We start from the raw sequence: 72,089 nt of genomic DNA, 5'->3' as shown, positions 1-72,089 counted from the left end.
CTGTAGTCTAGTGGTAAGAGCACTGATTCTCCCATATGGGCGACCCAGGTTCAAATCCCACAAGGTTTAAGGGGTATTCTCCATTGACCAGTAGTCACTTCTTTAGCTCTGATAGAGTTTATAGGCATCTTACAGCCTGCAATTCGTTTTTCCCTTCCCAAAGCCAGTAGGTTGTTCATTTTATTACTGTTCCTAAGTCTCCTAAAGCAGTCTTCATAGTTGATGTGGGCTTAATGTTTCTGTTGGACATTTGAGATCAAATTTAACATAGAGTACTGGACATAACATTTAGTGCTTTCAAGCAAAATGTATCCATGTAATTTTCAATTTAAGATAGAGTCCTGGACATACAATTAGCAAAAAATACACCAGATGCCAACAGTGTCTTTGGGTTTTGATAGAAGCAAACAAATCTTCTTTAGATCTGATAGTTTTCATGTATTTATGGGTTTGACTCTGACTGTACCAGCCAGCCAACAGTCTTAGCATAGGCAGCAATACACAGGACCAGGTTTTGCTGGCCCAGCTTCAACTCATCCTCTGTAGTCTAGTGGTTAGAGCATTGATTCTCCCATTGGGAGACCCAGGTTCAAATCCCACAAGGTTTAAGGGGTATTATCCATTGACCAGTAGTCACCGCTTTAGCTCTGATAGAGTTTATTGGCATCTTACAGCCTGCAATTCGTTTTTCCCTTCCCAAAGCAAGTAGGTTGTTCATTTTATTACTGTTCTTAAGTCTCCTAAATCAGTCTTCATAGTTGATGTGGGCTTAAGGTTTCTGCTGGACATTTGAGATCAAATTTAACATAGAGTACTGGACATAGCATTTCGTGCTTTCAAGCAAAATATATCCATGTAAGTTTCAATTTAAGAAAGAGTCCTGGACATACAATTAACAAAAAATACATCAGATGCCAACAGTGTCTTTGGGTTTTGAATGAAGCAAACAAATCTTCTGATAGTTTTCATGTATTTGTGGGTTTGACTCTGACTGTACCAGCCAGCCAACAGTCTTAGCATAGGCAGCAATACACAGGACCAGGTTTTGCTGGCCCAGCTTCAACTCATCCTCTGTAGTCTAGTGGTTAGAGCATTGAGTCTCCCATATGGGAGACCCAGGTTCAAATCCCACAAGGTTTAAGGGGTATTATCCATTGACCAGTAGTCACTGTTTTAGCTCTGATAGAGTTTATAGGCATCTTACAGCCTGCAATTCGTTTTTCCCTTCCCAAAGCCAGTAGGTTGTTCATTTTATTACTGTTCCTAAGTCTCCTAAAGCAGTCTTCATAGTTGATGTGGGCTTAAGGTTTCTGCTGGACATTTGAGATCAAATTTAACATAGAGTACTGGACATAACATTTAGTGCTTTCAAGCAAAATATATCCATGTAAGTTTTAATTTTTAGAAAGAGACCAAGACATACAATTAGCAAAAAATACATCAGATGCCAACAGTGTCTTTGGGTTTTGATAGAAGCAAACAAATCTTCTTTAGATCTGATAGTTTTCATGTATTTATGGGTTTGACTCTGACTGTACCAGCCAGCCAACAGTCTTAGCATAGGCAGCAATACACAGGACCAGGTTTGTGGGCATCTTATAGCCTGCAATTCTATTTTCCCTTCCCAAAGCCAGTAGGTTGTTCATTTTATTACTGTACCTAAGTCTCCTAAAGCAGTCTTCATAGTTGATGTGGGCTTAAGGTTTCTGCTGGACATTTGAGATCAAATTTAACATAGAGTACTGGACATAGCATTTAGTGCTTTCAGGCAAAATATATCCATGTAAGTTTCAATTTAAGAAAGAGACCAAGACACACAATTAGCAAAAATACATCAGATGCCAACAGTGTCTTTGGGGTTTGAAAGAAGCAAACAAATCTTCTTTAGATCTGATAGTTTTCATGTATTTGTGGGTTTGACTCTGACTGTACCAGCCAGCCAACAGTCTTAGCATAGGCAGCAATACACAGGACCAGGTTTTGCTGGCCCAGCTTCAACTCATCCTCTGTAGTCTAGTGGTTGGAGCACTGATTCTCCCATATGGGAGACCCAGGTTCAAATTCCACAAGGTTTAAGGGGTATTATCCATTGACCAGTAGTCACTGCTGTAGCTCTGATAGAGTTTGTGGGCATCTTATAGCCTGCAATTCTATTTTCCCTTCCCAAAGCCAGTAGGTTGTTCATTTTATTACTGTACCTAAGTCTCCTAAAGCAGTCTTCATAGTTGATGTGGGCTTAAGGTTTCTGCTGGACATTTGAGATCAAATTTAACATAGAGTACTGGACATAGCATTTAGTGCTTTCAGGCAAAATATATCCATGTAAGTTTCAATTTAAGAAAGAGACCAAGACATACAATTAGCAAAAATTCATCAGATGCCAACAGTGTCTTTGGGGTTTGAAAGAAGCAAACAAATCTTCTTTAGATCTGATAGTTTTCATGTATTTGTGGGTTTGACTCTGACTGTACCAGCCAGCCAACAGTCTTAGCATAGGCAGCAATACACAGGACCAGGTTTTGCTGGCCCAGCTTCAACTCATCCTCTGTAGTCTAGTGGTTAGAGCATTGATTCTCCCATTGGGAGACCCAGGTTCAAATCCCACAAGGTTTAAGGGGTATTATTCATTGACCAGTAGTAACTGCTTTAGCTCTGATAGAGTTTATGGGCATCTTACAGCCTGCAATTGGTTTTTCCCTTCCCAAAGCCAATAGGTTGTTCATTTTATTACTGTTCATAAGTCTCCTAAAGCAGTCTTCATAGTTGATGTGGGCTTAATGTTTCTGTTGGACATTTGAGATCAAATTTAACATAGAGTACTGGACATAACATTTAGTGCTTTCAAGCAAAATATATCCATGTAAGTTTCAATTTAAGAAAGAGACCAAGACATACAATTAGCAAAAAATACATCAGATGCCAACAGTGTCTTTGGGTTTTGATAGAAGCAAACAAATCTTCTTTAGATCTGATAGTTTTCATGTATTTATGGGTTTGACTCTGACTGTACCAGCCAGCCAACAGTCTTAGCATAGGCAGCAATACACAGGACCAGGTTTTGCTGGCCCAGCTTCAACTCATCCTCTGTAGTCTAGTGGTTGGAGCACTGATTCTCCCATATGGGAGACCCAGGTTCAAATTCCACAAGATTTAAGTGGAAATCTCTGTTGACCAGTAGTCACTTCTTTAGCTCTGATAGAGTTTGTGGGCATCTTATAGCCTGCAATTCTATTTTCCCTTCCCAAAGCCAGTAGGTTGTTCATTTTATTACTGTACCTAAGTCTCCTAAAGCAGTCTTCATAGTTGATGTGGGCTTAAGGTTTCTGCTGGACATTTGAGATCAAATTTAACATAGAGCACTGGACATAGCATTTAGTGCTTTCAGGCAAAATATATCCATGTAAGTTTCAATTTAAGAAAGAGACCAAGACACACAATTAGCAAAAATACATCAGATGCCAACAGTGTCTTTGGGGTTTGAAAGAAGCAAACAAATCTTCTTTAGATCTGATAGTTTTCATGTATTTGTGGGTTTGACTCTGACTGTACCAGCCAGCCAACAGTCTTAGCATAGGCAGCAATACACAGGACCAGGTTTTGCTGGCCCAGCTTCAACTCATCCTCTGTAGTCTAGTGGTTAGAGCATTGATTCTCCCATTGGGAGACCCAGGTTCAAATCCCACAAGGTTTAAGGGGTATTATCCATTGACCAGTAGTCACTGCTTTAGGTCTGATAGAGTTTATGGGCATCTTACAGCCTGCAATTGGTTTTTCCCTTCCCAAAGCCAATAGGTTGTTCATTTTATTACTGTTCCTAAGTCTCCTAAAGCAGTCTTCATAGTTGATGTGGGCTTAATGTTTCTGTTGGACATTTGAGATCAAATTTAACATAGAGTACTGGACATAACATTTAGTGCTTTCAAGCAAAATATATCCATGTAAGTTTCAATTTAAGAAAGAGTCCTGGACATACAATTAACAAAAAATACATCAGATGCCAACAGTGTCTTTGGGTTTTGAAAGAAGCAAACAAATCTTCTGATAGTTTTCATGTATTTGTGGGTTTGACTCTGACTGTACCAGCCAGCCAACAGTCTTAGCATAGGCAGCAATACACAGGACCAGGTTTTGCTGGCCCAGCTTCAACTCATCCTCTGTAGTCTAGTGGTTAGAGCATTGATTCTCCCATATGGGAGACCCAGGTTCAAATCCCACAAGGTTTAAGGGGTATTATCCATTGACCAGTAGTCACTGCTTTAGCTCTGATAGAGTTGCTGGGCATCTTATAGCCTGCAATTCTGTTTTCCCTTCCCAAAGCCAGTAGGTTGTTCATTTTATTACTGTACCTAAGTCTCCTAAAGCAGTCTTCATAGTTGATGTGGGCTTAAGGTTTCTGCTGGACATTTGAGATCAAATTTAACATAGAGTACTGGACATAGCATTTCGTGCTTTCAAGCAAAATATATCCATGTAAGTTTCAATTTAAGAAAGAGACCAAGACATACAATTAACAAAAAATACATCAGATGCCAACAGTGTCTTTGGGTTTTGAATGAAGCAAACAAATCTTCTGATAGTTTTCATGTATTTGTGGGTTTCACTCTGACTATACCAGCCAGCCAACAGTCTTAGCATAGGCAGCAATACACAGGACCAGGTTTTGCTGGCCCAGCTTCAACTCATCCTCTGTAGTCTAGTGATTAGAGCATTGAGTCTCCCATATGGGAGACCCAGGTTCAAATCCCACAAGGTTTAAGGGGTATTATCCATTGACCAGTAGACAGTGTTTTAGCTCTGATAGAGTTTATAGGCATCTTACAGCCTGCAATTCTTTTTTCCGTTCCCAAAGCCAGTAGGTTGTTCATTTTATTACTGTTCCTAAGTCTCCTAAAGCAGTCTTCATAGTTGATGTGGGCTTAATGTTTCTGTTGGACATTTGAGATCAAATTTAACATAGAGTACTGGACATAACATTTAGTGCTTTCAAGCAAAATGTATCCATGTAATTTTCAATTTAAGAAAGAGTCCTGGACATACAATTAACAAAAAATACATCAGATGCCAACAGTGTCTTTGGGTTTTGAAAGAAGCAAACAAATCTTCTTTAGATCTGATAGTTTTCATGTATTTGTGGGTTTGACTCTGACTGTACCAGCCAGCCAACAGTCTTAGCATAGGCAGCAATACACAGGACCAGGTTTTGCTGGCCCAGCTTCAACTCATCCTCTGTAGTCTAGTGGTTAGAGCATTGATTCTCCCATATGGGAGACCCAGGTTCAAATCCCACAAGGTTTAAGGGGTATTATCCATTGACCAGTAGTCACTGCTTTAGCTCTGATAGAGTTTATAGGCATCTTACAGCCTGCAATTCGTTTTTCCCTTCCCAAAGCCAGTAGGTTGTTCATTTTATTACTGTTCCTAAGTCTCCTAAAGCAGTCTTCATAGTTGATGTGGGCTTAAGGTTTCTGCTGGACATTTGAGATCAAATTTAACATAGAGTACTGGACATAACATTTAGTGCTTTCAAGCAAAATATATCCATGTAAGTTTCAATTTAAGAAAGAGACCAAGACATACAATTAGCAAAAAATACATCAGATGCCAACAGTGTCTTTGGGTTTTGATAGAAGCAAACAAATCTTCTTTAGATCTGATAGTTTTCATGTATTTATGGGTTTGACTCTGACTGTACCAGCCAGCCAACAGTCTTAGCATAGGCAGCAATACACAGGACCAGGTTTGTGGGCATCTTATAGCCTGCAATTCTATTTTCCCTTCCCAAAGCCAGTAGGTTGTTCATTTTATTACTGTACCTAAGTCTCCTAAAGCAGTCTTCATAGTTGATGTGGGCTTAAGGTTTCTGCTGGACATTTGAGATCAAATTTAACATAGAGTACTGGACATAGCATTTAGTGCTTTCAGGCAAAATATATCCATGTAAGTTTCAATTTAAGAAAGAGACCAAGACACACAATTAGCAAAAATACATCAGATGCCAACAGTGTCTTTGGGGTTTGAAAGAAGCAAACAAATCTTCTTTAGATCTGATAGTTTTCATGTATTTGTGGGTTTGACTCTGACTGTACCAGCCAGCCAACAGTCTTAGCATAGGCAGCAATACACAGGACCAGGTTTTGCTGGCCCAGCTTCAACTCATCCTCTGTAGTCTACTGGTTGGAGCACTGATTCTCCCATATGTGAGACCCAGGTTCAAATTCCACAAGGTTTAAGGGGTATTATCCATTGACCAGTAGTCACTGCTTTAGCTCTGATAGAGTTTGTGGGCATCTTATAGCCTGCAATTCTATTTTCCCTTCCCAAAGCCAGTAGGTTGTTCATTTTATTACTGTACCTAAGTCTCCTAAAGCAGTCTTCATAGTTGATGTGGGCTTAAGGTTTCTGCTGGACATTTGAGATCAAATTTAACATAGAGTACTGGACATAGCATTTCGTGCTTTCAAGCAAAATATATCCATGTAAGTTTCAATTTAAGAAAGAGACCAAGACATACAATTAGCAAAAATACATCAGATGCCAACAGTGTCTTTGGGTTTTGAATGAAGCAAACAAATCTTCTGATAGTTTTCATGTATTTGTGGGTTTGACTCTGACTGCACCAGCCAGCCAACAGTCTTAGCATAGGCAGCAATACACAGGACCAGGTTTTGCTGGCCCAGCTTCAACTCATCCTCTGTAGTCTAGTGGTTAGAGCATTGAGTCTCCCATATGGGAGACCCAGGTTCAAATCCCACAAGGTTTAAGGGGTATTATCCATTGACCAGTAGTCACTGTTTTAGCTCTGATAGAGTTTATAGGCATCTTACAGCCTGCAAATCTTCTTTAGATCTGATAGTTTTCATGTATTTATGGGTTTGACTCTGACTGTACCAGCCAGCCAACAGTCTTAGCATAGGCAGCAATACACAGGACCAGGTTTGTGGGCATCTTATAGCCTGCAATTCTATTTTCCCTTCCCAAAGCCAGTATGTTGTTCATTTTATTACTGTACCTAAGTCTCCTAAAGCAGTCTTCATAGTTGATGTGGGCTTAAGGTTTCTGCTGGACATTTGAGATCAAATTTAACATAGAGTACTGGACATAGCATTTAGTGCTTTCAGGCAAAATATATCCATGTAAGTTTCAATTTAAGAAAGAGACCAAGACACACAATTAGCAAAAATACATCAGATGCCAACAGTGTCTTTGGGGTTTGAAAGAAGCAAACAAATCTTCTTTAGATCTGATAGTTTTCATGTATTTGTGGGTTTGACTCTGACTGTACCAGCCAGCCAACAGTCTTAGCATAGGCAGCAATACACAGGACCAGGTTTTGCTGGCCCAGCTTCAACTCATCCTCTGTAGTCTAGTGGTTGGAGCACTGATTCTCCCATATGGGAGACCCAGGTTCAAATTCCACAAGGTTTAAGGGGTATTATCCATTGACCAGTAGTCACTGCTTTAGCTCTGATAGAGTTTGTGGGCATCTTATAGCCTGCAATTCTATTTTCCCTTCCCAAAGCCAGTAGGTTGTTCATTTTATTACTGTACCTAAGTCTCCTAAAGCAGTCTTCATAGTTGATGTGGGCTTAAGGTTTCTGCTGGACATTTGAGATCAAATTTAACATAGAGTACTGGACATAGCATTTCGTGCTTTCAAGCAAAATATATCCATGTAAGTTTCAATTTAAGAAAGAGACCAAGACATACAATTAACAAAAAATACATCAGATGCCAACAGTGTCTTTGGGTTTTGAATGAAGCAAACAAATCTTCTGATAGTTTTCATGTATTTGTGGGTTTGACTCTGACTGTACCAGCCAGCCAACAGTCTTAGCATAGGCAGCAATACACAGGACCAGGTTTTGCTGGCCCAGCTTCAACTCATCCTCTGTAGCCTAGTGGTTAGAGCATTGAGTCTCCCATATGGGAGACCCAGGTTCAAATCCCACAAGGTTTAAGGGGTATTATCCATTGACCAGTAGTCACTGTTTTAGCTCTGATAGAGTTTATAGGCATCTTACAGCCTGCAATTCGTTTTTCCCTTCCCAAAGCCAGTAGGTTGTTCATTTTATTACTGTTCCTAAGTCTCCTAAAGCAGTCTTCATAGTTGATGTGGGCTTAATGTTTCTGTTGGACATTTGAGATCAAATTTAACATAGAGTACTGGACATAACATTTAGTGCTTTCAAGCAAAATGTATCCATGTAATTTTCAATTTAAGAAAGAGTCCTGGACATACAATTAACAAAAAATACATCAGATGCCAACAGTGTCTTTGGGTTTTGAAAGAAGCAAACAAATCTTCTTTAGATCTGATAGTTTTCATGTATTTGTGGGTTTGACTCTGACTGTACCAGCCAGCCAACAGTCTTAGCATAGGCAGCAATACACAGGACCAGGTTTTGCTGGCCCAGCTTCAACTCATCCTCTGTAGTCTAGTGGTTAGAGCATTGATTCTCCCATATGGGAGACCCAGGTTCAAATCCCACAAGGTTTAAGGGGTATTATCCATTGACCAGTAGTCACTGCTTTAGCTCTGATAGAGTTTATAGGCATCTTACAGCCTGCATTTCGTTTTTCCCTTCCCAAAGCCAGTAGGTTGTTCATTTTATTACTGTTCCTAAGTCTCCTAAAGCAGTCTTCATAGTTGATGTGGGCTTAAGGTTTCTGCTGGACATTTGAGATCAAATTTAACATAGAGTACTGGACATAACATTTAGTGCTTTCAAGCAAAATATATCCATGTAAGTTTCAATTTAAGAAAGAGACCAAGACATACAATTAGCAAAAAATACATCAGATGCCAACAGTGTCTTTGGGTTTTGATAGAAGCAAACAAATCTTCTTTAGATCTGATAGTTTTCATGTATTTATGGGTTTGACTCTGACTGTACCAGCCAGCCAACAGTCTTAGCATAGGCAGCAATACACAGGACCAGGTTTGTGGGCATCTTATAGCCTGCAATTCTATTTTCCCTTCCCAAAGCCAGTAGGTTGTTCATTTTATTACTGTACCTAAGTCTCCTAAAGCAGTCTTCATAGTTGATGTGGGCTTAAGGTTTCTGCTGGACATTTGAGATCAAATTTAACATAGAGTACTGGACATAGCATTTAGTGCTTTCAGGAAAAATATATCCATGTAAGTTTCAATTTAAGAAAGAGACCAAGACACACAATTAGCAAAAATACATCAGATGCCAACAGTGTCTTTGGGGTTTGAAAGAAGCAAACAAATCTTCTTTAGATCTGATAGTTTTCATGTATTTGTGGGTTTGACTCTGACTGTACCAGCCAGCCAACAGTCTTAGCATAGGCAGCAATACACAGGACCAGGTTTTGCTGGCCCAGCTTCAACTCATCCTCTGTAGTCTAGTGGTTGGAGCACTGATTCTCCTATATGGGAGATCCAGGTTCAAATTCCACAAGGTTTAAGTGGAAATCTCTGTTGACCAGTAGTCACTTCTTTAGCTCTAATAGAGTTTGTGGGCATCTTATAGCCTGCAATTCTATTTTCCCTTCCCAAAGCCAGTAGGTTGTTCATTTTATTACTGTTCTTAAGTCTCCTAAATCACTCTTCATAGTTGATGTGGGCTTAAGGTTTCTGCTGGACATTTGAGATCAAATTTAACATAGAGTACTGGACATAGCATTTCGTGCTTTCAAGCAAAATATATCCATGTAAGTTTCAATTTAAGAAAGAGACCAAGACATACAATTAACAAAAAATACATCAGATGCCAACAGTGTCTTTGGGTTTTGAAAGAAGCAAACAAATCTTCTTTAGATCTGATAGTTTTCATGTATTTGTGGGTTTGACTCTGACTGTACCAGCCAGCCAACAGTCTTAGCATAGGCAGCAATACACAGGACCAGGTTTTGCTGGCCCAGCTTCAACTCATTATTTGTAGTCTAGTGGTTAGAGCATTGATTCTCCCATATGGGAGACCCAGGTTCGAATCCCACAAGGTTTAAGGGGTATAATCCATTGACCAGTAGTCACTTCTTTAGCTCTGATAGAGTTTATAGGCATCTTACAGCCTGCAATTCGTTTTTCCCTTCCCAAAGCCAGTAGGTTGTTCATTTTATTACTGTTCCTAAGTCTCCTAAATCAGTCTTCATAGTTGATGTGGGCTTAAGGTTTCTGCTGGGCATTTGAGATCAAATTTAACATAGAGTACTGGACATAACATTTAGTGCTTTCAAGCAAAATATATCCATGTAAGTTTCAATTTAAGAAAGAGACCAAGACATACAATTAGCAAAAAATACATCAGATGCCAACAGTGTCTTTGGGTTTTGATAGAAGCAAACAAATCTTCTTTAGATCTGATAGTTTTCATGTATTTATGGGTTTGACTCTGACTGTACCAGCCAGCCAACAGTCTTAGCATAGGCAGCAATACACAGGACCAGGTTTTGCTGGCCCAGCTTCAACTCATCCTCTGTAGTCTAGTGGTTGGAGCACTGATTCTCCCATATGGGAGACCCAGGTTCAAATTCCACAAGATTTAAGTGGAAATCTCTGTTGACCAGTAGTCACTTCTTTAGCTCTAATAGAGTTTGTGGGCATCTTATAGCCTGCAATTCTATTTTCCCTTCCCAAAGCCAGTAGGTTGTTCATTTTATTACTGTTCCTAAGTCTCCTAAAGCAGTCTTCATAGTTGATGTGGGCTTAAGGTTTCTGCTGGACATTTGAGATCAAATTTAACATAGAGTACTGGACATAGCATTTAGTGCTTTCAGGCAAAATATATCCATGTAAGTTTCAATTTAAGAAAGAGACCAAGACATACAATTAGCAAAAAATACATCAGATGCCAACAGTGTCTTTGGGTTTTGATAGAAGCAAACAAATCTTCTTTAGATCTGATAGTTTTCATGTATTTATGGGTTTGACTCTGACTGTACCAGCCAGCCAAAAGTCTTAGCATAGGCACCAATACACAGCACCAGGTTTTGCTGGCCCAGCTTCAACTCATCCTCTGTAGTCTAGTGGTTAGAGCACTGATTCTCCCATATGGGAGACCCAGGTTCGAATCCCACAAGGTTTAAAGGGTTTTCTCCATTGACCAGTAGTCACTTCTTTAGCTCTGATAGAGTTTATAGGCATCTTACAGCCTGCAATTCGTTTTTCCCTTCCCAAAGCCAGTAGGTTGTTCATTTTATTACTGTTCCTAAGTCTCCTAAATCAGTCTTCATAGTTGATGTGGGCTTAAGGTTTCTGCTGGACATTTGAGATCAAATTTAACATAGAGTACTGGACATAACATTTAGTACTTTCAAGCCAAATGTTCATGTGAGTTACACTTGAAGAAAGGGTCCTAGACATACAATTAGCAAAAAATACAGCAAATGCAAACAGTGTCTTTGGGTTTTGATAGAAGCAAACAAATCTTCTTTAGATCTGATAGTTTCCATGTATTTGTGGGTTTGACTCTGACTGTACCAGCCAGCCAACAGTCTTAGCATAGGCAGCAATACACAGGACCAGGTTTTGCTGGCCCAGCTTCAACTCATCTTCTGTAGTCTAGTGGTTGGAGCACTGATTCTCCCATATGGGAGACCCAGGTTCAAATTCCACAAGGTTTAAGTGGAAATCTCTGTTGACCAGTAGTCACTTCTTTAGCTCTGATAGAGTTTGTGGGCATCTTATAGCCTGCAATTCTATTTTCCCTTCCCAAAGCCAGTAGGTTGTTCATTTTATTACTGTACCCAAGTCTCCTAAAGCAGTCTTCATAGTTGATGTGGGCTTAAGGTTTCTGCTGGACATTTGAGATCAAATTTAACATAGAGTACTGGACATAGCATTTAGTGCTTTCAGGCAAAATATATCCATGTAAGTTTCAATTTAAGAAAGAGACCAAGACATACAATTAGCAAAAATACATCAGACGCCAACAGTGTCTTTGGGGTTTGAAAGAAGCAAACAAATCTTCTTTAGATCTGATAGTTTTCATGTATTTGTGGGTTTGACTCTGACTGTACCAGCCAGCCAACAGTCTTAGCATAGGCAGCAATACACAGGACCAGGTTTTGCTGGCCCAGCTTCAACTCGTCCTCTGTAGTCTAGTGGTTAGAGCATTGATTCTCCCATTGCGAGACCCAGGTTCAAATCCCACAAGGTTTAAGGGGAATTATCCATTGACCAGTAGTCACTGCTTTAGCTCTGATAGAGTTTATAGGCATCTTACAGCCTGCAATTCGTTTTTCCCTTCCCAAAGCCAGTAGGTTGTTCATTTTATTACTGTTCCTAAGTCTCCTAAAGCAGTCTTCATAGTTGATGTGGGCTTAAGGTTTCTGCTGGACATTTGAGATCAAATTTAACATAGAGTACTGGACATAACATTTAGTGCTTTCAAGCAAAATATATCCATGTAAGTTTCAATTTAAGAAAGAGACCAAGACATACAATTAGCCAAAAATACATCAGATGCCAACAGTGTCTTTGGGTTTTGATAGAAGCAAACAAATCTTCTTTAGATCTGATAGTTTTCATGTATTTATGGGTTTGACTCTGACTGTACCAGCCAGCCAACAGTCTTAGCATAGGCAGCAATACACAGGACCAGGTTTTGCTGGCCCAGCTTCAACTCATCAACTCATCCTCTGTAGTCTAGTGGTTGGAGCACTGATTCTCCCATATGGGAGACCCAGGTTCAAATTCCACAAGGTTTAAGTGGAAATCTCTGTTGACCAGTAGTCACTTCTTTAGCTCTGATAGAGTTTGTGGGCATCTTATAGCCTGCAATTCTATTTTCCCTTCCCAAAGCCAGTAGGTTGTTCATTTTATTACTGTTCTTAAGTCTCCTAAATCACTCTTCATAGTTGATGTGGGCTTAAGGTTTCTGCTGGACATTTGAGATCAAATTTAACATAGAGTACTGGACATAACATTTAGTGCTTTCAGGCAAAATATATCCATGTAAGTTTCAATTTAAGAAAGAGACCAAGACATACAATTAGCAAAAATACATCAGATGCCAACAGTGTCTTTGGGGTTTGAAAGAAGCAAACAAATCTTCTTTAGATCTGATAGTTTTCATGTATTTGTGGGTTTGACTCTGACTGTACCAGCCAGCCAACAGTCTTAGCATAGGCACCAATACACAGGACCAGGTTTTGCTGGCCCAGCTTCAACTCATCCTCTGTAGTCTAGTGGTTAGAGCATTGATTCTTCCATTGGGAGACCCAGGTTCAAATCCCACAAGGTTTAAGGGGTATTATCCATTGACCAGTAGTGACTGCTTTAGCTCTGATAGAGTTTATAGGCATCTTACAGCCTGCAATTCATTTTTCCCTTCCCAAAGCCAGTAGGTTGTTCATTTTATTACTGTTCCTAAGTCTCCTAAAGCAGTCTTCATAGTTGATGTGGGCTTAAGGTTTCTGCTGGACATTTGAGATCAAATTTAACATAGAGTACTGGACATAACATTTAGTGCTTTCAAGCAAAATATATCCATGTAAGTTTCAATTTAAGAAAGAGACCAAGACATACAATTAGCAAAAAATACATCAGATGCCAACAGTGTCTTTGGGTTTTGATAGAAGCAAACAAATCTTCTTTAGATCTGATAGTTTTCATGTATTTATGGGTTTGACTCTGACTGTACCAGCCAGCCAACAGTCTTAGCATAGGCAGCAATACACAGGACCAGGTTTGTGGGCATCTTATAGCCTGCAATTCTATTTTCCCTTCCCAAAGCCAGTAGGTTGTTCATTTTATTACTGTACCTAAGTCTCCTAAAGCAGTCTTCATAGTTGATGTGGGCTTAAGGTTTCTGCTGGACATTTGAGATCAAATTTAACATAGTGTACTGGACATAGCATTTAGTGCTTTCAGGCAAAATATATCCATGTAAGTTTCAATTTAAGAAAGAGACCAAGACACACAATTAGCAAAAATACATCAGATGCCAACAGTGTCTTTGGGGTTTGAAAGAAGCAAACAAATCTTCTTTAGATCTGATAGTTTTCATGTATTTGTGGGTTTGACTCTGACTGTACCAGCCAGCCAACAGTCTTAGCATAGGCAGCAATACACAGGACCAGGTTTTGCTGGCCCAGCTTCAACTCATCCTCTGTAGTCTAGTGGTTGGAGCACTGATTCTCCCATATGGGAGACCCAGGTTCAAATTCCACAAGGTTTAAGTGGAAATCTCTGTTGACCAGTAGTCACTTCTTTAGCTCGGATAGAGTTTGTGGGCATCTTATAGCCTGCAATTCTATTTTCCCTTCCCAAAGCCAGTAGGTTGTTCATTTTATTACTGTACCCAAGTCTCCTAAAGCAGTCTTCATAGTTGATAGCTTAAGGTTTCTGCTGGACATTTGAGATCAAATTTAACATAGAGTACTGGACATAGCATTTAGTGCTTTCAGGCAAAATATATCCATGTAAGTTTCAATTTAAGAAAGAGACCAAGACATACAATTAGCAAAAATACATCAGATGCCAACAGTGTCTTTGGGGTTTGAAAGAAGCAAACAAATCTTCTTTAGATCTGATAGTTTTCATGTATTTGTGGGTTTGACTCTGACTGTACCAGCCAGCCAACAGTCTTAGCATAGGCAGCAATACACAGGACCAGGTTTGGCTGGCCCAGCTTCAACTCATCCTCTGTAGTCTAGTGGTAAGAGCACTGATTCTCCCATATGGGCGACCCAGGTTCAAATCCCACAAGGTTTAAGGGGTATTCTCCATTGACCAGTAGTCACTTCTTTAGCTCTGATAGAGTTTATAGGCATCTTACAGCCTGCAATTCGTTTTTCCCTTCCCAAAGCCAGTAGGTTGTTCATTTTATTACTGTTCCTAAGTCTCCTAAAGCAGTCTTCATAGTTGATGTGGGCTTAATGTTTCTGTTGGACATTTGAGATCAAATTTAACATAGAGTACTGGACATAACATTTAGTGCTTTCAAGCAAAATGTATCCATGTAATTTTCAATTTAAGATAGAGTCCTGGACATACAATTAGCAAAAAATACACCAGATGCCAACAGTGTCTTTGGGTTTTGATAGAAGCAAACAAATCTTCTTTAGATCTGATAGTTTTCATGTATTTATGGGTTTGACTCTGACTGTACCAGCCAGCCAACAGTCTTAGCATAGGCAGCAATACACAGGACCAGGTTTTGCTGGCCCAGCTTCAACTCATCCTCTGTAGTCTAGTGGTTAGAGCATTGATTCTCCCATTGGGAGACCCAGGTTCAAATCCCACAAGGTTTAAGGGGTATTATCCATTGACCAGTAGTCACCGCTTTAGCTCTGATAGAGTTTATTGGCATCTTACAGCCTGCAATTCGTTTTTCCCTTCCCAAAGCAAGTAGGTTGTTCATTTTATTACTGTTCTTAAGTCTCCTAAATCAGTCTTCATAGTTGATGTGGGCTTAAGGTTTCTGCTGGACATTTGAGATCAAATTTAACATAGAGTACTGGACATAGCATTTCGTGCTTTCAAGCAAAATATATCCATGTAAGTTTCAATTTAAGAAAGAGTCCTGGACATACAATTAACAAAAAATACATCAGATGCCAACAGTGTCTTTGGGTTTTGAATGAAGCAAACAAATCTTCTGATAGTTTTCATGTATTTGTGGGTTTGACTCTGACTGTACCAGCCAGCCAACAGTCTTAGCATAGGCAGCAATACACAGGACCAGGTTTTGCTGGCCCAGCTTCAACTCATCCTCTGTAGTCTAGTGGTTAGAGCATTGAGTCTCCCATATGGGAGACCCAGGTTCAAATCCCACAAGGTTTAAGGGGTATTATCCATTGACCAGTAGTCACTGTTTTAGCTCTGATAGAGTTTATAGGCATCTTACAGCCTGCAATTCTATTTTCCCTTCCCAAAGCCAGTAGGTTGTTCATTTTATTACTGTTCCTAAGTCTCCTAAAGCAGTCTTCATAGTTGATGTGGGCTTAAGATTTCTGCTGGACATTTGAGATCAAATTTAACATAGAGTACTGGACATAACATTTAGTGCTTTCAAGCAAAATATATCCATGTAAGTTTTAATTTTTAGAAAGAGACCAAGACATACAATTAGCAAAAAATACATCAGATGCCAACAGTGTCTTTGGGTTTTGATAGAAGCAAACAAATCTTCTTTAGATCTGATAGTTTTCATGTATTTATGGGTTTGACTCTGACTGTACCAGCCAGCCAACAGTCTTAGCATAGGCAGCAATACACAGGACCAGGTTTGTGGGCATCTTATAGCCTGCAATTCTATTTTCCCTTCCCAAAGCCAGTAGGTTGTTCATTTTATTACTGTACCTAAGTCTCCTAAAGCAGTCTTCATAGTTGATGTGGGCTTAAGGTTTCTGCTGGACATTTGAGATCAAATTTAACATAGAGTACTGGACATAGCATTTAGTGCTTTCAGGCAAAATATATCCATGTAAGTTTCAATTTAAGAAAGAGACCAAGACACACAATTAGCAAAAATACATCAGATGCCAACAGTGTCTTTGGGGTTTGAAAGAAGCAAACAAATCTTCTTTAGATCTGATAGTTTTCATGTATTTGTGGGTTTGACTCTGACTGTACCAGCCAGCCAACAGTCTTAGCATAGGCAGCAATACACAGGACCAGGTTTTGCTGGCCCAGCTTCAACTCATCCTCTGTAGTCTAGTGGTTGGAGCACTGATTCTCCCATATGGGAGACCCAGGTTCAAATTCCACAAGGTTTAAGGGGTATTATCCATTGACCAGTAGTCACTGCTGTAGCTCTGATAGAGTTTGTGGGCATCTTATAGCCTGCAATTCTATTTTCCCTTCCCAAAGCCAGTAGGTTGTTCATTTTATTACTGTACCTAAGTCTCCTAAAGCAGTCTTCATAGTTGATGTGGGCTTAAGGTTTCTGCTGGACATTTGAGATCAAATTTAACATAGAGTACTGGACATAGCATTTAGTGCTTTCAGGCAAAATATATCCATGTAAGTTTCAATTTAAGAAAGAGACCAAGACATACAATTAGCAAAAATTCATCAGATGCCAACAGTGTCTTTGGGGTTTGAAAGAAGCAAACAAATCTTCTTTAGATCTGATAGTTTTCATGTATTTGTGGGTTTGACTCTGACTGTACCAGCCAGCCAACAGTCTTAGCATAGGCAGCAATACACAGGACCAGGTTTTGCTGGCCCAGCTTCAACTCATCCTCTGTAGTCTAGTGGTTAGAGCATTGATTCTCCCATTGGGAGACCCAGGTTCAAATCCCACAAGGTTTAAGGGGTATTATTCATTGACCAGTAGTAACTGCTTTAGCTCTGATAGAGTTTATGGGCATCTTACAGCCTGCAATTGGTTTTTCCCTTCCCAAAGCCAATAGGTTGTTCATTTTATTACTGTTCATAAGTCTCCTAAAGCAGTCTTCATAGTTGATGTGGGCTTAATGTTTCTGTTGGACATTTGAGATCAAATTTAACATAGAGTACTGGACATAACATTTAGTGCTTTCAAGCAAAATATATCCATGTAAGTTTCAATTTAAGAAAGAGACCAAGACATACAATTAGCAAAAAATACATCAGATGCCAACAGTGTCTTTGGGTTTTGATAGAAGCAAACAAATCTTCTTTAGATCTGATAGTTTTCATGTATTTATGGGTTTGACTCTGACTGTACCAGCCAGCCAACAGTCTTAGCATAGGCAGCAATACACAGGACCAGGTTTTGCTGGCCCAGCTTCAACTCATCCTCTGTAGTCTAGTGGTTGGAGCACTGATTCTCCCATATGGGAGACCCAGGTTCAAATTCCACAAGATTTAAGTGGAAATCTCTGTTGACCAGTAGTCACTTCTTTAGCTCTGATAGAGTTTGTGGGCATCTTATAGCCTGCAATTCTATTTTCCCTTCCCAAAGCCAGTAGGTTGTTCATTTTATTACTGTACCTAAGTCTCCTAAAGCAGTCTTCATAGTTGATGTGGGCTTAAGGTTTCTGCTGGACATTTGAGATCAAATTTAACATAGAGCACTGGACATAGCATTTAGTGCTTTCAGGCAAAATATATCCATGTAAGTTTCAATTTAAGAAAGAGACCAAGACACACAATTAGCAAAAATACATCAGATGCCAACAGTGTCTTTGGGGTTTGAAAGAAGCAAACAAATCTTCTTTAGATCTGATAGTTTTCATGTATTTGTGGGTTTGACTCTGACTGTACCAGCCAGCCAACAGTCTTAGCATAGGCAGCAATACACAGGACCAGGTTTTGCTGGCCCAGCTTCAACTCATCCTCTGTAGTCTAGTGGTTAGAGCATTGATTCTCCCATTGGGAGACCCAGGTTCAAATCCCACAAGGTTTAAGGGGTATTATCCATTGACCAGTAGTCACTGCTTTAGGTCTGATAGAGTTTATGGGCATCTTACAGCCTGCAATTGGTTTTTCCCTTCCCAAAGCCAATAGGTTGTTCATTTTATTACTGTTCCTAAGTCTCCTAAAGCAGTCTTCATAGTTGATGTGGGCTTAATGTTTCTGTTGGACATTTGATATCAAATTTAACATAGAGTACTGGACATAACATTTAGTGCTTTCAAGCAAAATATATCCATGTAAGTTTCAATTTAAGAAAGAGTCCTGGACATACAATTAACAAAAAATACATCAGATGCCAACAGTGTCTTTGGGTTTTGAAAGAAGCAAACAAATCTTCTGATAGTTTTCATGTATTTGTGGGTTTGACTCTGACTGTACCAGCCAGCCAACAGTCTTAGCATAGGCAGCAATACACAGGACCAGGTTTTGCTGGCCCAGCTTCAACTCATCCTCTGTAGTCTAGTGGTTAGAGCATTGATTCTCCCATATGGGAGACCCAGGTTCAAATCCCACAAGGTTTAAGGGGTATTATCCATTGACCAGTAGTCACTGCTTTAGCTCTGATAGAGTTGCTGGGCATCTTATAGCCTGCAATTCTGTTTTCCCTTCCCAAAGCCAGTAGGTTGTTCATTTTATTACTGTACCTAAGTCTCCTAAAGCAGTCTTCATAGTTGATGTGGGCTTAAGGTTTCTGCTGGACATTTGAGATCAAATTTAACATAGAGTACTGGACATAGCATTTCGTGCTTTCAAGCAAAATATATCCATGTAAGTTTCAATTTAAGAAAGAGACCAAGACATACAATTAACAAAAAATACATCAGATGCCAACAGTGTCTTTGGGTTTTGAATGAAGCAAACAAATCTTCTGATAGTTTTCATGTATTTGTGGGTTTCACTCTGACTATACCAGCCAGCCAACAGTCTTAGCATAGGCAGCAATACACAGGACCAGGTTTTGCTGGCCCAGCTTCAACTCATCCTCTGTAGTCTAGTGATTAGAGCATTGAGTCTCCCATATGGGAGACCCAGGTTCAAATCCCACAAGGTTTAAGGGGTATTATCCATTGACCAGTAGACAGTGTTTTAGCTCTGATAGAGTTTATAGGCATCTTACAGCCTGCAATTCTTTTTTCCGTTCCCAAAGCCAGTAGGTTGTTCATTTTATTACTGTTCCTAAGTCTCCTAAAGCAGTCTTCATAGTTGATGTGGGCTTAATGTTTCTGTTGGACATTTGAGATCAAATTTAACATAGAGTACTGGACATAACATTTAGTGCTTTCAAGCAAAATGTATCCATGTAATTTTCAATTTAAGAAAGAGTCCTGGACATACAATTAACAAAAAATACATCAGATGCCAACAGTGTCTTTGGGTTTTGAAAGAAGCAAACAAATCTTCTTTAGATCTGATAGTTTTCATGTATTTGTGGGTTTGACTCTGACTGTACCAGCCAGCCAACAGTCTTAGCATAGGCAGCAATACACAGGACCAGGTTTTGCTGGCCCAGCTTCAACTCATCCTCTGTAGTCTAGTGGTTAGAGCATTGATTCTCCCATATGGGAGACCCAGGTTCAAATCCCACAAGGTTTAAGGGGTATTATCCATTGACCAGTAGTCACTGCTTTAGCTCTGATAGAGTTTATAGGCATCTTACAACCTGCAATTCGTTTTTCCCTTCCCAAAGCCAGTAGGTTGTTCATTTTATTACTGTTCCTAAGTCTCCTAAAGCAGTCTTCATAGTTGATGTGGGCTTAAGGTTTCTGCTGGACATTTGAGATCAAATTTAACATAGAGTACTGGACATAACATTTAGTGCTTTCAAGCAAAATATATCCATGTAAGTTTCAATTTAAGAAAGAGACCAAGACATACAATTAGCAAAAAATACATCAGATGCCAACAGTGTCTTTGGGTTTTGATAGAAGCAAACAAATCTTCTTTAGATCTGATAGTTTTCATGTATTTATGGGTTTGACTCTGACTGTACCAGCCAGCCAACAGTCTTAGCATAGGCAGCAATACACAGGACCAGGTTTGTGGGCATCTTATAGCCTGCAATTCTATTTTCCCTTCCCAAAGCCAGTAGGTTGTTCATTTTATTACTGTACCTAAGTCTCCTAAAGCAGTCTTCATAGTTGATGTGGGCTTAAGGTTTCTGCTGGACATTTGAGATCAAATTTAACATAGAGTACTGGACATAGCATTTAGTGCTTTCAGGCAAAATATATCCATGTAAGTTTCAATTTAAGAAAGAGACCAAGACACACAATTAGCAAAAATACATCAGATGCCAACAGTGTCTTTGGGGTTTGAAAGAAGCAAACAAATCTTCTTTAGATCTGATAGTTTTCATGTATTTGTGGGTTTGACTCTGACTGTACCAGCCAGCCAACAGTCTTAGCATAGGCAGCAATACACAGGACCAGGTTTTGCTGGCCCAGCTTCAACTCATCCTCTGTAGTCTACTGGTTGGAGCACTGATTCTCCCATATGTGAGACCCAGGTTCAAATTCCACAAGGTTTAAGGGGTATTATCCATTGACCAGTAGTCACTGCTTTAGCTCTGATAGAGTTTGTGGGCATCTTATAGCCTGCAATTCTATTTTCCCTTCCCAAAGCCAGTAGGTTGTTCATTTTATTACTGTACCTAAGTCTCCTAAAGCAGTCTTCATAGTTTATGTGGGCTTAAGGTTTCTGCTGGACATTTGAGATCAAATTTAACATAGAGTACTGGACATAGCATTTCGTGCTTTCAAGCAAAATATATCCATGTAAGTTTCAATTTAAGAAAGAGACCAAGACATACAATTAGCAAAAATACATCAGATGCCAACAGTGTCTTTGGGTTTTGAATGAAGCAAACAAATCTTCTGATAGTTTTCATGTATTTGTGGGTTTGACTCTGACTGCACCAGCCAGCCAACAGTCTTAGCATAGGCAGCAATACACAGGACCAGGTTTTGCTGGCCCAGCTTCAACTCATCCTCTGTAGTCTAGTGGTTAGAGCATTGAGTCTCCCATATGGGAGACCCAGGTTCAAATCCCACAAGGTTTAAGGGGTATTATCCATTGACCAGTAGTCACTGTTTTAGCTCTGATAGAGTTTATAGGCATCTTACAGCCTGCAAATCTTCTTTAGATCTGATAGTTTTCATGTATTTATGGGTTTGACTCTGACTGTACCAGCCAGCCAACAGTCTTAGCATAGGCAGCAATACACAGGACCAGGTTTGTGGGCATCTTATAGCCTGCAATTCTATTTTCCCTTCCCAAAGCCAGTATGTTGTTCATTTTATTACTGTACCTAAGTCTCCTAAAGCAGTCTTCATAGTTGATGTGGGCTTAAGGTTTCTGCTGGACATTTGAGATCAAATTTAACATAGAGTACTGGACATAGCATTTAGTGCTTTCAGGCAAAATATATCCATGTAAGTTTCAATTTAAGAAAGAGACCAAGACACACAATTAGCAAAAATACATCAGATGCCAACAGTGTCTTTGGGGTTTGAAAGAAGCAAACAAATCTTCTTTAGATCTGATAGTTTTCATGTATTTGTGGGTTTGACTCTGACTGTACCAGCCAGCCAACAGTCTTAGCATAGGCAGCAATACACAGGACCAGGTTTTGCTGGCCCAGCTTCAACTCATCCTCTGTAGTCTAGTGGTTGGAGCACTGATTCTCCCATATGGGAGACCCAGGTTCAAATTCCACAAGGTTTAAGGGGTATTATCCATTGACCAGTAGTCACTGCTTTAGCTCTGATAGAGTTTGTGGGCATCTTATAGCCTGCAATTCTATTTTCCCTTCCCAAAGCCAGTAGGTTGTTCATTTTATTACTGTACCTAAGTCTCCTAAAGCAGTCTTCATAGTTGATGTGGGCTTAAGGTTTCTGCTGGACATTTGAGATCAAATTTAACATAGAGTACTGGACATAGCATTTCGTGCTTTCAAGCAAAATATATCCATGTAAGTTTCAATTTAAGAAAGAGACCAAGACATACAATTAACAAAAAATACATCAGATGCCAACAGTGTCTTTGGGTTTTGAATGAAGCAAACAAATCTTCTGATAGTTTTCATGTATTTGTGGGTTTGACTCTGACTGTACCAGCCAGCCAACAGTCTTAGCATAGGCAGCAATACACAGGACCAGGTTTTGCTGGCCCAGCTTCAACTCATCCTCTGTAGCCTAGTGGTTAGAGCATTGAGTCTCCCATATGGGAGACCCAGGTTCAAATCCCACAAGGTTTAAGGGGTATTATCCATTGACCAGTAGTCACTGTTTTAGCTCTGATAGAGTTTATAGGCATCTTACAGCCTGCAATTCGTTTTTCCCTTCCCAAAGCCAGTAGGTTGTTCATTTTATTACTGTTCCTAAGTCTCCTAAAGCAGTCTTCATAGTTGATGTGGGCTTAATGTTTCTGTTGGACATTTGAGATCAAATTTAACATAGAGTACTGGACATAACATTTAGTGCTTTCAAGCAAAATGTATCCATGTAATTTTCAATTTAAGAAAGAGTCCTGGACATACAATTAACAAAAAATACATCAGATGCCAACAGTGTCTTTGGGTTTTGAAAGAAGCAAACAAATCTTCTTTAGATCTGATAGTTTTCATGTATTTGTGGGTTTGACTCTGACTGTACCAGCCAGCCAACAGTCTTAGCATAGGCAGCAATACACAGGACCAGGTTTTGCTGGCCCAGCTTCAACTCATCCTCTGTAGTCTAGTGGTTAGAGCATTGATTCTCCCATATGGGAGACCCAGGTTCAAATCCCACAAGGTTTAAGGGGTATTATCCATTGACCAGTAGTCACTGCTTTAGCTCTGATAGAGTTTATAGGCATCTTACAGCCTGCATTTCGTTTTTCCCTTCCCAAAGCCAGTAGGTTGTTCATTTTATTACTGTTCCTAAGTCTCCTAAAGCAGTCTTCATAGTTGATGTGGGCTTAAGGTTTCTGCTGGACATTTGAGATCAAATTTAACATAGAGTACTGGACATAACATTTAGTGCTTTCAAGCAAAATATATCCATGTAAGTTTCAATTTAAGAAAGAGACCAAGACATACAATTAGCAAAAAATACATCAGATGCCAACAGTGTCTTTGGGTTTTGATAGAAGCAAACAAATCTTCTTTAGATCTGATAGTTTTCATGTATTTATGGGTTTGACTCTGACTGTACCAGCCAGCCAACAGTCTTAGCATAGGCAGCAATACACAGGACCAGGTTTGTGGGCATCTTATAGCCTGCAATTCTATTTTCCCTTCCCAAAGCCAGTAGGTTGTTCATTTTATTACTGTACCTAAGTCTCCTAAAGCAGTCTTCATAGTTGATGTGGGCTTAAGGTTTCTGCTGGACATTTGAGATCAAATTTAACATAGAGTACTGGACATAGCATTTAGTGCTTTCAGGAAAAATATATCCATGTAAGTTTCAATTTAAGAAAGAGACCAAGACACACAATTAGCAAAAATACATCAGATGCCAACAGTGTCTTTGGGGTTTGAAAGAAGCAAACAAATCTTCTTTAGATCTGATAGTTTTCATGTATTTGTGGGTTTGACTCTGACTGTACCAGCCAGCCAACAGTCTTAGCATAGGCAGCAATACACAGGACCAGGTTTTGCTGGCCCAGCTTCAACTCATCCTCTGTAGTCTAGTGGTTGGAGCACTGATTCTCCTATATGGGAGATCCAGGTTCAAATTCCACAAGGTTTAAGTGGAAATCTCTGTTGACCAGTAGTCACTTCTTTAGCTCTAATAGAGTTTGTGGGCATCTTATAGCCTGCAATTCTATTTTCCCTTCCCAAAGCCAGTAGGTTGTTCATTTTATTACTGTTCTTAAGTCTCCTAAATCACTCTTCATAGTTGATGTGGGCTTAAGGTTTCTGCTGGACATTTGAGATCAAATTTAACATAGAGTACCGAACATAGCATTTCGTGCTTTCAAGCAAAATATATCCATGTAAGTTTCAATTTAAGAAAGAGACCAAGACATACAATTAACAAAAAATACATCAGATGCCAACAGTGTCTTTGGGTTTTGAAAGAAGCAAACAAATCTTCTTTAGATCTGATAGTTTTCATGTATTTGTGGGTTTGACTCTGACTGTACCAGCCAGCCAACAGTCTTAGCATAGGCAGCAATACACAGGACCAGGTTTTGCTGGCCCAGCTTCAACTCATTATTTGTAGTCTAGTGGTTAGAGCATTGATTCTCCCATATGGGAGACCCAGGTTCGAATCCCACAAGGTTTAAGGGGTATAATCCATTGACCAGTAGTCACTTCTTTAGCTCTGATAGAGTTTATAGGCATCTTACAGCCTGCAATTCGTTTTTCCCTTCCCAAAGCCAGTAGGTTGTTCATTTTATTACTGTTCCTAAGTCTCCTAAATCAGTCTTCATAGTTGATGTGGGCTTAAGGTTTCTGCTGGACATTTGAGATCAAATTTAACATAGAGTACTGGACATAACATTTAGTGCTTTCAAGCAAAATATATCCATGTAAGTTTCAATTTAAGAAAGAGACCAAGACATACAATTAGCAAAAAATACATCAGATGCCAACAGTGTCTTTGGGTTTTGATAGAAGCAAACAAATCTTCTTTAGATCTGATAGTTTTCATGTATTTATGGGTTTGACTCTGACTGTACCAGCCAGCCAACAGTCTTAGCATAGGCAGCAATACACAGGACCAGGTTTTGCTGGCCCAGCTTCAACTCATCCTCTGTAGTCTAGTGGTTGGAGCACTGATTCTCCCATATGGGAGACCCAGGTTCAAATTCCACAAGATTTAAGTGGAAATCTCTGTTGACCAGTAGTCACTTCTTTAGCTCTAATAGAGTTTGTGGGCATCTTATAGCCTGCAATTCTATTTTCCCTTCCCAAAGCCAGTAGGTTGTTCATTTTATTACTGTTCCTAAGTCTCCTAAAGCAGTCTTCATAGTTGATGTGGGCTTAAGGTTTCTGCTGGACATTTGAGATCAAATTTAACATAGAGTACTGGACATAGCATTTAGTGCTTTCAGGCAAAATATATCCATGTAAGTTTCAATTTAAGAAAGAGACCAAGACATACAATTAGCAAAAAATACATCAGATGCCAACAGTGTCTTTGGGTTTTGATAGAAGCAAACAAATCTTCTTTAGATCTGATAGTTTTCATGTATTTATGGGTTTGACTCTGACTGTACCAGCCAGCCAAAAGTCTTAGCATAGGCAGCAATACACAGCACCAGGTTTTGCTGGCCCAGCTTCAATTCATCCTCTGTAGTCTAGTGGTTAGAGCACTGATTCTCCCATATGGGAGACCCAGGTTCGAATCCCACAAGGTTTAAAGGGTTTTCTCCATTGACCAGTAGTCACTTCTTTAGCTCTGATAGAGTTTATAGGCATCTTACAGCCTGCAATTCGTTTTTCCCTTCCCAAAGCCAGTAGGTTGTTCATTTTATTACTGTACCCAAGTCTCCTAAAGCAGTCTTCATAGTTGATGTGGGCTTAAGGTTTCTGCTGGACATTTGAGATCAAATTTAACATAGAGTACTGGACATAGCATTTAGTGCTTTCAGGCAAAATATATCCATGTAAGTTTCAATTTAAGAAAGAGACCAAGACATACAATTAGCAAAAATACATCAGACGCCAACAGTGTCTTTGGGGTTTGAAAGAAGCAAACAAATCTTCTTTAGATCTGATAGTTTTCATGTATTTGTGGGTTTGACTCTGACTGTACCAGCCAGCCAACAGTCTTAGCATAGGCAGCAATACACAGGACCAGGTTTTGCTGGCCCAGCTTCAACTCGTCCTCTGTAGTCTAGTGGTTAGAGCATTGATTCTCCCATTGCGAGACCCAGGTTCAAATCCCACAAGGTTTAAGGGGAATTATCCATTGACCAGTAGTCACTGCTTTAGCTCTGATAGAGTTTATAGGCATCTTACAGCCTGCAATTCGTTTTTCCCTTCCCAAAGCCAGTAGGTTGTTCATTTTATTACTGTTCCTAAGTCTCCTAAAGCAGTCTTCATAGTTGATGTGGGCTTAAGGTTTCTGCTGGACATTTGAGATCAAATTTAACATAGAGTACTGGACATAACATTTAGTGCTTTCAAGCAAAATATATCCATGTAAGTTTCAATTTAAGAAAGAGACCAAGACATACAATTAGCCAAAAATACATCAGATGCCAACAGTGTCTTTGGGTTTTGATAGAAGCAAACAAATCTTCTTTAGATCTGATAGTTTTCATGTATTTATGGGTTTGACTCTGACTGTACCAGCCAGCCAACAGTCTTAGCATAGGCAGCAATACACAGGACCAGGTTTTGCTGGCCCAGCTTCAACTCATCAACTCATCCTCTGTAGTCTAGTGGTTGGAGCACTGATTCTCCCATATGGGAGACCCAGGTTCAAATTCCACAAGGTTTAAGTGGAAATCTCTGTTGACCAGTAGTCACTTCTTTAGCTCTGATAGAGTTTGTGGGCATCTTATAGCCTGCAATTCTATTTTCCCTTCCCAAAGCCAGTAGGTTGTTCATTTTATTACTGTTCTTAAGTCTCCTAAATCACTCTTCATAGTTGATGTGGGCTTAAGGTTTCTGCTGGACATTTGAGATCAAATTTAACATAGAGTACTGGACATAACATTTAGTGCTTTCAGGCAAAATATATCCATGTAAGTTTCAATTTAAGAAAGAGACCAAGACATACAATTAGCAAAAATACATCAGATGCCAACAGTGTCTTTGGGGTTTGAAAGAAGCAAACAAATCTTCTTTAGATCTGATAGTTTTCATGTATTTGTGGGTTTGACTCTGACTGTACCAGCCAGCCAACAGTCTTAGCATAGGCACCAATACACAGGACCAGGTTTTGCTGGCCCAGCTTCAACTCATCCTCTGTAGTCTAGTGGTTAGAGCATTGATTCTTCCATTGGGAGACCCAGGTTCAAATCCCACAAGGTTTAAGGGGTATTATCCATTGACCAGTAGTGACTGCTTTAGCTCTGATAGAGTTTATAGGCATCTTACAGCCTGCAATTCATTTTTCCCTTCCCAAAGCCAGTAGGTTGTTCATTTTATTACTGTTCCTAAGTCTCCTAAAGCAGTCTTCATAGTTGATGTGGGCTTAAGGTTTCTGCTGGACATTTGAGATCAAATTTAACATAGAGTACTGGACATAACATTTAGTGCTTTCAAGCAAAATATATCCATGTAAGTTTCAATTTAAGAAAGAGACCAAGACATACAATTAGCAAAAAATACATCAGATGCCAACAGTGTCTTTGGGTTTTGATAGAAGCAAACAAATCTTCTTTAGATCTGATAGTTTTCATGTATTTATGGGTTTGACTCTGACTGTACCAGCCAGCCAACAGTCTTAGCATAGGCAGCAATACACAGGACCAGGTTTGTGGGCATCTTATAGCCTGCAATTCTATTTTCCCTTCCCAAAGCCAGTAGGTTGTTCATTTTATTACTGTACCTAAGTCTCCTAAAGCAGTCTTCATAGTTGATGTGGGCTTAAGGTTTCTGCTGGACATTTGAGATCAAATTTAACATAGTGTACTGGACATAGCATTTAGTGCTTTCAGGCAAAATATATCCATGTAAGTTTCAATTTAAGAAAGAGACCAAGACACACAATTAGCAAAAATACATCAGATGCCAACAGTGTCTTTGGGGTTTGAAAGAAGCAAACAAATCTTCTTTAGATCTGATAGTTTTCATGTATTTGTGGGTTTGACTCTGACTGTACCAGCCAGCCAACAGTCTTAGCATAGGCAGCAATACACAGGACCAGGTTTTGCTGGCCCAGCTTCAACTCATCCTCTGTAGTCTAGTGGTAAGAGCACTGATTCTCCCATATGGGCGACCCAGGTTCAAATCCCACAAGGTTTAAGGGGTATTCTCCATTGACCAGTAGTCACTTCTTTAGCTCTGATAGAGTTTATAGGCATCTTACAGCCTGCAATTCGTTTTTCCCTTCCCAAAGCCAGTAGGTTGTTCATTTTATTACTGTTCCTAAGTCTCCTAAAGCAGTCTTCATAGTTGATGTGGGCTTAATGTTTCTGTTGGACATTTGAGATCAAATTTAACATAGAGTACTGGACATAACATTTAGTGCTTTCAAGCAAAATGTATCCATGTAATTTTCAATTTAAGATAGAGTCCTGGACATACAATTAGCAAAAAATACACCAGATGCCAACAGTGTCTTTGGGTTTTGATAGAAGCAAACAAATCTTCTTTAGATCTGATAGTTTTCATGTATTTGTGGGTTTGACTCTGACTGTACCAGCCAGCCAACAGTCTTAGCATAGGCAGCAATACACAGGACCAGGTTTTGCTGGCCCAGCTTCAACTCATCCTCTGTAGTCTAGTGGTTAGAGCATTGATTCTCCCATTGGGAGACCCAGGTTCAAATCCCACAAGGTTTAAGGGGTATTATCCATTGACCAGTAGTCACCGCTTTAGCTCTGATAGAGTTTATTGGCATCTTACAGCCTGCAATTCGTTTTTCCCTTCCCAAAGCAAGTAGGTTGTTCATTTTATTACTGTTCTTAAGTCTCCTAAATCAGTCTTCATAGTTGATGTGGGCTTAAGGTTTCTGCTGGACATTTGAGATCAAATTTAACATAGAGTACTGGACATAGCATTTCGTGCTTTCAAGCAAAATATATCCATGTAAGTTTCAATTTAAGAAAGAGTCCTGGACATACAATTAACAAAAAATACATCAGATGCCAACAGTGTCTTTGGGTTTTGAATGAAGCAAACAAATCTTCTGATAGTTTTCATGTATTTGTGGGTTTGACTCTGACTGTACCAGCCAGCCAACAGTCTTAGCATAGGCAGCAATACACAGGACCAGGTTTTGCTGGCCCAGCTTCAACTCATCCTCTGTAGTCTAGTGGTTAGAGCATTGATTCTCCCATATGGGAGACCCAGGTTCAAATCCCACAAGGTTTAAGGGGTATTATCCATTGACCAGTAGTCACTGCTTTAGCTCTGATAGAGTTGCTGGGCATCTTATAGCCTGCAATTCTATTTTCCCTTCCCAAAGCCAGTAGGTTGTTCATTTTATTACTGTACCTAAGTCTCCTAAAGCAGTCTTCATAGTTGATGTGGGCTTAAGGTTTCTGCTGGACATTTGAGATCAAATTTAACATAGAGTACTGGACATAGCATTTCGTGCTTTCAAGCAAAATATATCCATGTAAGTTTCAATTTAAGAAAGAGACCAAGACATACAATTAACAAAAAATACATCAGATGCCAACAGTGTCTTTGGGTTTTGAATGAAGCAAACAAATCTTCTGATAGTTTTCATGTATTTGTGGGTTTCACTCTGACTATACCAGCCAGCCAACAGTCTTAGCATAGGCAGCAATACACAGGACCAGGTTTTGCTGGCCCAGCTTCAACTCATCCTCTGTAGTCTAGTGATTAGAGCATTGAGTCTCCCATATGGGAGACCCAGGTTCAAATCCCACAAGGTTTAAGGGGTATTATCCATTGACCAGTAGACAGTGTTTTAGCTCTGATAGAGTTTATAGGCATCTTACAGCCTGCAATTCTTTTTTCCGTTCCCAAAGCCAGTAGGTTGTTCATTTTATTACTGTTCCTAAGTCTCCTAAAGCAGTCTTCATAGTTGATGTGGGCTTAATGTTTCTGTTGGACATTTGAGATCAAATTTAACATAGAGTACTGGACATAACATTTAGTGCTTTCAAGCAAAATGTATCCATGTAATTTTCAATTTAAGAAAGAGTCCTGGACATACAATTAACAAAAAATACATCAGATGCCAACAGTGTCTTTGGGTTTTGAAAGAAGCAAACAAATCTTCTTTAGATCTGATAGTTTTCATGTATTTGTGGGTTTGACTCTGACTGTACCAGCCAGCCAACAGTCTTAGCATAGGCAGCAATACACAGGACCAGGTTTTGCTGGCCCAGCTTCAACTCATCCTCTGTAGTCTAGTGGTTAGAGCATCGATTCTCCCATATGGGAGACCCAGGTTCAAATCCCACAAGGTTTAAGGGGTATTATCCATTGACCAGTAGTCACTGCTTTAGCTCTGATAGAGTTTATAGGCATCTTACAGCCTGCAATTCGTTTTTCCCTTCCCAAAGCCAGTAGGTTGTTCATTTTATTACTGTTCCTAAGTCTCCTAAAGCAGTCTTCATAGTTGATGTGGGCTTAAGGTTTCTGCTGGACATTTGAGATCAAATTTAACATAGAGTACTGGACATAACATTTAGTGCTTTCAAGCAAAATATATCCATGTAAGTTTCAATTTAAGAAAGAGACCAAGACATACAATTAGCAAAAAATACATCAGATGCCAACAGTGTCTTTGGGTTTTGATAGAAGCAAACAAATCTTCTTTAGATCTGATAGTTTTCATGTATTTATGGGTTTGACTCTGACTGTACCAGCCAGCCAACAGTCTTAGCATAGGCAGCAATACACAGGACCAGGTTTGTGGGCATCTTATAGCCTGCAATTCTATTTTCCCTTCCCAAAGCCAGTAGGTTGTTCATTTTATTACTGTACCTAAGTCTCCTAAAGCAGTCTTCATAGTTGATGTGGGCTTAAGGTTTCTGCTGGACATTTGAGATCAAATTTAACATAGAGTACTGGACATAGCATTTAGTGCTTTCAGGCAAAATATATCCATGTAAGTTTCAATTTAGGAAAGAGACCAAGACACACAATTAGCAAAAATACATCAGATGCCAACAGTGTCTTTGGGGTTTGAAAGAAGCAAACAAATCTTCTTTAGATCTGATAGTTTTCATGTATTTGTGGGTTTGACTCTGACTGTACCAGCCAGCCAACAGTCTTAGCATAGGCAGCAATACACAGGACCAGGTTTTGCTGGCCCAGCTTCAACTCATCCTCTGTAGTCTACTGGTTGGAGCACTGATTCTCCCATATGTGAGACCCAGGTTCAAATTCCACAAGGTTTAAGGGGTATTATCCATTGACCAGTAGTCACTGCTTTAGCTCTGATAGAGTTTGTGGGCATCTTATAGCCTGCAATTCTATTTTCCCTTCCCAAAGCCAGTAGGTTGTTCATTTTATTACTGTACCTAAGTCTCCTAAAGCAGTCTTCATAGTTGATGTGGGCTTAAGGTTTCTGCTGGACATTTGAGATCAAATTTAACATAGAGTACTGGACATAGCATTTCGTGCTTTCAAGCAAAATATATCCATGTAAGTTTCAATTTAAGAAAGAGACCGAGACATACAATTAGCAAAAATACATCAGATGCCAACAGTGTCTTTGGGTTTTGAATGAAGCAAACAAATCTTCTGATAGTTTTCATGTATTTGTGGGTTTGACTCTGACTGCACCAGCCAGCCAACAGTCTTAGCATAGGCAGCAATACACAGGACCAGGTTTTGCTGGCCCAGCTTCAACTCATCCTCTGTAGTCTAGTGGTTAGAGCATTGAGTCTCCCATATGGGAGACCCAGGTTCAAATCCCACAAGGTTTAAGGGGTATTATCCATTGACCAGTAGTCACTGTTTTAGCTCTGATAGAGTTTATAGGCATCTTACAGCCTGCAAATCTTCTTTAGATCTGATAGTTTTCATGTATTTATGGGTTTGACTCTGACTGTACCAGCCAGCCAACAGTCTTAGCATAGGCAGCAATACACAGGACCAGGTTTGTGGGCATCTTATAGCCTGCAATTCTATTTTCCCTTCCCAAAGCCAGTATGTTGTTCATATTATTACTGTACCTAAGTCTCCTAAAGCAGTCTTCATAGTTGATGTGGGCTTAAGGTTTCTGCTGGACATTTGAGATCAAATTTAACATAGAGTACTGGACATAGCATTTAGTGCTTTCAGGCAAAATATATCCATGTAAGTTTCAATTTAAGAAAGAGACCAAGACACACAATTAGCAAAAATACATCAGATGCCAACAGTGTCTTTGGGGTTTGAAAGAAGCAAACAAATCTTCTTTAGATCTGATAGTTTTCATGTATTTGTGGGTTTGACTCTGACTGTACCAGCCAGCCAACAGTCTTAGCATAGGCAGCAATACACAGGACCAGGTTTTGCTGGCCCAGCTTCAACTCATCCTCTGTAGTCTAGTGGTTGGAGCACTGATTCTCCCATATGGGAGACCCAGGTTCAAATTCCACAAGGTTTAAGGGGTATTATCCATTGACCAGTAGTCACTGCTTTAGCTCTGATAGAGTTTGTGGGCATCTTATAGCCTGCAATTCTATTTTCCCTTCCCAAAGCCAGTAGGTTGTTCATTTTATTACTGTACCTAAGTCTCCTAAAGCAGTCTTCATAGTTGATGTGGGCTTAAGGTTTCTGCTGGACATTTGAGATCAAATTTAACATAGAGTACTGGACATAGCATTTCGTGCTTTCAAGCAAAATATATCCATGTAAGTTTCAATTTAAGAAAGAGACCAAGACATACAATTAACAAAAAATACATCAGATGCCAACAGTGTCTTTGGGTTTTGAATGAAGCAAACAAATCTTCTGATAGTTTTCATGTATTTGTGGGTTTGACTCTGACTGTACCAGCCAGCCAACAGTCTTAGCATAGGCAGCAATACACAGGACCAGGTTTTGCTGGCCCAGCTTCAACTCATCCTCTGTAGCCTAGTGGTTAGAGCATTGAGTCTCCCATATGGGAGACCCAGGTTCAAATCCCACAAGGTTTAAGGGGTATTATCCATTGACCAGTAGTCACTGTTTTAGCTCTGATAGAGTTTATAGGCATCTTACAGCCTGCAATTCGTTTTTCCCTTCCCAAAGCCAGTAGGTTGTTCATTTTATTACTGTTCCTAAGTCTCCTAAAGCAGTCTTCATAGTTGATGTGGGCTTAAGGTTTCTGCTGGACATTTGAGATCAAATTTAACATAGAGTACTGGACATAACATTTAGTGCTTTCAAGCAAAATATATCCATGTAAGTTTCAATTTAAGAAAGAGACCAAGACATACAATTAGCAAAAAATACATCAGATGCCAACAGTGTCTTTGGGTTTTGATAGAAGCAAACAAATCTTCTTTAGATCTGATAGTTTTCATGTATTTATGGGTTTGACTCTGACTGTACCAGCCAGCCAACAGTCTTAGCATAGGCAGCAATACACAGGACCAGGTTTGTGGGCATCTTATAGCCTGCAATTCTATTTTCCCTTCCCAAAGCCAGTAGGTTGTTCATTTTATTACTGTACCTAAGTCTCCTAAAGCAGTCTTCATAGTTGATGTGGGCTTAAGGTTTCTGCTGGACATTTGAGATCAAATTTAACATAGAGTACTGGACATAGCATTTAGTGCTTTCAGGAAAAATATATCCATGTAAGTTTCAATTTAAGAAAGAGACCAAGACACACAATTAGCAAAAATACATCAGATGCCAACAGTGTCTTTGGGGTTTGAAAGAAGCAAACAAATCTTCTTTAGATCTGATAGTTTTCATGTATTTGTGGGTTTGACTCTGACTGTACCAGCCAGCCAACAGTCTTAGCATAGGCAGCAATACACAGGACCAGGTTTTGCTGGCCCAGCTTCAACTCATCCTCTGTAGTCTAGTGGTTGGAGCACTGATTCTCCTATATGGGAGATCCAGGTTCAAATTCCACAAGGTTTAAGTGGAAATCTCTGTTGACCAGTAGTCACTTCTTTAGCTCTAATAGAGTTTGTGGGCATCTTATAGCCTGCAATTCTATTTTCCCTTCCCAAAGCCAGTAGGTTGTTCATTTTATTACTGTTCTTAAGTCTCCTAAATCACTCTTCATAGTTGATGTGGGCTTAAGGTTTCTGCTGGACATTTGAGATCAAATTTAACATAGAGTACTGGACATAGCATTTCGTGCTTTCAAGCTAAATATATCCATGTAAGTTTCAATTTAAGAAAGAGACCAAGACATACAATTAACAAAAAATACATCAGATGCCAACAGTGTCTTTGGGTTTTGAAAGAAGCAAACAAATCTTCTTTAGATCTGATAGTTTTCATGTATTTGTGGGTTTGACTCTGACTGTACCAGCCAGCCAACAGTCTTAGCATAGGCAGCAATACACAGGACCAGGTTTTGCTGGCCCAGCTTCAACTCATTATTTGTAGTCTAGTGGTTAGAGCATTGATTCTCCCATATGGGAGACCCAGGTTCGAATCCCACAAGGTTTAAGGGGTATAATCCATTGACCAGTAGTCACTTCTTTAGCTCTGATAGAGTTTATAGGCATCTTACAGCCTGCAATTCGTTTTTCCCTTCCCAAAGCCAGTAGGTTGTTCATTTTATTACTGTTCCTAAGTCTCCTAAATCAGTCTTCATAGTTGATGTGGGCTTAAGGTTTCTGCTGGACATTTGAGATCAAATTTAACATAGAGTACTGGACATAACATTTAGTGCTTTCAAGCAAAATATATCCATGTAAGTTTCAATTTAAGAAAGAGACCAAGACATACAATTAGCAAAAAATACATCAGATGCCAACAGTGTCTTTGGGTTTTGATAGAAGCAAACAAATCTTCTTTAGATCTGATAGTTTTCATGTATTTATGGGTTTGACTCTGACTGTACCAGCCAGCCAACAGTCTTAGCATAGGCAGCAATACACAGGACCAGGTTTTGCTGGCCCAGCTTCAACTCATCCTCTGTAGTCTAGTGGTTGGAGCACTGATTCTCCTATATGGGAGATCCAGGTTCAAATTCCACAAGGTTTAAGTGGAAATCTCTGTTGACCAGTAGTCACTTCTTTAGCTCTAATAGAGTTTGTGGGCATCTTATAGCCTGCAATTCTATTTTCCCTTCCCAAAGCCAGTAGGTTGTTCATTTTATTACTGTTCTTAAGTCTCCTAAATCACTCTTCATAGTTGATGTGGGCTTAAGGTTTCTGCTGGACATTTGAGATCAAATTTAACATAGAGTACTGGACATAGCATTTCGTGCTTTCAAGCAAAATATATCCATGTAAGTTTCAATTTAAGAAAGAGACCAAGACATACAATTAACAAAAAATACATCAGATGCCAACAGTGTCTTTGGGTTTTGAAAGAAGCAAACAAATCTTCTTTAGATCTGATAGTTTTCATGTATTTGTGGGTTTGACTCTGACTGTACCAGCCAGCCAACAGTCTTAGCATAGGCAGCAATACACAGGACCAGGTTTTGCTGGCCCAGCTTCAACTCATTATTTGTAGTCTAGTGGTTAGAGCATTGATTCTCCCATATGGGAGACCCAGGTTCGAATCCCACAAGGTTTAAGGGGTATAATCCATTGACCAGTAGTCACTTCTTTAGCTCTGATAGAGTTTATAGGCATCTTACAGCCTGCAATTCGTTTTTCCCTTCCCAAAGCCAGTAGGTTGTTCATTTTATTACTGTTCCTAAGTCTCCTAAATCAGTCTTCATAGTTGATGTGGGCTTAAGGTTTCTGCTGGACATTTGAGATCAAATTTAACATAGAGTACTGGACATAACATTTAGTGCTTTCAAGCAAAATATATCCATGTAAGTTTCAATTTAAGAAAGAGACCAAGACATACAATTAGCAAAAAATACATCAGATGCCAACAGTGTCTTTGGGTTTTGATAGAAGCAAACAAATCTTCTTTAGATCTGATAGTTTTCATGTATTTATGGGTTTGACTCTGACTGTACCAGCCAGCCAGCAGTCTTAGCATAGGCAGCAATACACAGGACCAGGTTTTGCTGGCCCAGCTTCAACTCATCCTCTGTAGTCTAGTGGTTGGAGCACTGATTCTCCCATATGGGAGACCCAGGTTCAAATTCCACAAGATTTAAGTGGAAATCTCTGTTGACCAGTAGTCACTTCTTTAGCTCTAATAGAGTTTGTGGGCATCTTATAGCCTGCAATTCTATTTTCCCTTCCCAAAGCCAGTAGGTTGTTCATTTTATTACTGTTCCTAAGTCTCCTAAAGCAGTCTTCATAGTTGATGTGGGCTTAAGGTTTCTGCTGGACATTTGAGATCAAATTTAACATAGAGTACTGGACATAGCATTTAGTGCTTTCAGGCAAAATATATCCATGTAAGTTTCAATTTAAGAAAGAGACCAAGACATACAATTAGCAAAAAATACATCAGATGCCAACAGTGTCTTTGGGTTTTGATAGAAGCAAACAAATCTTCTTTAGATCTGATAGTTTTCATGTATTTATGGGTTTGACTCTGACTGTACCAGCCAGCCAAAAGTCTTAGCATAGGCAGCAATACACAGCACCAGGTTTTGCTGGCCCAGCTTCAACTCATCCTCTGTAGTCTAGTGGTTAGAGCACTGATTCTCCCATATGGGAGACCCAGGTTCGAATCCCACAAGGTTTAAAGGGTTTTCTCCATTGACCAGTAGTCACTTCTTTAGCTCTGATAGAGTTTATAGGCATCTTACAGCCTGCAATTCGTTTTTCCCTTCCCAAAGCCAGTAGGTTGTTCATTTTATTACTGTTCCTAAGTCTCCTAAAGCAGTCTTCATAGTTGATGTGGGCTTAAGGTTTCTGCTGGACATTTGAGATCAAATTTAACATAGAGTACTGGACATAACATTTAGTGCTTTCAAGCAAAATATATCCATGTAAGTTTCAATTTAAGAAAGAGACCAAGACATACAATTAGCCAAAAATACATCAGATGCCAACAGTGTCTTTGGGTTTTGATAGAAGCAAACAAATCTTCTTTAGATCTGATAGTTTTCATGTATTTATGGGTTTGACTCTGACTGTACCAGCCAGCCAACAGTCTTAGCATAGGCAGCAATACACAGGACCAGGTTTTGCTGGCCCAGCTTCAACTCATCAACTCATCCTCTGTAGTCTAGTGGTTGGAGCACTGATTCTCCCATATGGGAGACCCAGGTTCAAATTCCACAAGGTTTAAGTGGAAATCTCTGTTGACCAGTAGTCACTTCTTTAGCTCTGATAGAGTTTGTGGGCATCTTATAGCCTGCAATTCTATTTTCCCTTCCCAAAGCCAGTAGGTTGTTCATTTTATTACTGTTCTTAAGTCTCCTAAATCACTCTTCATAGTTGATGTGGGCTTAAGGTTTCTGCTGGACATTTGAGATCAAATTTAACATAGAGTACTGGACATAACATTTAGTGCTTTCAGGCAAAATATATCCATGTAAGTTTCAATTTAAGAAAGAGACCAAGACATACAATTAGCAAAAATACATCAGATGCCAACAGTGTCTTTGGGGTTTGAAAGAAGCAAACAAATCTTCTTTAGATCTGATAGTTTTCATGTATTTGTGGGTTTGACTCTGACTGTACCAGCCAGCCAACAGTCTTAGCATAGGCACCAATACACAGGACCAGGTTTTGCTGGCCCAGCTTCAACTCATCCTCTGTAGTCTAGTGGTTAGAGCATTGATTCTTCCATTGGGAGACCCAGGTTCAAATCCCACAAGGTTTAAGGGGTATTATCCATTGACCAGTAGTGACTGCTTTAGCTCTGATAGAGTTTATAGGCATCTTACAGCCTGCAATTCATTTTTCCCTTCCCAAAGCCAGTAGGTTGTTCATTTTATTACTGTTCCTAAGTCTCCTAAAGCAGTCTTCATAGTTGATGTGGGCTTAAGGTTTCTGCTGGACATTTGAGATCAAATTTAACATAGAGTACTGGACATAACATTTAGTGCTTTCAAGCAAAATATATCCATGTAAGTTTCAATTTAAGAAAGAGACCAAGACATACAATTAGCAAAAAATACATCAGATGCCAACAGTGTCTTTGGGTTTTGATAGAAGCAAACAAATCTTCTTTAGATCTGATAGTTTTCATGTATTTATGGGTTTGACTCTGACTGTACCAGCCAGCCAACAGTCTTAGCATAGGCAGCAATACACAGGACCAGGTTTGTGGGCATCTTATAGCCTGCAATTCTATTTTCCCTTCCCAAAGCCAGTAGGTTGTTCATTTTATTACTGTACCTAAGTCTCCTAAAGCAGTCTTCATAGTTGATGTGGGCTTAAGGTTTCTGCTGGACATTTGAGATCAAATTTAACATAGTGTACTGGACATAGCATTTAGTGCTTTCAGGCAAAATATATCCATGTAAGTTTCAATTTAAGAAAGAGACCAAGACACACAATTAGCAAAAATACATCAGATGCCAACAGTGTCTTTGGGGTTTGAAAGAAGCAAACAAATCTTCTTTAGATCTGATAGTTTTCATGTATTTGTGGGTTTGACTCTGACTGTACCAGCCAGCCAACAGTCTTAGCATAGGCAGCAATACACAGGACCAGGTTTTGCTGGCCCAGCTTCAACTCATCCTCTGTAGTCTAGTGGTTGGAGCACTGATCCTCCCATATGGGAGACCCAGGTTCAAATTCCACAAGGTTTAAGTGGAAATCTCTGTTGACCAGTAGTCACTTCTTTAGCTCGGATAGAGTTTGTGGGCATCTTATAGCCTGCAATTCTATTTTCCCTTCCCAAAGCCAGTAGGTTGTTCATTTTATTACTGTACCCAAGTCTCCTAAAGCAGTCTTCATAGTTGATGTGGGCTTAAGGTTTCTGCTGGACATTTGAGATCAAATTTAACATAGAGTACTGGACATAGCATTTAGTGCTTTCAGGCAAAATATATCCATGTAAGTTTCAATTTAAGAAAGAGACCAAGACATACAATTAGCAAAAATACATCAGATGCCAACAGTGTCTTTGGGGTTTGAAAGAAGCAAACAAATCTTCTTTAGATCTGATAGTTTTCATGTATTTGTGGGTTTGACTCTGACTGTACCAGCCAGCCAACAGTCTTAGCATAGGCAGCAATACACAGGACCAGGTTTTGCTGGCCCAGCTTCAACTCATCCTCTGTAGTCTAGTGGTAAGAGCACTGATTCTCCCATATGGGCGACCCAGGTTCAAATCCCACAAGGTTTAAGGGGTATTCTCCATTGACCAGTAGTCACTTCTTTAGCTCTGATAGAGTTTATAGGCATCTTACAGCCTGCAATTCGTTTTTCCCTTCCCAAAGCCAGTAGGTTGTTCATTTTATTACTGTTCCTAAGTCTCCTAAAGCAGTCTTCATAGTTGATGTGGGCTTAATGTTTCTGTTGGACATTTGAGATCAAATTTAACATAGAGTACTGGACATAACATTTAGTGCTTTCAAGCAAAATGTATCCATGTAATTTTCAATTTAAGATAGAGTCCTGGACATACAATTAGCAAAAAATACACCAGATGCCAACAGTGTCTTTGGGTTTTGATAGAAGCAAACAAATCTTCTTTAGATCTGATAGTTTTCATGTATTTATGGGTTTGACTCTGACTGTACCAGCCAGCCAACAGTCTTAGCATAGGCAGCAATACACAGGACCAGGTTTTGCTGGCCCAGCTTCAACTCATCCTCTGTAGTCTAGTGGTTAGAGCATTGATTCTCCCATTGGGAGACCCAGGTTCAAATCCCACAAGGTTTAAGGGGTATTATCCATTGACCAGTAGTCACCGCTTTAGCTCTGATAGAGTTTATTGGCATCTTACAGCCTGCAATTCGTTTTTCCCTTCCCAAAGCAAGTAGGTTGTTCATTTTATTACTGTTCTTAAGTCTCCTAAATCAGTCTTCATAGTTGATGTGGGCTTAAGGTTTCTGCTGGACATTTGAGATCAAATTTAACATAGAGTACTGGACATAGCATTTCGTGCTTTCAAGCAAAATATATCCATGTAAGTTTCAATTTAAGAAAGAGTCCTGGACATACAATTAACAAAAAATACATCAGATGCCAACAGTGTCTTTGGGTTTTGAATGAAGCAAACAAATCTTCTGATAGTTTTCATGTATTTGTGGGTTTGACTCTGACTGTACCAGCCAGCCAACAGTCTTAGCATAGGCAGCAATACACAGGACCAGGTTTTGCTGGCCCAGCTTCAACTCATCCTCTGTAGTCTAGTGGTTAGAGCATTGATTCTCCCATATGGGAGACCCAGGTTCAAATCCCACAAGGTTTAAGGGGTATTATCCATTGACCAGTAGTCACTGCTTTAGCTCTGATAGAGTTGCTGGGCATCTTATAGCCTGCAATTCTATTTTCCCTTCCCAAAGCCAGTAGGTTGTTCATTTTATTACTGTACCTAAGTCTCCTAAAGCAGTCTTCATAGTTGATGTGGGCTTAAGGTTTCTGCTGGACATTTGAGATCAAATTTAACATAGAGTACTGGACATAGCATTTCGTGCTTTCAAGCAAAATATATCCATGTAAGTTTCAATTTAAGAAAGAGACCAAGACATACAATTAACAAAAAATACATCAGATGCCAACAGTGTCTTTGGGTTTTGAATGAAGCAAACAAATCTTCTGATAGTTTTCATGTATTTGTGGGTTTCACTCTGACTATACCAGCCAGCCAACAGTCTTAGCATAGGCAGCAATACACAGGACCAGGTTTTGCTGGCCCAGCTTCAACTCATCCTCTGTAGTCTAGTGATTAGAGCATTGAGTCTCCCATATGGGAGACCCAGGTTCAAATCCCACAAGGTTTAAGGGGTATTATCCATTGACCAGTAGACAGTGTTTTAGCTCTGATAGAGTTTATAGGCATCTTACAGCCTGCAATTCTTTTTTCCGTTCCCAAAGCCAGTAGGTTGTTCATTTTATTACTGTTCCTAAGTCTCCTAAAGCAGTCTTCATAGTTGATGTGGGCTTAATGTTTCTGTTGGACATTTGAGATCAAATTTAACATAGAGTACTGGACATAACATTTAGTGCTTTCAAGCAAAATGTATCCATGTAATTTTCAATTTAAGAAAGAGTCCTGGACATACAATTAACAAAAAATACATCAGATGCCAACAGTGTCTTTGGGTTTTGAAAGAAGCAAACAAATCTTCTTTAGATCTGATAGTTTTCATGTATTTGTGGGTTTGACTCTGACTGTACCAGCCAGCCAACAGTCTTAGCATAGGCAGCAATACACAGGACCAGGTTTTGCTGGCCCAGCTTCAACTCATCCTCTGTAGTCTAGTGGTTAGAGCATTGATTCTCCCATATGGGAGACCCAGGTTCAAATCCCACAAGGTTTAAGGGGTATTATCCATTGACCAGTAGTCACTGCTTTAGCTCTGATAGAGTTTATAGGCATCTTACAGCCTGCAATTCGTTTTTCCCTTCCCAAAGCCAGTAGGTTGTTCATTTTATTACTGTTCCTAAGTCTCCTAAAGCAGTCTTCATAGTTGATGTGGGCTTAAGGTTTCTGCTGGACATTTGAGATCAAATTTAACATAGAGTACTGGACATAACATTTAGTGCTTTCAAGCAAAATATATCCATGTAAGTTTCAATTTAAGAAAGAGACCAAGACATACAATTAGCAAAAAATACATCAGATGCCAACAGTGTCTTTGGGTTTTGATAGAAGCAAACAAATCTTCTTTAGATCTGATAGTTTTCATGTATTTATGGGTTTGACTCTGACTGTACCAGCCAGCCAACAGTCTTAGCATAGGCAGCAATACACAGGACCAGGTTTGTGGGCATCTTATAGCCTGCAATTCTATTTTCCCTTCCCAAAGCCAGTAGGTTGTTCATTTTATTACTGTACCTAAGTCTCCTAAAGCAGTCTTCATAGTTGATGTGGGCTTAAGGTTTCTGCTGGACATTTGAGATCAAATTTAACATAGAGTACTGGACATAGCATTTAGTGCTTTCAGGCAAAATATATCCATGTAAGTTTCAATTTAGGAAAGAGACCAAGACACACAATTAGCAAAAATACATCAGATGCCAACAGTGTCTTTGGGGTTTGAAAGAAGCAAACAAATCTTCTTTAGATCTGATAGTTTTCATGTATTTGTGGGTTTGACTCTGACTGTACCAGCCAGCCAACAGTCTTAGCATAGGCAGCAATACACAGGACCAGGTTTTGCTGGCCCAGCTTCAACTCATCCTCTGTAGTCTACTGGTTGGAGCACTGATTCTCCCATATGTGAGACCCAGGTTCAAATTCCACAAGGTTTAAGGGGTATTATCCATTGACCAGTAGTCACTGCTTTAGCTCTGATAGAGTTTGTGGGCATCTTATAGCCTGCAATTCTATTTTCCCTTCCCAAAGCCAGTAGGTTGTTCATTTTATTACTGTACCTAAGTCTCCTAAAGCAGTCTTCATAGTTGATGTGGGCTTAAGGTTTCTGCTGGACATTTGAGATCAAATTTAACATAGAGTACTGGACATAGCATTTCGTGCTTTCAAGCAAAATATATCCATGTAAGTTTCAATTTAAGAAAGAGACCAAGACATACAATTAGCAAAAATACATCAGATGCCAACAGTGTCTTTGGGTTTTGAATGAAGCAAACAAATCTTCTGATAGTTTTCATGTATTTGTGGGTTTGACTCTGACTGCACCAGCCAGCCAACAGTCTTAGCATAGGCAGCAATACACAGGACCAGGTTTTGCTGGCCCAGCTTCAACTCATCCTCTGTAGTCTAGTGGTTAGAGCATTGAGTCTCCCATATGGGAGACCCAGGTTCAAATCCCACAAGGTTTAAGGGGTATTATCCATTGACCAGTAGTCACTGTTTTAGCTCTGATAGAGTTTATAGGCATCTTACAGCCTGCAAATCTTCTTTAGATCTGATAGTTTTCATGTATTTATGGGTTTGACTCTGACTGTACCAGCCAGCCAACAGTCTTAGCATAGGCAGCAATACACAGGACCAGGTTTGTGGGCATCTTATAGCCTGCAATTCTATTTTCCCTTCCCAAAGCCAGTATGTTGTTCATATTATTACTGTACCTAAGTCTCCTAAAGCAGTCTTCATAGTTGATGTGGGCTTAAGGTTTCTGCTGGACATTTGAGATCAAATTTAACATAGAGTACTGGACATAGCATTTAGTGCTTTCAGGCAAAATATATCCATGTAAGTTTCAATTTAAGAAAGAGACCAAGACACACAATTAGCAAAAATACATCAGATGCCAACAGTGTCTTTGGGGTTTGAAAGAAGCAAACAAATCTTCTTTAGATCTGATAGTTTTCATGTATTTGTGGGTTTGACTCTGACTGTACCAGCCAGCCAACAGTCTTAGCATAGGCAGCAATACACAGGACCAGGTTTTGCTGGCCCAGCTTCAACTCATCCTCTGTAGTCTAGTGGTTGGAGCACTGATTCTCCCATATGGGAGACCCAGGTTCAAATTCCACAAGGTTTAAGGGGTATTATCCATTGACCAGTAGTCACTGCTTTAGCTCTGATAGAGTTTGTGGGCATCTTATAGCCTGCAATTCTATTTTCCCTTCCCAAAGCCAGTAGGTTGTTCATTTTATTACTGTACCTAAGTCTCCTAAAGCAGTCTTCATAGTTGATGTGGGCTTAAGGTTTCTGCTGGACATTTGAGATCAAATTTAACATAGAGTACTGGACATAGCATTTCGTGCTTTCAAGCAAAATATATCCATGTAAGTTTCAATTTAAGAAAGAGACCAAGACATACAATTAACAAAAAATACATCAGATGCCAACAGTGTCTTTGGGTTTTGAATGAAGCAAACAAATCTTCTGATAGTTTTCATGTATTTGTGGGTTTGACTCTGACTGTACCAGCCAGCCAACAGTCTTAGCATAGGCAGCAATACACAGGACCAGGTTTTGCTGGCCCAGCTTCAACTCATCCTCTGTAGCCTAGTGGTTAGAGCATTGAGTCTCCCATATGGGAGACCCAGGTTCAAATCCCACAAGGTTTAAGGGGTATTATCCATTGACCAGTAGTCACTGTTTTAGCTCTGATAGAGTTTATAGGCATCTTACAGCCTGCAATTCGTTTTTCCCTTCCCAAAGCCAGTAGGTTGTTCATTTTATTACTGTTCCTAAGTCTCCTAAAGCAGTCTTCATAGTTGATGTGGGCTTAAGGTTTCTGCTGGACATTTGAGATCAAATTTAACATAGAGTACTGGACATAACATTTAGTGCTTTCAAGCAAAATATATCCATGTAAGTTTCAATTTAAGAAAGAGACCAAGACATACAATTAGCAAAAAATACATCAGATGCCAACAGTGTCTTTGGGTTTTGATAGAAGCAAACAAATCTTCTTTAGATCTGATAGTTTTCATGTATTTATGGGTTTGACTCTGACTGTACCAGCCAGCCAACAGTCTTAGCATAGGCAGCAATACACAGGACCAGGTTTGTGGGCATCTTATAGCCTGCAATTCTATTTTCCCTTCCCAAAGCCAGTAGGTTGTTCATTTTATTACTGTACCTAAGTCTCCTAAAGCAGTCTTCATAGTTGATGTGGGCTTAAGGTTTCTGCTGGACATTTGAGATCAAATTTAACATAGAGTACTGGACATAGCATTTAGTGCTTTCAGGAAAAATATATCCATGTAAGTTTCAATTTAAGAAAGAGACCAAGACACACAATTAGCAAAAATACATCAGATGCCAACAGTGTCTTTGGGGTTTGAAAGAAGCAAACAAATCTTCTTTAGATCTGATAGTTTTCATGTATTTGTGGGTTTGACTCTGACTGTACCAGCCAGCCAACAGTCTTAGCATAGGCAGCAATACACAGGACCAGGTTTTGCTGGCCCAGCTTCAACTCATCCTCTGTAGTCTAGTGGTTGGAGCACTGATTCTCCTATATGGGAGATCCAGGTTCAAATTCCACAAGGTTTAAGTGGAAATCTCTGTTGACCAGTAGTCACTTCTTTAGCTCTAATAGAGTTTGTGGGCATCTTATAGCCTGCAATTCTATTTTCCCTTCCCAAAGCCAGTAGGTTGTTCATTTTATTACTGTTCTTAAGTCTCCTAAATCACTCTTCATAGTTGATGTGGGCTTAAGGTTTCTGCTGGACATTTGAGATCAAATTTAACATAGAGTACTGGACATAGCATTTCGTGCTTTCAAGCTAAATATATCCATGTAAGTTTCAATTTAAGAAAGAGACCAAGACATACAATTAACAAAAAATACATCAGATGCCAACAGTGTCTTTGGGTTTTGAAAGAAGCAAACAAATCTTCTTTAGATCTGATAGTTTTCATGTATTTGTGGGTTTGACTCTGACTGTACCAGCCAGCCAACAGTCTTAGCATAGGCAGCAATACACAGGACCAGGTTTTGCTGGCCCAGCTTCAACTCATTATTTGTAGTCTAGTGGTTAGAGCATTGATTCTCCCATATGGGAGACCCAGGTTCGAATCCCACAAGGTTTAAGGGGTATAATCCATTGACCAGTAGTCACTTCTTTAGCTCTGATAGAGTTTATAGGCATCTTACAGCCTGCAATTCGTTTTTCCCTTCCCAAAGCCAGTAGGTTGTTCATTTTATTACTGTTCCTAAGTCTCCTAAATCAGTCTTCATAGTTGATGTGGGCTTAAGGTTTCTGCTGGACATTTGAGATCAAATTTAACATAGAGTACTGGACATAACATTTAGTGCTTTCAAGCAAAATATATCCATGTAAGTTTCAATTTAAGAAAGAGACCAAGACATACAATTAGCAAAAAATACATCAGATGCCAACAGTGTCTTTGGGTTTTGATAGAAGCAAACAAATCTTCTTTAGATCTGATAGTTTTCATGTATTTATGGGTTTGACTCTGACTGTACCAGCCAGCCAACAGTCTTAGCATAGGCAGCAATACACAGGACCAGGTTTTGCTGGCCCAGCTTCAACTCATCCTCTGTAGTCTAGTGGTTGGAGCACTGATTCTCCCATATGGGAGACCCAGGTTCAAATTCCACAAGATTTAAGTGGAAATCTCTGTTGACCAGTAGTCACTTCTTTAGCTCTAATAGAGTTTGTGGGCATCTTATAGCCTGCAATTCTATTTTCCCTTCCCAAAGCCAGTAGGTTGTTCATTTTATTACTGTTCCTAAGTCTCCTAAAGCAGTCTTCATAGTTGATGTGGGCTTAAGGTTTCTGCTGGACATTTGAGATCAAATTTAACATAGAGTACTGGACATAGCATTTAGTGCTTTCAGGCAAAATATATCCATGTAAGTTTCAATTTAAGAAAGAGACCAAGACATACAATTAGCAAAAAATACATCAGATGCCAACAGTGTCTTTGGGTTTTGATAGAAGCAAACAAATCTTCTTTAGATCTGATAGTTTTCATGTATTTATGGGTTTGACTCTGACTGTACCAGCCAGCCAAAAGTCTTAGCATAGGCAGCAATACACAGCACCAGGTTTTGCTGGCCCAGCTTCAACTCATCCTCTGTAGTCTAGTGGTTAGAGCACTGATTCTCCCATATGGGAGACCCAGGTTCGAATCCCACAAGGTTTAAAGGGTTTTCTCCATTGACCAGTAGTCACTTCTTTAGCTCTGATAGAGTTTATAGGCATCTTACAGCCTGCAATTCGTTTTTCCCTTCCCAAAGCCAGTAGGTTGTTCATTTTATTACTGTTCCTAAGTCTCCTAAATCAGTCTTCATAGTTGATGTGGGCTTAAGGTTTCTGCTGGACATTTGAGATCAAATTTAACATAGAGTACTGGACATAACATTTAGTACTTTCAAGCCAAATGTTCATGTGAGTTACACTTGAAGAAAGGGTCCTAGACATACAATTAGCAAAAAATACAGCAAATGCAAACAGTGTCTTTGGGTTTTGATAGAAGCAAACAAATCTTCTTTAGATCTGATAGTTTCCATGTATTTGTGGGTTTGACTCTGACTGTACCAGCCAGCCAACAGTCTTAGCATAGGCAGCAATACACAGGACCAGGTTTTGCTGGCCCAGCTTCAACTCATCTTCTGTAGTCTAGTGGTTGGAGCACTGATTCTCCCATATGGGAGACCCAGGTTCAAATTCCACAAGGTTTAAGTGGAAATCTCTGTTGACCAGTAGTCACTTCTTTAGCTCTGATAGAGTTTGTGGGCATCTTATAGCCTGCAATTCTATTTTCCCTTCCCAAAGCCAGTAGGTTGTTCATTTTATTACTGTACCCAAGTCTCCTAAAGCAGTCTTCATAGTTGATGTGGGCTTAAGGTTTCTGCTGGACATTTGAGATCAAATTTAACATAGAGTACTGGACATAGCATTTAGTGCTTTCAGGCAAAATATATCCATGTAAGTTTCAATTTAAGAAAGAGACCAAGACATACAATTAGCAAAAATACATCAGACGCCAACAGTGTCTTTGGGGTTTGAAAGAAGCAAACAAATCTTCTTTAGATCTGATAGTTTTCATGTATTTGTGGGTTTGACTCTGACTGTACCAGCCAGCCAACAGTCTTAGCATAGGCAGCAATACACAGGACCAGGTTTTGCTGGCCCAGCTTCAACTCGTCCTCTGTAGTCTAGTGGTTAGAGCATTGATTCTCCCATTGCGAGACCCAGGTTCAAATCCCACAAGGTTTAAGGGGAATTATCCATTGACCAGTAGTCACTGCTTTAGCTCTGATAGAGTTTATAGGCATCTTACAGCCTGCAATTCGTTTTTCCCTTCCCAAAGCCAGTAGGTTGTTCATTTTATTACTGTTCCTAAGTCTCCTAAAGCAGTCTTCATAGTTGATGTGGGCTTAAGGTTTCTGCTGGACATTTGAGATCAAATTTAACATAGAGTACTGGACATAACATTTAGTGCTTTCAAGCAAAATATATCCATGTAAGTTTCAATTTAAGAAAGAGACCAAGACATACAATTAGCCAAAAATACATCAGATGCCAACAGTGTCTTTGGGTTTTGATAGAAGCAAACAAATCTTCTTTAGATCTGATAGTTTTCATGTATTTATGGGTTTGACTCTGACTGTACCAGCCAGCCAACAGTCTTAGCATAGGCAGCAATACACAGGACCAGGTTTTGCTGGCCCAGCTTCAACTCATCAACTCATCCTCTGTAGTCTAGTGGTTGGAGCACTGATTCTCCCATATGGGAGACCCAGGTTCAAATTCCACAAGGTTTAAGTGGAAATCTCTGTTGACCAGTAGTCACTTCTTTAGCTCTGATAGAGTTTGTGGGCATCTTATAGCCTGCAATTCTATTTTCCCTTCCCAAAGCCAGTAGGTTGTTCATTTTATTACTGTTCTTAAGTCTCCTAAATCACTCTTCATAGTTGATGTGGGCTTAAGGTTTCTGCTGGACATTTGAGATCAAATTTAACATAGAGTACTGGACATAACATTTAGTGCTTTCAGGCAAAATATATCCATGTAAGTTTCAATTTAAGAAAGAGACCAAGACATACAATTAGCAAAAATACATCAGATGCCAACAGTGTCTTTGGGGTTTGAAAGAAGCAAACAAATCTTCTTTAGATCTGATAGTTTTCATGTATTTGTGGGTTTGACTCTGACTGTACCAGCCAGCCAACAGTCTTAGCATAGGCACCAATACACAGGACCAGGTTTTGCTGGCCCAGCTTCAACTCATCCTCTGTAGTCTAGTGGTTAGAGCATTGATTCTTCCATTGGGAGACCCAGGTTCAAATCCCACAAGGTTTAAGGGGTATTATCCATTGACCAGTAGTCACTGCTTTAGCTCTGATAGAGTTTATAGGCATCTTACAGCCTGCAATTCATTTTTCCCTTCCCAAAGCCAGTAGGTTGTTCATTTTATTACTGTTCCTAAGTCTCCTAAAGCAGTCTTCATAGTTGATGTGGGCTTAAGGTTTCTGCTGGACATTTGAGATCAAATTTAACATAGAGTACTGGACATAACATTTAGTGCTTTCAAGCAAAATATATCCATGTAAGTTTCAATTTAAGAAAGAGACCAAGACATACAATTAGCAAAAAATACATCAGATGCCAACAGTGTCTTTGGGTTTTGATAGAAGCAAACAAATCTTCTTTAGATCTGATAGTTTTCATGTATTTATGGGTTTGACTCTGACTGTACCAGCCAGCCAACAGTCTTAGCATAGGCAGCAATACACAGGACCAGGTTTGTGGGCATCTTATAGCCTGCAATTCTATTTTCCCTTCCCAAAGCCAGTAGGTTGTTCATTTTATTACTGTACCTAAGTCTCCTAAAGCAGTCTTCATAGTTGATGTGGGCTTAAGGTTTCTGCTGGACATTTGAGATCAAATTTAACATAGTGTACTGGACATAGCATTTAGTGCTTTCAGGCAAAATATATCCATGTAAGTTTCAATTTAAGAAAGAGACCAAGACACACAATTAGCAAAAATACATCAGATGCCAACAGTGTCTTTGGGGTTTGAAAGAAGCAAACAAATCTTCTTTAGATCTGATAGTTTTCATGTATTTGTGGGTTTGACTCTGACTGTACCAGCCAGCCAACAGTCTTAGCATAGGCAGCAATACACAGGACCAGGTTTTGCTGGCCCAGCTTCAACTCATCCTCTGTAGTCTAGTGGTTGGAGCACTGATTCTCCCATATGGGAGACCCAGGTTCAAATTCCACAAGGTTTAAGTGGAAATCTCTGTTGACCAGTAGTCACTTCTTTAGCTCGGATAGAGTTTGTGGGCATCTTATAGCCTGCAATTCTATTTTCCCTTCCCAAAGCCAGTAGGTTGTTCATTTTATTACTGTACCCAAGTCTCCTAAAGCAGTCTTCATAGTTGATGTGGGCTTAAGGTTTCTGCTGGACATTTGAGATCAAATTTAACATAGAGTACTGGACATAGCATTTAGTGCTTTCAGGCAAAATATATCCATGTAAGTTTCAATTTAAGAAAGAGACCAAGACATACAATTAGCAAAAATACATCAGATGCCAACAGTGTCTTTGGGGTTTGAAAGAAGCAAACAAATCTTCTTTAGATCTGATAGTTTTCATGTATTTGTGGGTTTGACTCTGACTGTACCAGCCAGCCAACAGTCTTAGCATAGGCAGCAATACACAGGACCAGGTTTTGCTGGCCCAGCTTCAACTCATCCTCTGTAGTCTAGTGGTAAGAGCACTGATTCTCCCATATGGGCGACCCAGGTTCAAATCCCACAAGGTTTAAGGGGTATTCTCCATTGACCAGTAGTCACTTCTTTAGCTCTGATAGAGTTTATAGGCATCTTACAGCCTGCAATTCGTTTTTCCCTTCCCAAAGCCAGTAGGTTGTTCATTTTATTACTGTTCCTAAGTCTCCTAAAGCAGTCTTCATAGTTGATGTGGGCTTAATGTTTCTGTTGGACATTTGAGATCAAATTTAACATAGAGTACTGGACATAACATTTAGTGCTTTCAAGCAAAATGTATCCATGTAATTTTCAATTTAAGATAGAGTCCTGGACATACAATTAGCAAAAAATACACCAGATGCCAACAGTGTCTTTGGGTTTTGATAGAAGCAAACAAATCTTCTTTAGATCTGATAGTTTTCATGTATTTATGGGTTTGACTCTGACTGTACCAGCCAGCCAACAGTCTTAGCATAGGCAGCAATACACAGGACCAGGTTTTGCTGGCCCAGCTTCAACTCATCCTCTGTAGTCTAGTGGTTAGAGCATTGATTCTCCCATTGGGAGACCCAGGTTCAAATCCCACAAGGTTTAAGGGGTATTATCCATTGACCAGTAGTCACCGCTTTAGCTCTGATAGAGTTTATTGGCATCTTACAGCCTGCAATTCGTTTTTCCCTTCCCAAAGCAAGTAGGTTGTTCATTTTATTACTGTTCTTAAGTCTCCTAAATCAGTCTTCATAGTTGATGTGGGCTTAAGGTTTCTGCTGGACATTTGAGATCAAATTTAACATAGAGTACTGGACATAGCATTTCGTGCTTTCAAGCAAAATATATCCATGTAAGTTTCAATTTAAGAAAGAGTCCTGGACATACAATTAACAAAAAATACATCAGATGCCAACAGTGTCTTTGGGTTTTGAATGAAGCAAACAAATCTTCTGATAGTTTTCATGTATTTGTGGGTTTGACTCTGACTGTACCAGCCAGCCAACAGTCTTAGCATAGGCAGCAATACACAGGACCAGGTTTTGCTGGCCCAGCTTCAACTCATCCTCTGTAGTCTAGTGGTTAGAGCATTAAGTCTCCCATATGGGAGACCCAGGTTCAAATCCCACAAGGTTTAAGGGGTATTATCCATTGACCAGTAGTCACTGTTTTAGCTCTGATAGAGTTTATAGGCATCTTACAGCCTGCAATTCGTTTTTCCCTTCCCAAAGCCAGTAGGTTGTTCATTTTATTACTGTTCCTAAGTCTCCTAAAGCAGTCTTCATAGTTGATGTGGGCTTAAGGTTTCTGCTGGACATTTGAGATCAAATTTAACATAGAGTACTGGACATAACATTTAGTGCTTTCAAGCAAAATATATCCATGTAAGTTTTAATTTTTAGAAAGAGACCAAGACATACAATTAGCAAAAAATACATCAGATGCCAACAGTGTCTTTGGGTTTTGATAGAAGCAAACAAATCTTCTTTAGATCTGATAGTTTTCATGTATTTATGGGTTTGACTCTGACTGTACCAGCCAGCCAACAGTCTTAGCATAGGCAGCAATACACAGGACCAGGTTTGTGGGCATCTTATAGCCTGCAATTCTATTTTCCCTTCCCAAAGCCAGTAGGTTGTTCATTTTATTACTGTACCTAAGTCTCCTAAAGCAGTCTTCATAGTTGATGTGGGCTTAAGGTTTCTGCTGGACATTTGAGATCAAATTTAACATAGAGTACTGGACATAGCATTTAGTGCTTTCAGGCAAAATATATCCATGTAAGTTTCAATTTAAGAAAGAGACCAAGACACACAATTAGCAAAAATACATCAGATGCCAACAGTGTCTTTGGGGTTTGAAAGAAGCAAACAAATCTTCTTTAGATCTGATAGTTTTCATGTATTTGTGGGTTTGACTCTGACTGTACCAGCCAGCCAACAGTCTTAGCATAGGCAGCAATACACAGGACAAGGTTTTGCTGGCCCAGCTTCAACTCATCCTCTGTAGTCTAGTGGTTGGAGCACTGATTCTCCCATATGGGAGACCCAGGTTCAAATTCCACAAGGTTTAAGGGGTATTATCCATTGACCAGTAGTCACTGCTGTAGCTCTGATAGAGTTTGTGGGCATCTTATAGCCTGCAATTCTATTTTCCCTTCCCAAAGCCAGTAGGTTGTTCATTTTATTACTGTACCTAAGTCTCCTAAAGCAGTCTTCATAGTTGATGTGGGCTTAAGGTTTCTGCTGGACATTTGAGATCAAATTTAACATAGAGTACTGGACATAGCATTTAGTGCTTTCAGGCAAAATATATCCATGTAAGTTTCAATTTAAGAAAGAGACCAAGACATACAATTAGCAAAAATTCATCAGATGCCAACAGTGTCTTTGGGGTTTGAAAGAAGCAAACAAATCTTCTTTAGATCTGATAGTTTTCATGTATTTGTGGGTTTGACTCTGACTGTACCAGCCAGCCAACAGTCTTAGCATAGGCAGCAATACACAGGACCAGGTTTTGCTGGCCCAGCTTCAACTCATCCTCTATAGTCTAGTGGTTAGAGCATTGATTCTCCCATTGGGAGACCCAGGTTCAAATCCCACAAGGTTTAAGGGGTATTATTCATTGACCAGTAGTAACTGCTTTAGCTCTGATAGAGTTTATTGGCATCTTACAGCCTGCAATTGGTTTTTCCCTTCCCAAAGCCAATAGGTTGTTCATTTTATTACTGTTCATAAGTCTCCTAAAGCAGTCTTCATAGTTGATGTGGGCTTAATGTTTCTGTTGGACATTTGAGATCAAATTTAACATAGAGTACTGGACATAACATTTAGTGCTTTCAAGCAAAATATATCCATGTAAGTTTCAATTTAAGAAAGAGACCAAGACATACAATTAGCAAAAAATACATCAGATGCCAACAGTGTCTTTGGGTTTTGATAGAAGCAAACAAATCTTCTTTAGATCTGATAGTTTTCATGTCTTTATGGGTTTGACTCTGACTGTACCAGCCAGCCAACAGTCTTAGCATAGGCAGCAATACACAGGACCAGGTTTTGCTGGCCCAGCTTCAACTCATCCTCTGTAGTCTAGTGGTTGGAGCACTGATTCTCCCATATGGGAGACCCAGGTTCAAATTCCACAAGATTTAAGTGGAAATCTCTGTTGACCAGTAGTCACTTCTTTAGCTCTGATAGAGTTTGTGGGCATCTTACAGCCTGCAATTCGTTTTTCCCTTCCCAAAGCCAGTAGGTTGTTCATTTTATTACTGTTCCTAAGTCTCCTAAAGCAGTCTTCATAGTTGATGTGGGCTTAAGGTTTCTGCTGGACATTTGAGATCAAATTTAACATAGAGTACTGGACATAACATTTAGTGCTTTCAAGCAAAATATATCCATGTAAGTTTTAATTTTTAGAAAGAGACCAAGACATACAATTAGCAAAAAATACATCAGATACCAACAGTGTCTTTGGGTTTTGATAGAAGCAAACAAATCTTCTTTAGGTCTGATAGTTTTCATGTATTTATGGGTTTGACTCTGACTGTACCAGCCAGCCAACAGTCTTAGCATAGGCAGCAATACACAGGACCAGGTTTGTGGGCATCTTATAGCCTGCAATTCTATTTTCCCTTCCCAAAGCCAGTAGGTTGTTCATTTTATTACTGTACCTAAGTCTCCTAAAGCAGTCTTCATAGTTGATGTGGGCTTAAGGTTTCTGCTGGACATTTGAGATCAAATTTAACATAGAGTACTGGACATAGCATTTAGTGCTTTCAGGCAAAATATATCCATGTAAGTTTCAATTTAAGAAAGAGACCAAGACACACAATTAGCAAAAATACATCAGATGCCAACAGTGTCTTTGGGGTTTGAAAGAAGCAAACAAATCTTCTTTAGATCTGATAGTTTTCATGTATTTGTGGGTTTGACTCTGACTGTACCAGCCAGCCAACAGTCTTAGCATAGGCAGCAATACACAGGACAAGGTTTTGCTGGCCCAGCTTCAACTCATCCTCTGTAGTCTAGTGGTTGGAGCACTGATTCTCCCATATGGGAGACCCAGGTTCAAATTCCACAAGGTTTAAGGGGTATTATCCATTGACCAGTAGTCACTGCTGTAGCTCTGATAGAGTTTGTGGGCATCTTATAGCCTGCAATTCTATTTTCCCTTCCCAAAGCCAGTAGGTTGTTCATTTTATTACTGTACCTAAGTCTCCTAAAGCAGTCTTCATAGTTGATGTGGGCTTAAGGTTTCTGTTGGACATTTGAGATCAAATTTAACATAGAGTACTGGACATAGCATTTAGTGCTTTCAGGCAAAATATATCCATGTAAGTTTCAATTTAAGAAAGAGACCAAGACATACAATTAGCAAAAATTCATCAGATGCCAACAGTGTCTTTGGGGTTTGAAAGAAGCAAACAAATCTTCTTTAGATCTGATAGTTTTCATGTATTTGTGGGTTTGACTCTGACTGTACCAGCCAGCCAACAGTCTTAGCATAGGCAGCAATACACAGGACCAGGTTTTGCTGGCCCAGCTTCAACTCATCCTCTGTAGTCTAGTGGTTAGAGCATTGATTCTCCCATTGGGAGACCCAGGTTCAAATCCCACAAGGTTTAAGGGGTATTATTCATTGACCAGTAGTAACTGCTTTAGCTCTGATAGAGTTTATTGGCATCTTACAGCCTGCAATTGGTTTTTCCCTTCCCAAAGCCAATAGGTTGTTCATTTTATTACTGTTCATAAGTCTCCTAAAGCAGTCTTCATAGTTGATGTGGGCTTAATGTTTCTGTTGGACATTTGAGATCAAATTTAACATAGAGTACTGGACATAACATTTAGTGCTTTCAAGCAAAATATATCCATGTAAGTTTCAATTTAAGAAAGAGACCAAGACATACAATTAGCAAAAAATACATCAGATGCCAACAGTGTCTTTGGGTTTTGATAGAAGCAAACAAATCTTCTTTAGATCTGATAGTTTTCATGTATTTATGGGTTTGACTCTGACTGTACCAGCCAGCCAACAGTCTTAGCATAGGCAGCAATACACAGGACCAGGTTTTGCTGGCCCAGCTTCAACTCATCCTCTGTAGTCTAGTGGTTGGAGCACTGATTCTCCCATATGGGAGACCCAGGTTCAAATTCCACAAGATTTAAGTGGAAATCTCTGTTGACCAGTAGTCACTTCTTTAGCTCTGATAGAGTTTGTGGGCATCTTATAGCCTGCAATTCTATTTTCCCTTCCCAAAGCCAGTAGGTTGTTCATTTTATAACTGTACCTAAGTCTCCTAAAGCAGTCTTCATAGTTGATGTGGGCTTAAGGTTTCTGCTGGACATTTGAGATCAAATTTAACATAGAGCACTGGACATAGCATTTAGTGCTTTCAGGCAAAATATATCCATGTAAGTTTCAATTTAAGAAAGAGACCAAGACACACAATTAGCAAAAATACATCAGATGCCAACAGTGTCTTTGGGGTTTGAAAGAAGCAAACAAATCTTCTTTAGATCTGATAGTTTTCATGTATTTGTGGGTTTGACTCTGACTGTACCAGCCAGCCAACAGTCTTAGCATAGGCAGCAATACACAGGACCAGGTTTTGCTGGCCCAGCTTCAACTCATCCTCTGTAGTCTAGTGGTTAGAGCATTGATTCTCCCATTGGGAGACCCAGGTTCAAATCCCACAAGGTTTAAGGGGTATTATCCATTGACCAGTAGTCACTGCTTTAGGTCTGATAGAGTTTATGGGCATCTTACAGCCTGCAATTGGTTTTTCCCTTCCCAAAGCCAATAGGTTGTTCATTTTATTACTGTTCCTAAGTCTCCTAAAGCAGTCTTCATAGTTGATGTGGGCTTAATGTTTCTGTTGGACATTTGAGATCAAATTTAACATAGAGTACTGGACATAACATTTAGTGCTTTCAAGCAAAATATATCCATGTAAGTTTCAATTTAAGAAAGAGTCCTGGACATACAATTAACAAAAAATACATCAGATGCCAACAGTGTCTTTGGGTTTTGAAAGAAGCAAACAAATCTTCTGATAGTTTTCATGTATTTGTGGGTTTGACTCTGACTGTACCAGCCAGCCAACAGTCTTAGCATAGGCAGCAATACACAGGACCAGGTTTTGCTGGCCCAGCTTCAACTCATCCTCTGTAGTCTAGTGGTTAGAGCAGGGGTCGGCAACTGGCGGCCCGCGGGCCAAAAGTGGCCCCCCAGGAATATTTTCTGGCCCGCAGGATTAATTTGAAGTCCGTTTTTTTATTTTTTTTTAATCAGACTTTTTTATTTTACAATACCAGTTCACAAAAATGGCCCCGTGTATCATTCCTTCATTCGTTTTTTCAAATCAAGACCAAAAAGAAAATAAAGAAAAACGACTTGTTCTCTATTATTTATTTCCTGAACTAAAATCAAACGACTCGTTTTCTGAATGTGCGCTCAGATCAAAAATAAAAAAAAAAGAATGAAAACGGGTTCGGACAAATTTTTATTGAACACCTTAGCAGACATATACCAATGAAATAAATTTAAACAGATCCGGTAGCCTACTAACAGATTACATTTTAATAAGGGTTTTAAGGGTTTGAATAGCAATGCTTTACTGTATGTCTCATTCGCTTACAGTCCGACTTTTGAACTTTTTTCATTATTATTTATTCGCGTATAACACACTAATAAATAATATGTATTACCTGATAAAAAATATTTGCACTAAATGCTGAACAAAACTATTCCTCTAGCCCAGAGGTCCCCAACCACCGGGTCATGGACAAGTTGCCACCGGCTTGCAAGAATGTCCTGAAAAAATGCGTATACGGGCCGCTCTTTCTCGTTCTCTTTCTCTACCAGCGCATCCGCGATCATAGCTGTCATTAGAGTTTGAGCATACTTCTAAAACACAATCGATCAAATAATTGCATAGGTATAACTTCATGAATCATTTGCAAATTTACCTCATAAATCATGTCAATGCGTCACGCGTGAAGACGTTAAACTCCGTGACATTGCAAATTACTGAAAAGTAATCGCAGTCTTTTAGAAATAAACTCTTTTACTGCAGTAATATTTTAACTAATGCAATTTTAACGTAATTGTCAAAGGAATCTACTGTTCTGTTCTGTTACTTGAACTTGGGGCTCGAGCCCGACCTAATTTGTTCGACCTGCTTTCGAGAACAGCAAGTCAAGTTCGTTTACCGTTAATTATTAAGACTAAATGGGCAGATAAATTCGTTGAAAAATGAAAGTAATCCGCCAAAATATGGTTTTACATGTCTATTAAAATAAAGCCATTATTAATTAATTTTTCCTAACGCATAGTTCTTTGATCTTTGCCTCCGTTTAAAACGTTATAAATTTGGCAAAGGAGGATTTTCAGCAATTAGTTTGAACAGCAATTCCGCAACCAACTGGTTTCGGTTTATGTTGGTTAGAAATTTGAGTGAGAGGCTTTGTCCTATTTAATTTATTATTTATATTTCATTATTTTTTTCTGTGACATTTTTTCTCTGCTGACAATACAATGTTAAAATAATATTTATATTGGCACGAACACAATTTTTGTATAACATTTATAATTGTTATAGGCTACTTCATCTCTCTCTTTTCGTTAGAGACATTTGAATGTGAGATTCTGGAAACGAGATCTAACGTTAAGTTTTGCGGACCCGTCAGGTCGGGAAATAAAGCGGGTGAACAGAGTGTATTTTAAGCGGTTTCCTGAATAGAACCTTGTCGGAGCTGGACAAAAAAAAAACAGTCCAGCGGAGACCTCCTTAAACCTTAGGTGTGTATGTGTGTGTCCCGGATAAATATTAATAAAAAAAGTTATACAGTTCAAAAGCCGGACTGTAAGTCTTTCATGAGAGCATAAATGCCTGTAATATCATCATCATCATATTCTTTATTCAGGACAACATTAAAATAAATGGTCCATAGCACTATATAAACACACAAAAATACAAGATACAGCACATACAATAAAGAATAGTGAATACAGCAGTCAAAAATTCCAAAATACACAAACAACAACGACAACAACAGTAAACAAACAAACATGGAAAAAGGTGTTCAAATATTCACATATAAACTAAAACGCCAATGGTTCCACAATCTCGAAGTGAACCTAACTGCACTCATTGCAGGGTTCACTAGTGTTGCAATGATGCTGTAATCTGACTCCGCTAATCTACACATACACCTGTACATGAGATTCCTAAGTACAGCAGGACATGTAAAAACATTTGCACTTACGCACATACGACTCGCACTGCACCATCGTGGCATTTTAGGGAGCAGCCTCAACCCATCATTGTATGCCACATATAATATGTTACCACTATATTTAAAATGATTTCATTGATATATTATGCCTATAAAGGTGTTAAATAAAAAATTTGTCTAATCCAGTAATTAATTTTTTGATCTGAGCACACAATCAGAAAACCATGGTGGTTAATTTTTTCATTTTTGTTTTTAATTTGAAAAAACGATTGAAAGAATGATTCACAGACTCATAACCATGCTTTTAACATTTTTTAATGCCGTCTTTTAAATAGGAAATAAAGACAATGTTTCTTGACAAAAGATCAGATAGCCTATACTAGGCTAATTAAAAATAAGACGCAAGTGTGCCAACAGCAGTTGGCCCGCCATCTACTGGCTAAAAAAATATTGGCCCGCGGCCAAAGTTAGTTGCCGACCCCTGGGTTAGAGCATTGATTCTCCCATATGGGAGACCCAGGTTCAAATCCCACAAGGTTTAAGGGGTATTATCCATTGACCAGTAGTCACTGCTTTAGCTCTGATAGAGTTGCTGGGCATCTTATAGCCTGCAATTCTGTTTTCCCTTCCCAAAGCCAGTAGGTTGTTCATTTTATTACTGTACCTAAGTCTCCTAAAGCAGTCTTCATAGTTGATGTGGGCTTAAGGTTTCTGCTGGACATTTGAGATCAAATTTAACATAGAGTACTGGACATAGCATTTCGTGCTTTCAAGCAAAATATATCCATGTAAGTTTCAATTTAAGAAAGAGACCAAGACATACAATTAACAAAAAATACATCAGATGCCAACAGTGTCTTTGGGTTTTGAATGAAGCAAACAAATCTTCTGATAGTTTTCATGTATTTGTGGGTTTCACTCTGACTATACCAGCCAGCCAACAGTCTTAGCATAGGCAGCAATACACAGGACCAGGTTTTGCTGGCCCAGCTTCAACTCATCCTCTGTAGTCTAGTGATTAGAGCATTGAGTCTCCCATATGGGAGACCCAGGTTCAAATTCCACAAGGTTTAGGGGGTATTATCCATTGACCAGTAGTCACTGCTTTAGCTCTGATAGAGTTTGTGGGCATCTTATAGCCTGCAATTCTATTTTCCCTTCCCAAAGCCAGTAGGTTGTTCATTTTTTTACTGTACCTAAGTCTCCTAAAGCAGTCTTCATAGTTGATGTGGGCTTAAGGTTTCTGTTGGACATTTGAGATCAAATTTAACATAGAGTACTGGACATAGCATTTAGTGCTTTCAAGCAAAATGTATCCATGTAATTTTCAATTTAAGAAAGAGACCAAGACATACAATTAGCAAAAAATACATCAGATGCCAACAGTGTCTTTGGGTTTTGATAGAAGCAAACAAATCTTCTTTAGATCTGATAGTTTTCATGTATTTGTGGGTTTGACTCAGACTGTACCAGCCAGCCAACAGTCTGATCATAGGCAGCAATACACAGGACCAGGTTTTGCTGGCCCAGCTTCAACTCATCCTCTGTAGTCTAGTGGTAAGAGCACTGATTCTCCCATATGGGCGACCCAGGTTCAAATCCCACAAGGTTTAAGGGGTATTCTCCATTGACCAGTAGTCACTGCTTTAGCTCTGATAGAGTTTATAGGCATCTTACAGCCTGCAATTCGTTTTTCCCTTCCCAAAGCCAGTAGGTTGTTCATTTTATTACTGTTCCTAAGTCTCCTAAAGCAGTCTTCATAGTTGATGTGGGCTTAATGTTTCTGTTGGACATTTGAGATCAAATTTAACATAGAGTACTGGACATAACATTTAGTGCTTTCAAGCAAAATGTATCCATGTAATTTTCAATTTAAGAAAGAGTCCTGGACATACAATTAGCAAAAAATACACCAGATGCCAACAGTGTCTTTGGGTTTTGATAGAAGCAAACAAATCTTCTTTAGATCTGATAGTTTTCATGTATTTATGGGTTTGACTCTGACTGTACCAGCCAGCCAACAGTCTTAGCATAGGCAGCAATACACAGGACCAGGTTTTGCTGGCCCAGCTTCAACTCATCCTCTGTAGTCTAGTGGTTGGAGCACTGATTCTCCCATATGGGAGACCCAGGATCAAATTCCACAAGGTTTAAGTGGAAATCTCTGTTGACCAGTAGTCACTTCTTTAGCTCTGATAGAGTTTGTGGGCATCTTATAGCCTGCAATTCTATTTTCCCTTCCCAAAGCCAGTAGGTTCTTCATTTTATTACTGTACCCAAGTCTCCTAAAGCAGTCTTCATAGTTGATGTGGGCTTAAGGTTTCTGCTGGACATTTGAGATCAAACTTAACATAGAGTACTGGACATAGCATTTAGTGCTTTCAGGCAAAATATATCCATGTAAGTTTCAATTTAAGAAAGAGACCAAGACATACAATTAGCAAAAATACATCAGATGCCAACAGTGTCTTTGGGGTTTGAAAGAAGCAAACAAATCTTCTTTAGATCTGATAGTTTTCATGTATTTGTGGGTTTGACTCTGACTGTACCAGCCAGCCAACAGTCTTAGCATAGGCAGCAATACACAGGACCAGGTTTTGCTGGCCCAGCTTCAAATCATCCTCTGTAGTCTAGTGGTTGGAGCACTGATTCTCCCATATGGGAGACCCAGGTTCAAATTCCACAAGGTTTAGGGGGTATTATCCATTGACCAGTAGTCACTGCTTTAGCTCTGATAGAGTTTGTGGGCATCTTATAGCCTGCAATTCTATTTTCCCTTCCCAAAGCCAGTAGGTTGTTCATTTTTTTACTGTACCTAAGTCTCCTAAAGCAGTCTTCATAGTTGATGTGGGCTTAAGGTTTCTGTTGGACATTTGAGATCAAATTTAACATAGAGTACTGGACATAGCATTTAGTGCTTTCAAGCAAAATGTATCCATGTAATTTTCAATTTAAGAAAGAGACCAAGACATACAATTAGCAAAAAATACATCAGATGCCAACAGTGTCTTTGGGTTTTGATAGAAGCAAACAAATCTTCTTTAGATCTGATAGTTTTCATGTATTTGTGGGTTTGACTCAGACTGTACCAGCCAGCCAACAGTCTGATCATAGGCAGCAATACACAGGACCAGGTTTTGCTGGCCCAGCTTCAACTCATCCTCTGTAGTCTAGTGGTAAGAGCACTGATTCTCCCATATGGGCGACCCAGGTTCAAATCCCACAAGGTTTAAGGTGTATTCTCCATTGACCAGTTGTCACTTCTTTAGCTCTGATAGAGTTTATAGGCATCTTACAGCCTGCAATTTGTTTTTCCCTTCCCAAAGCCAGTAGGTTGTTCATTTTATTACTGTTCCTAAGTCTCCTAAAGCAGTCTTCATAGTTGATGTGGGCTTAATGTTTCTGTTGGACATTTGAGATCAAATTTAACATAGAGTACTGGACATAACATTTAGTGCTTTCAAGCAAAATGTATCCATGTAATTTTCAATTTAAGAAAGAGTCCTGGACATACAATTAGCAAAAAATACACCAGATGCCAACAGTGTCTTTGGGTTTTGATAGAAGCAAACAAATCTTCTTTAGATCTGATAGTTTTCATGTATTTATGGGTTTGACTCTGACTGTACCAGCCAGCCAACAGTCTTAGCATAGGCAGCAATACACAGGACCAGGTTTTGCTGGCCCAGCTTCAACTCATCCTCTGTAGTCTAGTGGTTAGAGCATTGATTCTCCCATTGGGAGACCCAGGTTCAAATCCCACAAGGTTTAAGGGGTATTATCCATTGACCAGTAGTCACTGCTTTAGCTCTGATAGAGTTTATAGGCATCTTACAGCCTGCAATTCGTTTTTCCCTTCCCAAAGCCAGTAGGTTGTTCATTTTATTACTGTTCCTAAGTCTCCTAAAGCAGTCTTCATAGTTGATGTGGGCTTAATGTTTCTGTTGGACATTTGAGATCAAATTTAACATAGAGTACTGGACATAGCATTTCGTGCTTTCAAGCAAAATATATCCATGTGAGTTTCAATTTAAGAAAGAGACCAAGACATACAATTAACAAAAAATACATCAGATGCCAACAGTGTCTTTGGGTTTTGAAAGAAGCAAACAAATCTTCTTTAGATCTGATAGTTTTCATGTTTTTTTGGGTTTGACTCTGACTGTACCAGCCAGCCAACAGTCTTAGCATAGGCAGCAATACACAGGACCAGGTTTTGCTGGCCCAGCTTCAACTCATCCTCTGTAGTCTAGTGGTTGGAGCACTGATTCTCCCATATGGGAGACCCAGGATCAAATTCCACAAGGTTTAAGTGGAAATCTCTGTTGACCAGTAGTCACTTCTTTAGCTCTGATAGAGTTTGTGGGCATCTTATAGCCTGCAATTCTATTTTCCCTTCCCAAAGCCAGTAGGTTCTTCATTTTATTACTGTACCCAAGTCTCCTAAAGCAGTCTTCATAGTTGATGTGGGCTTAAGGTTTCTGCTGGACATTTGAGATCAAATTTAACATAGAGTACTGGACATAGCATTTAGTGCTTTCAGGCAAAATATATCCATGTAAGTTTCAATTTAAGAAATAGACCAAGACATACAATTAGCAAAAAATACATCAGATGCCAACAGTGTCTTTGGGTTTTGATAGAAGCAAACAAATCTTCTTTAGATCTGATAGTTTTCATGTATTTGTGGGTTTGACTCTGACTGTACCAGCCAGCCAACAGTCTTAGCATAGGCAACAATACACAGGACCAGGTTTTGCTGGCCCAGCTTCAACTCATCCTCTGTAGTCTAGTGATTAGAGCACTGATTCTCCCATATGGGAGACCCAGTTACAAATCCCACAAGGTTTAAGTTGAATTCTCCGTTGACCAGTAGTTATTTATTTAGCTCTGATAGAGTTTATGGGCATCTTACAGCCTGCAATTGGTTTTTCCCGTCCCAAAGCCAGTAGGTTGTTAAATTTATTACTGTTCCTAAGTCTCCCAAAGCAGTCTTCATAGTTGATGTGGGCTTAATGTTTCTGTTGGACATTTGAGATCAAATTTAACATAGAGTACTGGACATAACATTTAGTGCTTTCAAGCAAAATGTATCTATGTAAGTTTCAATTTAAGAAAGAGTCCTGGACATACAATTAACAAAAAATACATCAGATGCCAACAGTGTCTTTGGGTTTTGAAAGAAGCAAACAAATCTTCTTTAGATCTGATAGTTTTCATGTATTTGTGGGTTTGACTCTGACTGTACCAGCCAGCCAACAGTCTTAGCATAGGCAGCAATACACAGGACCAGGTTTTGCTGGCCCAGCTTCAACTCATCCTCTGTAGTCTAGTGGTTAGAGCATTGATTCTCCCATATGGGAGACCCAGGTTCAAATCCCACAAGGTTTAAGGGGTATTATCCATTGACCAGTAGTCACTGCTTTAGCTCTGATAGAGTTTGTGGGCATCTTATAGCCTGCAATTCTATTTTCCCTTCCCAAAGCCAGTAGGTTGTTCATTTTATTACTGTACCTAAGTCTCCTAAAGCAGTCTTCATAGTTGATGTGGGCTTAAGGTTTCTGCTGGACATTTGAGATCAAATTTAACATAGAGTACTGGACATAGCATTTAGTGCTTTCAGGCAAAATATATCCATGTAAGTTTCAATTTAAGAAAGAGACCAAGACATACAATTAGCAAAAAATACATCAGATGCCAACAGTGTCTTTGGGTTTTGATAGAAGCAAACAAATCTTCTTTAGATCTGATAGTTTTCATGTATTTGTGGGTTTGACTCTGACTGTACCAGCCAGCCAACAGTCTGATCATAGGCAGCAATACACAGGACCAGATTTTGCTGGCCCAGCTTTAAGTCATCCTCTGTAGTCTAGTAGTTAGAGCGCTGTTTCTCCCATATGGGAGACCCAGGTTCACATCCTCAAATGTTTAAGTGGAAATCTCCATTGACCAGTAGTCAGTTCTTTAGCTCTGATAGAGTTAATGGGCATCTTACAGCCTGCAATTGGTTTTTCCCTTCTCAAAGCCAGTAGGTTGTTAAATTTATTACTGTTCCTAAGTCTCCTAAAGCAGTCTTCATACTTGATGTGGGCTTAATGTTTCTGTTGGACATTTGAGATCAAATTTAACATAGACTACTAGACATAACATTTAGTGCTTTCAAGCAAAATGTATCCATGTAAGTTTCAATTTAAGAAAGAGTCCTGGACATACAATTAACAAAAAATACATCAGATGCCAACAGTGTCTTTGGGTTTTGAAAGAAGCAAACAAATCTTCTTTAGATCTGATAGTTTTCATGTATTTGTGGGTTTGACTCTGACTGTACCAGCCAGCCAACAGTCTGATCATAGGCAGCAATACACAGGACCAGATTTTGCTGGCCCAGCTTTAACTCGTCCTCTGTAGTCTAGTAGTTAGCGCACTGATTCTCCCATATGGGAGACCAAGGTTCACATCCTCAAAGGTTTAAGTGGAAATCTCCATTGACCAGTAGTCGCTTCTTTAGCTCTGATAGAGTTTATAGGCATCTTACAGCCTCCAATTCTTTTTCCCTTCCCAAAGCCAGTAGGTTGTTCATTTTATTACTGTTCCTAAGTCTCCTAAATCAGTCTTCATAGTTGATGTGGGCTTAAGGTTTCTGCTGGACATTTGAGATCAAATTTAACATAGAGTACTGGACATAGCATTTAGTGCTTTCAGGCAAAATATATCCATGTAAGTTTCAATTTAAGAAATAGACCAAGACATACAATTAGCAAAAAATACATCAGATGCCAACAGTGTCTTTGGGTTTTGATAGAAGCAAACAAATCTTCTTTAGATCTGATAGTTTTCATGTATTTTTGGGTTTGACTCTGACTGTACCAGCCAGCCAACAGTCTTAGCATAGGCAACAATACACAGGACCAGGTTTTGCTGGCCCAGCTTCAACTCATCCTCTGTAGTCTAGTCGTTGGAGCACTGATTCTCCCATATGGGAGACCCAGGTTCAAATTCCACAAGGTTTAAGGGGTATTATCCATTGACCAGTAGTCACTGCTTTAGCTCTGATAGAGTTTGTGGGCATCTTATAGCCTGCAATTCTATTTTCCCTTCCCAAAGCCAGTAGGTTGTTCATTTTATTACTGTACCTAAGTCTCCTAAAGCAGTCTTCATAGTTGATGTGGGCTTAAGGTTTCTGCTGGACATTTGAGATCAAATTTAACATAGAGTACTGGACATAGCATTTAGTGCTTTCAGGCAAAATATATCCATGTAAGTTTCAATTTAAGAAAGAGACCAAGACATACAATTAGCAAAAATACATCAGATGCCAACAGTGTCTTTGGGGTTTGAAAGAAGCAAACAAATCTTCTTTAGATCTGATAGTTTTCATGTATTTGTGGGTTTGACTCTGACTGTACCAGCCAGCCAACAGTCTGATCATAGGCAGCAATACACAGGACCAGATTTTGCTGGCCCAGCTTTAACTCGTCCTCTGTAGTCTAGTAGTTAGCGCACTGATTCTCCCATATGGGAGACCAAGGTTCACATCCTCAAAGGTTTAAGTGGAAATCTCCATTGACCAGTAGTCACTTCTTTAGCTCTGATAGAGTTTATAGGCATCTTACAGCCTCCAATTCGTTTGTCCCTTCCCAAAGCCAGTAGGTTGTTCATTTTATTACTGTTCCTAAGTCTCCTAAAGCAGTCTTCATAGTTGATGTGGGCTTAAGGTTTCTGCTGGACGTGTGAGATCAAATTTAACATAGAGTACTGGACATAGCATTTAGTGCTTTCAAGCAAAATATATCCATGTAAGTTTCAATTTAAGAAAGAGACCAAGACATACAATTAGCAAAAAATACATCAGATGCCAACAGTGTCTTTGGGTTTTGATAGAAGCAAACAAATCTTCTTTAGATCTGATAGTTTTCGTGCATTTGTGGGTTTGACTCTGACTGTACCAGCCAGCCAACAGTCTGATCATAGGCAGCAATACACAGGACCAGATTTTGCTGGCCCAGCTTCAACTCATCCTCTGTAGTCTAGTGGTTAGAGCACTGACTCTCCCATATGGGAGACCCAGGTTCCCATCCTCAAAGGTTTAAGTGGAAATCTCCATTGACCAGTAGTCACTTCTTTAGCTCTGATAGAGTTTATGGGCATCTTACAGCCTGCAATTGGTTTTTCCCTTCTCAAACCCAGTAGGTTGTTAAATTTATTACTGTTCCTAAGTCTCCTAAAGCAGTCTTCATAGTTGATGTGGGCTTAATGTTTCTGTTGGACATTTGAGATCAAATTTAACATAGACTACTGGACATAACATTTAGTGCTTTCAAGCAAAATGTATCCATGTAAGTTTCAATTTAAGAAAGAGTCCTGGACATACAATTAACAAAAAATACATCAGATGCCAACAGTGTCTTTGGGTTTTGATAGAAGCAAACAAATCTTCTTTAGATCTGATAGTTTTCATGTATTTATGGGTTTGACTCTGACTGTACCAGCCAGCCAACAGTCTTAGCATAGGCAGCAATACACAGGACCAGGTTTTGCTGGCCCAGCTTCAACTCATCCTCTGTAGTCTAGTGGTTGGAGCACTGATTCTACCATATGGGAGACCCAGGTTCAAATTCCACAAGGTTTAAGTGGAAATCTCTGTTGACCAGTAGTTATTTCTTTAGCTCTGATAGAGTTTGTGGGCATCTTATAGCCTGCAATTCTATTTTCCCTTCCCAAAGCCAGTAGGTTGTTCATTTTATTACTGTTCTTAAGTCTCCTAAATCAGTCTTCATAGTTGATGTGGGCTTAAGGTTTCTGCTGGACATTTGAGATCAAATTTAACATAGACTACTGGACATAGCATTTAGTGCTTTCAAGCTAAATTTATCCATGTAAGTTTCAATTTAAGAAAGAGTCCTGGACATACAATTAACAAAAAATACATCAGATGCCAACAGTGTCTTTGGGTTTTGAAAGAAGCAAACAAATCTTCTTTAGATCTGATAGTTTTCATGTATTTGTGGGTTTGACTCTGACTGTACCAGCCAGCCAACAGTCTGATCATAGGCAGCAATACACAGGACCAGATTTTGCTGGCCCAGCTTTAACTCGTCCTCTGTAGTCTAGTAGTTAGCGCACTGATTCTCCCATATGGGAGACCAAGGTTCACATCCTCAAAGGTTTAAGTGGAAATCTCCATTGACCAGTAGTCACTTCTTTAGCTCTGATAGAGTTTATAGGCATCTTACAGCCTCCAATTCGTTTTTCCCTTCCCAAAGCCAGTAGGTTGTTCATTTTATTACTGTTCCTAAGTCTCCTAAATCAGTCTTCATAGTTGATGTGGGCTTAAGGTTTCTGCTGGACATTTGAGATCAAATTTAACATAGAGTACTGGACATAGCATTTAGTGCTTTCAGGCAAAATATATCCATGTAAGTTTCAATTTAAGAAATAGACCAAGACATACAATTAGCAAAAAATACATCAGATGCCAACAGTGTCTTTGGGTTTTGATAGAAGCAAACAAATCTTCTTTAGATCTGATAGTTTTCATGTATTTGTGGGTTTGACTCTGACTGTACCAGCCAGCCAACAGTCTTAGCATAGGCAACAATACACAGGACCAGGTTTTGCTGGCCCAGCTTCAACTCATCCTCTGTAGTCTAGTGATTAGAGCACTGATTCTCCCATATGGGAGACCCAGTTACAAATCCCACAAGGTTTAAGTTGAATTCTCCGTTGACAAGTAGTTATTTCTTTAGCTCTGATAGAGTTTATGGGCATCTTACAGCCTGCAATTGGTTTTTCCCGTCCCAAAGCCAGTAGGTTGTTAAATTTATTACTGTTCCTAAGTCTCCTAAAGCAGTCTTCATAGTTGATGTGGGCTTAATGTTTCTGTTGGACATTTGAGATCAAATTTAACATAGAGTACTGGACATAACATTTAGTGCTTTCAAGCAAAATGTATCCATGTAAGTTTCAATTTAAGAAAGAGTCCTGGACATACAATTAACAAAAAATACATCAGATGCCAACAGTGTCTTTGGGTTTTGATAGAAGCAAACAAATCTTCTTTAGATCTGATAGTTTTCATGTATTTGTGGGTTTGACTCTGACTGTACCAGCCAGCCAACAGTCTTAGCATAGGCAACAATACACAGGACCAGGTTTTGCTGGCCCAGCTTCAACTCATCCTCTGTAGTCTAGTGATTAGAGCACTGATTCTCCCATATGGGAGACCCAGTTACAAATCCCACAAGGTTTAAGTTGAATTCTCCGTTGACCAGTAGTTATTTATTTAGCTCTGATAGAGTTTATGGGCATCTTACAGCCTGCAATTGGTTTTTCCCGTCCCAAAGCCAGTAGGTTGTTAAATGTATTACTGTTCCTAAGTCTCCCAAAGCAGTCTTCATAGTTGATGTGGGCTTAATGTTTCTGTTGGACATTTGAGATCAAATTTAACATAGAGTACTGGACATAACATTTAGTGCTTTCAAGCAAAATGTATCTATGTAAGTTTCAATTTAAGAAAGAGTCCTGGACATACAATTAACAAAAAATACATCAGATGCCAACAGTGTCTTTGGGTTTTGAAAGAAGCAAACAAATCTTCTTTAGATCTGATAGTTTTCATGTATTTGTGGGTTTGACTCTGACTGTACCAGCCAGCCAACAGTCTTAGCATAGGCAGCAATACACAGGACCAGGTTTTGCTGGCCCAGCTTCAACTCATCCTCTGTAGTCTAGTGGTTAGAGCATTGATTCTCCCATCATATGGGAGACCCAGGTTCAAATCCCACAAGGTTTAAGGGGTATTATCCATTGACCAGTAGTCACTGCTTTAGCTCTGATAGAGTTTGTGGGCATCTTATAGCCTGCAATTCTATTTTCCCTTCCCAAAGCCAGTAGGTTGTTCATTTTATTACTGTACCTAAGTCTCCTAAAGCAGTCTTCATAGTTGATGTGGGCTTAAGGTTTCTGCTGGACATTTGAGATCAAATTTAACATAGAGTACTGGACATAGCATTTAGTGCTTTCAGGCAAAATATATCCATGTAAGTTTCAATTTAAGAAAGAGACCAAGACATACAATTAGCAAAAAATACATCAGATGCCAACAGTGTCTTTGGGTTTTTTATAGAAGCAAACAAATCTTCTTTAGATCTGATAGTTTTCATGTATTTGTGGGTTTGACTCTGACTGTACCAGCCAGCCAACAGTCTGATCATAGACAGCAATACACAGGACCAGATTTTGCTGGCCCAGCTTTAAGTCATCCTCTGTAGTCTAGTAGTTAGAGCGCTGTTTCTCCCATATGGGAGACCCAGGTTCACATCCTCAAATGTTTAAGTGGAAATCTCCATTGACCAGTAGTCAGTTCTTTAGCTCTGATAGAGTTAATGGGCATCTTACAGCCTGCAATTGGTTTTTCCCTTCTCAAAGCCAGTAGGTTGTTAAATTTATTACTGTTCCTAAGTCTCCTAAAGCAGTCTTCATACTTGATGTGGGCTTAATGTTTCTGTTGGACATTTGAGATCAAATTTAACATAGACTACTAGACATAACATTTAGTGCTTTCAAGCAAAATGTATCCATGTAAGTTTCAATTTAAGAAAGAGTCCTGGACATACAATTAACAAAAAATACATCAGATGCCAACAGTGTCTTTGGGTTTTGAAAGAAGCAAACAAATCTTCTTTAGATCTGATAGTTTTCATGTATTTGTGGGTTTGACTCTGACTGTACCAGCCAGCCAACAGTCTGATCATAGGCAGCAATACACAGGACCAGATTTTGCTGGCCCAGCTTTAACTCGTCCTCTGTAGTCTAGTAGTTAGCGCACTGATTCTCCCATATGGGAGACCAAGGTTCACATCCTCAAAGGTTTAAGTGGAAATCTCCATTGACCAGTAGTCACTGCTTTAGCTCTGATAGAGTTTGTGGGCATCTTATAGCCTGCAATTCTATTTTCCCTTCCCAAAGCCAGTAGGTTGTTCATTTTATTACTGTACCTAAGTCTCCTAAAGCAGTCTTCATAGTTGATGTGGGCTTAAGGTTTCTGCTGGACATTTGAGATCAAATTTAACATAGAGTACTGGACATAGCATTTAGCGCTTTCAGGCAAAATATATCCATGTAAGTTTCAATTTAAGAAAGAGACCAAGACATACAATTAGCAAAAAATACATCAGATGCCAACAGTGTCTTTGGGTTTTGATAGAAGCAAACAAATCTTCTTTAGATCTGATAGTTTTCATGTATTTGTGGGTTTGACTCTGACTGTACCAGCCAGCCAACAGTCTTAGCATAGGCAACAATACACAGGACCAGGTTTTGCTGGCCCAGCTTCAACTCATCCTCTGTAGTCTAGTGATTAGAGCACTGATTCTCCCATATGGGAGACCCAGTTACAAATCCCACAAGGTTTAAGTTGAATTCTCCGTTGACCAGTAGTTATTTATTTAGCTCTGATAGAGTTTATGGGCATCTTACAGCCTGCAATTGGTTTTTCCCGTCCCAAAGCCAGTAGGTTGTTAAATTTATTACTGTTCCTAAGTCTCCCAAAGCAGTCTTCATAGTTGATGTGGGCTTAATGTTTCTGTTGGACATTTGAGATCAAATTTAACATAGAGTACTGGACATAACATTTAGTGCTTTCAAGCAAAATGTATCTATGTAAGTTTCAATTTAAGAAAGAGTCCTGGACATACAATTAACAAAAAATACATCAGATGCCAACAGTGTCTTTGGGTTTTGAAAGAAGCAAACAAATCTTCTTTAGATCTGATAGTTTTCATGTATTTGTGGGTTTGACTCTGACTGTACCAGCCAGCCAACAGTCTTAGCATAGGCAGCAATACACAGGACCAGGTTTTGCTGGCCCAGCTTCAACTCATCCTCTGTAGTCTAGTGGTTAGAGCATTGATTCTCCCATATGGGAGACCCAGGTTCAAATCCCACAAGGTTTAAGGGGTATTATCCATTGACCAGTAGTCACTGCTTTAGCTCTGATAGAGTTTGTGGGCATCTTATAGCCTGCAATTCTAATTTCCCTTCCCAAAGCCAGTAGGTTGTTCATTTTATTACTGTACCTAAGTCTCCTAAAGCAGTCTTCATAGTTGATGTGGGCTTAAGGTTTCTGCTGGACATTTGAGATCAAATTTAACATAGAGTACTGGACATAGCATTTAGTGCTTTCAGGCAAAATATATCCATGTAAGTTTCAATTTAAGAAAGAGACCAAGACATACAATTAGCAAAAATACATCAGATGCCAACAGTGTCTTTGGGGTTTGAAAGAAGCAAACAAATCTTCTTTAGATCTGATAGTTTTCATGTATTTGTGGGTTTGACTCTGACTGTACCAGCCAGCCAACAGTCTGATCATAGGCAGCAATACACAGGACCAGATTTTGCTGGCCCAGCTTTAACTCGTCCTCTGTAGTCTAGTAGTTAGCGCACTGATTCTCCCATATGGGAGACCAAGGTTCACATCCTCAAAGGTTTAAGTGGAAATCTCCATTGACCAGTAGTCACTTCTTTAGCTCTGATAGAGTTTATAGGCATCTTACAGCCTCCAATTCGTTTGTCCCTTCCCAAAGCCAGTAGGTTGTTCATTTTATTACTGTTCCTAAGTCTCCTAAAGCAGTCTTCATAGTTGATGTGGGCTTAAGGTTTCTGCTGGACGTGTGAGATCAAATTTAACATAGAGTACTGGAC

Source organism: Misgurnus anguillicaudatus, chromosome 5 (assembly GCF_027580225.2).
Source record: "Misgurnus anguillicaudatus chromosome 5, ASM2758022v2, whole genome shotgun sequence".
Classification (NCBI taxonomy): domain Eukaryota; kingdom Metazoa; phylum Chordata; class Actinopteri; order Cypriniformes; family Cobitidae; genus Misgurnus; species Misgurnus anguillicaudatus.
The sequence above is the reverse complement of the archived record's forward strand: the minus strand, read 5'-3'. Positions refer to the sequence as shown.